The following is a 72,089-nucleotide window of genomic DNA, read 5'->3' as shown; positions in this document are numbered from 1 at the left end:
GTCAATAGCAGTGGTATGATTTTAGGTTAGTACTTACTCTGTGTCCTCTTTAAAAAATCCATAAGACGGGATTGTTTACCGGCAATTAGCTTTTCCACCGGTGAATGAATCTAAACAACACGGCCTATTATATCTAGTTTATCATAGAAAAACATTGAATTAATGTATGAAACCAAACATTGAATAATAAAAATTTTAAAATTAACAAAAAAAAAATTGATAATACAAAAGAAGGATATACCAAATAATTCCTTGTCATTCAGATCTGTTGCATCCATCAATGACTCAAAAGACTTTAATCGAAACATGATATAAGGAAAGTTGTTGCTTTTACATTCCTTAACTGTGGTAGTGTAATTGAACTTTATAAGGTATTTGTGGGTGGATGTTTTGTAGGTGTAGTAGTTGGTCACCAATTGTTATGCCATGGAACCGTGTTCACCATGGATGGTGAACACGGTCCCATACGACGATGTTTTATTAGTGTGGGAGTAACGGTGCCCGTAAGTGGCACCGTTATCTCCCACTAATCACGTTTTTTTTTTTAAAATTAAACGCGCGACTATAGCTTTCCATTTTCCCACTCCCGGTTTCACTTCTTCTTCACGCAACCTTCTTCCACCATTCTCTCTACTCTCTGCTCTCTGCTCTCTCTGCATCTTCGCAATCGCGATTTCCTCCGATCATTCTCGAAGTCTCTGTTCAACACTCATTCTCTCAACTCTCGAACTCCATTTCCCTATTCTCGCATTCCTCGAACAACACTTCGCGTCCTCCGTCGTTATCAAAAGAGACAGTCTCTCCATCGCTCATTCTCAAAAGTTGCTTCACTTATCTTACAGGTATTATGTACCTGATGTGTTTATAATTTAGGGTTTTTTTATTCTGTACAGATTTTGAAATTTATAAATGGGGTTTTGAATGTATATCTGTAACATTATGTATATGTAGATTAACCATTATGAATATGGAACTCTGTGATTGATTTTTAGTTTGTGAATATATGGTTTTAAGATTATGTATGTATAGTTATAACATTATGGAATTGATTCTTAGATTGTTTCTGTAACACCCCGTGTTACGACCCCTAAAACCAATTAATTATATGACCAAGGGCCCAAGAGAAAGAATAAATTACAATAATTAATTAGGGAAAAGGCCCACCATAGTCCGTAGGCCCTCATCTCTAAACCCAACCCCTAGTCCTAAAAGGATTAGATCCTAAATAAGACCCTTAGATATATAAATAGGGAACCTAGAAGGCACCTAGAATCCCCACCACAATAATCTCTCACCACCCAAAGAGCTCCAAGAATTCCCTTAGAAGAAATCAAGAAAGCAAGAAAGCTTAAAGAAAGACCCTTCATAGCCAAGGAATTAATTGAGGCTAAGAGGTAACCCATGTCTCAACAAAACCTATTTTCATAGCTATGATTCCCCTCTTAGGATTTTCCCATATTATTGTGTATTGATGATTTGTGATATTATTATTGATGATCGGTGGGATGATTCCATGGGTGATCTTGATGATGAGAGGTTCTTGATAATTATGGTGTTCTTGATGATTATATGACGTTCTTGATGATTATATGGTGTACTTGATGTTATTAATGATTATATGATGTTCTTGATATTTATATGATATTCCTACCGAATCTTGATTTTAGAAGATGAATTGTGTTCTTGTTGATTTAAAAATAATTAGAACCCTAGGTTATATAGTGGAATTCGTATGGTATTATTCTTGGTATATTGGGTGGGAATTCGCATGATTGGGTGCTGATTATGTTTAGAAAAGCATGATAGGTTATGTGCCGTTTGTTTCTTGATTTTGATCCGTTAATTGTCTACGTGTGTTATCAATTGCGTTTGAAAGTGTCTAAGCATGGTTTCGGGTTCCACAAAGGTTCCCGGGGCGTTTTTGGTGAAAAAGAGTCAGTGGGGGGTAGGTGGGGTAGTGGACCCGCCACCTACCCGCGGCCAAAATGGGCAGCTCCAGCAGCGGGCAGCCGGCGGGTGAACCCTCACCCACCGGCTACCCGCTGGAAAGTACCCCACCTTGGGATTTTGGCTTCCCCGTTTGATGTCCCCCGACCCCCGTGGTGTCCCAACGGACTCCGTCTATCGTGCCTATGTCTAGTTTGATATTTCGGGTACCGTTCGTAGGTTGTATGAGTCTTATATATTGCATGTTAGTTGAATTGGTATCCCGTTGACCTAGGTGAAAGAAGTATGAACCCCTTAGGATTATTCTTAGTATGTGAAGGATCATGCATAGGTTTTGTTGTACGTTTTCTCCCCCTCCCAATGTGTTAATGTGGGTTGTATGTGCTTGCTATGTGTTATGTGTGCATGTTACCCCGATGTGGTTGAGATCAATCGGGCTATACGGGCAGTCGGATGGGCTGAGAACCATACCGGCTGTTAACCAGGCTGGTAGAGACTGGTCAGGTATATAAATATTACATAGGACTGAGGTCCACTATACGGGCAGTTGAATGGGTTGAGAACCATCCCAACTGTTAACGAGGCTGGTAGAGACCGGTCAGGTATATAAATATTATATAGGACAGAGGTCCACTATACGGGCAGTTGAATGGGTTGAGAACCATCCCAACTGTTAACCAGGCTGGTAAAGACCGGTCAGGTATATAAATATTATATAGAGTTGCGGTTCATCGGTCGGTTGCGATCGACCCCTCCGTATTGTGAGACGGGGCAGGGTGCTGCGGGGCCGTGTCAGAGCTATATGCGCTGACCCTCATGTATGGGCATGTGATTGGTCCTGTGGCGCCAACAAAGTGTGTTATATGATGAGATAAGAAGGATTGATGTTGTGACTGTTATGGAAACGTGACCATAGGATTCTTGCTAGTAAACTATACATGTTTAATTGTGATTATTGGTTGTGTTTATCTATAACTGTGCCCTATGTCGAGAATCGTATATACTTGGTTATGACTGTAGATTGTGTGTACCCCTATTTGTCGAGTCGGTTCCCTGATTTGAAAGCTAGAGTCTCTTAGGATATATCTTCATGCTTCGAAATGACTTTTCGTATATCTATGTATATATATATGTATTGTATTTCAACGCGTTAGAGTGGGTTACTAGCATCTCTCGCTGAACAGATATATTTGGCTTTCAGGCACAGAAGAATAAGTCACTGGAGCGCGCTAGATCTTGGAGCGTAGAAGTAGATAGTTTCCCTTTCGGCCTGCGTGCCATGTTATGCATTTACTTTATTAAGGATATTAGTTAGTTGGCCTGTGCACCTGAGTTCTCTAGCTCAGGCTTGGCATAGCACCCCGTACTCTTTATGTTACGTTTTTGGGAATTAATGAGATTTCACCTTTATTTTATAAGTTTTAAATGTCCTAAAAATCTAGGGTGTTACAGTTGGTATCAGAGCCTAAGTTGACCCTAGGATAAGACTCTTAAGACCGGACTTTAAGACATTAAGCTTGAACTCTAGATATTTAGGAACATAGGATCCAAGAATCTTAGGACGCGCGGTGAGATTGTGAAACCTACACATAACCTCTCCTCCCTTACCTGAAGAAAACTTCCCCCCGCTTATCACGTCAAAGAGGGACACCAAGCCCCAATTTAATATTCTTATAAACATTGACACAGGAAGACGACAGCATGACACCCAACAGAAGACAATCAAGGACTCCAGAACCCGCCGCACACGACCCCCTAACCCAAACACTACAACAACTAACACAAGTCGCCCAAGCACTAAGCGACGTGGCTCTCCGCAACAACAGGCCCCCACCACCTCCATCGAACGCAAACGCAGACTTCGCCCGACAAGTCTCTAACCATCGACCACCCACGTTCTCAGGAGAAGAGGATCCCGTAATCCTGGAGGAATGGATCCGAACGCTCGACAAAATTCTCGGGTTAGTATAATGCCCAGAAGAACGCCGCGTGGAGATAGCCTCGTTCTACTTCGGACACGAGGCCGACCTTTGGTGGATCCACGAGGGTCCCACTTACCAACAAGAACCGGGGTTCAACTAGGAACACCTCAAAACGCGACTACGAGAGCGATTCTATCCAACACACGTAATAGCATCCATGTACGAAGAGTTTCTCCATCTGAAACAAGGGACAGCTACCGTCATGGAATACCACAAACGATTCCTTGAACTAGCACGCTTCGCACCAAAACTGGTCCCCACCGAGGTAACCAAAATAGAGAGATTCGTATCGGGCCTCAACTTCGAAGCCCGAAAAGCACTAGTGGTAAGCAGACCGCGGACTCTCAACGAAGCTTACTCCAGTGCCGCTAATCTCTACCGAATCCAACTACTCCAACGCGGGGTTCAGGAACAAATACGAAAGGGGAACCCCGGAGGAGGGGCACCACCGGTAAAGAGAGCAAGAAACGACACCAACACAAGACCAAGTAACCTGACCAACCAAAGGCCACTTCTGGGGAACAACGACGCTAGCACCATAAGCTTTCCTTGCCCGAAATGCAACAAGAACCATAGAGGCAAGGATTGCATGGGCAATCCCTTGCGATGCTTCAACTGCAGAGAGGAAGGACACAAGGCCTTCCTTTGCACCCAACCCCAAAGACCACGCACTACCACCATGGGGGCACCGCTCATCGAGGAAACTACGGCGCTCCCGGAAAAATATTCGTCATGAGCCGCACTCAAGCCGACCTCGGGAACGAGAGCAATCTCGAGGAAGGAAACCTAACCCCAGAAGACGAGAACCACGCAAACCCCGTGGGAGAAAACCAAGAAGACGAATTCTGTCTAGGTTAGGTTGGCAATTTCTTGTAATCACCTTCGTAATAGAACTACTTATTTAGCTTAATTACTTCGGAGATATTATTAATAAAAGATTAGTTCGAAATTCGGTCCTATTTACGGGGGTAAAACTAAAACTATACAAACTAGCCAAACCTCACCACTAGAAGACAAAAGAAAGAAAAAAAAAAAAAAAAGACAAGGGCCCCAACATCAAAAAACCTAGTGTTACCAATGAGAATTGAACTCTTGACCTCCCACTTACAAGACCAAGGTCTTAACCACTAGGCTAAGGGTGTTTCTTGAAACCTCAAGGGAACACTCCCTTGTTAAAGCCCCCACGATCCCTAAAAACCCACAAAATCCCCAAATCAAAAACCCTTATTCTTCTTCCCCTTCTTCCACACTCCCTCACCCTCACCCCTCCTCTCCATCTCATCTCCCCCCCCCCCAAAAGACACCACCCAGCAAACCGACGAGCCACCGCCACTAAGCCGGACCACCAGCAGCCACCTCGCCGACGCTCACCGTACACCGCCGTCGACAACCCGGAAGCACCCCGCCACACCACCGCCACCCGCCGCTCGCCCGAACACCGCCCAGCTGCAACCCGCTGCCGCTGCCCAACGTCGCCACCCCGCCATCGCTCCCTCGTCGCACCTACGCCGGAACCCGCCTAGCCGCCGTCTCCCTCGCAAACACCGCGCCACCGGGAACCTCGCCGGAAAGCGTGCCGGGACTTCGCCGCCGACTTACCGGAAAACCACCGGAAAGTTCGCCGGATAATTTTCCACCAAGAAAAGCTCCACAATGCCGAAAAAGCCCCTCGGAACCCGCACCCCGGAGTGGAGCAACGCCGATTACACCGTGATCAGAGGTAAAGCCCTTGAACCCGACCAATTTTCTCCGGAATTGGTTGATATGCTTAGACACCAAGGGCTTTTGGATACGTATCTCACCATCAAGGGGGATACGTACCCCGAATTGGTAAAAGAATTCTACCAACACCTTGTAGCCACCAAACGAGGTGACAAACTAGAAATCACCACCAAAGTCCGCGGCAAGGAAATAATACTTTCCGAGGGCCGTTTGGCCAAACTCTTGAAATTGACCACCACAGGTGTGTCAAACTACGACCGAAAGGGGTGGATTAATACCCAAAACACGGGGTACAAGGACTATCTCAAGTATCTACTCGGGAAAGAGGAAGGATTCACCTCGGCCACGCGACTGAATAGGAAGTGGCTATCGACGGAGCAAAAGATATTGGTTATGATTGTGACCGATAGCCTCTTGCCCACAAACAATAAGAGCAAGGACGTGGGAAGCTTAGAGTGCGCCTTTGCCTACCTCTTGAAACATAAAATCAAGTTCAACCTGCCGGCCCTCATGCTGCAACACATGGAGTTTTGCAAAACAAACAACCGGCTTAGCCTACCCTACGGGATGATCCTAAGTTGGATCATGGAGAAGAAGGGGGTAGACCTAAGCCACACCGATGTTAAAACCGCAAACGGCATGGTCTTTAACGCCCAAAACCTCCGCCGCAACGATATCTACTACACCGAAGGGGGACATTACCTCACCCTCGAAGAAATTTGCCTTAAACCCGAGGAGGAGCGAAGGGAATTGGTCGACCGATTGGACATCTCCAACAAAAAGCTCAAACGAGCGATGCAAGATTGTGGAGGTTTGGAGGGAAATGAGGACCCGGAGGAGGGTGACGAGCCTAACCCATCGGTACACCCGCGATCAGGAGGGAACCCAAGGGAACAAAACGAGAGCTCGGTCAATGAGCGCATACTCGCACAACTCAACCGGCAAAGCCAAATCATGGAGGAAGGGTTCTCATCCTTGATCCGCACGACACGCGCACTAGATCAAAGGGTGGCAGCGATCGAGGCCACCCTGGGTACTCGCGGGGCGTCCAGTTCAGGAGCAGGAAACCGAGGTAAACCCAAAACTTTCCTATCACGGCACCACCAGAAGTCCAGTCTACCCCAGCCAAGACAAAACGTGGGGCCACATTCCTAACCAGGAGGCCAAGATACGAGATGTCTAAGGGTGAAAGAATGGGCTATCACACCAGGCTTCGGGGACAAAGCCCCTTGTAAGGGGAGAGAGTGTAACACCCCGTGTTACGACCCCTAAAACCAATTAATTATATGACCAAGGGCCCAAGAGAAAGAATAAATTACAATAATTAATTAGGGAAAAGGCCCACCATAGTCCGTAGGCCCTCATCTCTAAACCCAACCCCTAGTCCTAAAAGGATTAGATCCTAAATAAGACACTTAGATATATAAATAGGGAACCTAGAAGGCACCTAGAATCCCCACCACAATAATCTCTCACCACCCAAAGAGCTCCAAGAATTCCCTTAGAAGAAATCAAGAAAGCAAGAAAGCTTAAAGAAAGACCCTTCATAGCCAAGGAATTAATTGAGGCTAAGAGGTAACCCATGTCTCAACAAAACCTATTTTCATAGCTATGATTCCCCTCTTAGGATTTCCCCATATTATTGTGTATTGATGATTTGTGATATTATTATTGATGATCGGTGGGATGATTCCATGGGTGATCTTGATGATGAGAGGTTCTTGATAATTATGGTGTTCTTGATGATTATATGACGTTCTTGATGATTATATGGTGTACTTGATGTTCTTAATGATTATATGATGTTCTTGATATTTATATGATATTCCTACCGAATCTTGATTTTAGAAGATGAATTGTGTTCTTGTTGATTTAAAAATAATTAGAACCCTAGGTTATATAGTGGAATTCGTATGGTATTATTCTTGGTATATTGGGTGGGAATTCGCATGATTGGGTGTTGATTATGTTTAGAAAAGCATGATAGGTTATGTGCCGTTTGTTTCTTGATTTTGATCCGTTAATTGTCTACGTGTGTTATCAATTGCGTTTGAAAGTGTCTAAGCATGGTTTCGGGTTCCACAAAGGTTTCCGGGGCGATTTTGGTGAAAAAGAGTCAGTGGGGGGTAGGTGGGGGTAGGGGACCCGCCACCTACCCGCGGCCAAAAAGGGCAGCTCCGGCAGCGGGCAGCCGGCGGGCGGGCAGCTGCCCGCCGGGCATCCGTTGCCCGGAACAGTAACGCCGGCGGGTGAACCCTCACCCACCGGCTACCCGCTGGAAAGTACCCCACCTTGGGATTTTGGCTTCCCCGTTTGATGTCCCCCGACCCCCGTGGTGTCCCAACGGACTCCGTCTATCGTGCCTATGTCTAGTTTGATATTTCGGGTACCGTTCGTAGGTTGTATGAGTCTTATATATTTCATGTTAGTTGAATTGGTATCCCGTTGACCTAGGTGAAAGAAGTATGAACCCCTTAGGATTATTCTTAGTATGTGAAGGATCACGCATAGGTTTTGTTATACGTTTTCTCCCCCTCCCAATGTGTTAATGTGGGTTGTATGTGCTTGCTATGTGTTATGTGTGCATGTTACCCCGATGTGGTTGAGATCAATCGGGCTATACGGGCAGTCGGATGGGCTGAGAACCATACCGGCTGTTAACCAGGCTGGTAGAGACCGGTCAGGTATATAAATATTACATAGGACTGAGGTCCACTATACGGGCAGTTGAATGGGTTGAGAACCATCCCAACTATTAACCTGTAAGCTGGTAGAGACCGGTCAGGTATATAAATATTATATAGGACAGAGGTCCATCATACGGGCAGTTGAATGGGTTGAGAACCATCCCAACTGTTAACCAGGCTGGTAAAGACCGGTCAGGTATATAAATATTATATAGAGCTGCGGTTCATCGGTCGGTTGCGATCGACCCCTCCGTATTGTGAGACGGGGCAGGGTGCTGCGGGGCCGTGTCAGAGCTATATGCGTTGACCCTCATGTATGGGCATGCGATTGGTCCTGTGGCGCCAACAAAGTGTGCTATATGATGAGATAAGAAGGATTGATGTTGTGACTGTTATGGAAACGTGACCATAGGATTCTTGCTAGTAAACTATACATGTTTAATTATGATTATTGGTTGTGTTTATCTATAACTGTGCCCTATGTCGAGAATCGTATATACTTGGTTATGACTATAGATTGTGTGTACCCCTATTTGTCGAGTCGGTTCCCTGATTTGAAAGCTAGAGTCTCTTAGGATATATCTTCATGCTTCGAAATGACTTTTTGTATATCTATGTATATATATCTATGTATATATATATGTATATATATCTATGTATATATGTATATATATATATATATATATATATATATATATATATATATATATGTATTGTATTTCAACGCGTTGGAGTGGGTTACCAGCATCTCTCGCTGAACAGATATATTTGGCTTTCAGGCACAGAAGAATAAGTCACTGGAGCGCGCTAGATCTTGGAGCGTAGAAGTAGATAGTTTCCCTTTCAGCCTGCGTGCCATGTTATGCATTTACTTTATATTAAGGATATTAGTTAGTTGGCCAGTGCACCTGAGTTTTCTAGCTCAGGCGTGGCATAGCACCCCGTACTCTTTATGTTACGTTTTTGGGAATTAATGAGATTTCACCTTTATTTTATAAGTTTTAAATGTCCTGAAAATCTGGGGTGTTACAGTTTTTTACTGCTGTTTATTCACTATCTATGCAGCTTTGAATGTCCATAATGTCACAACTGTTATTGATACTCTGTTTCTCTTATGAATTTTCTATTATTCAATTATGTATTTTCTGTGTGAGATTATGAATTTTCTCATATAAGATTATGTATTTTCTATTGTGTGTTTATGAAATTACAATTTTGAGATTATGAACTTTTTGATATGGGATTATGTATTTTTTTTGTGAGATTATGAATTTTCTCATATGAGATTATGAATTTTCTATTGTGAGTTTATGAAATTACAGTTTTGAGATTATGAATTTTCTGTTATGCAATTATGTATTTTTTGTGTGAGATTATGAATTTTATGTTATGATATTATGAATTATGTGTGACTGTTATTGATGGACAATATATTCTTTTCTGTAGACCATGGCTGGATTTATTCGGCGTTCCCCATCCCCCCTCTACTGAAATAAAGAATATATTTCCATCAAACTCATGTCAGTTTTGTGCTATATTATATGTTGTATATGAATTAATTGCTTTCTAATGTTTTTAATAACAGCAATGGACTCTGCTCCGCGCAAAAGAACACGTGCACAAACAAGGGCAATATTGAGCTCTCAAGCTGCGGAGGCATCACAACCCTCACAACCACCGTGTGAGGAACGGAACACTGTGGTCAAATCTAAAACAAAAACCAAGAGACAAAAAACAACACGTGCCATATTGGATTCGCAATCTACTGAACCATCCCAACAGCAGCTTGAGGAGCTGCTCCATAATGAAGTAATCAGAGAGAAAAGATCAAAAAAAAATAAATGATAGGCAAAAGGGCAAAGCAACCATTGTCCCAGATAATGATGCGAAGGAAGATGAACAGGAAGATAATGATGCGGAAGGGAGTGCTACTCCCTACTTCAGCACACGAATGGGGCCAAAGACCATGTTCAAGCTTGTACAGAAACTAACGCCAGAACAAAAACAAGTTGTGCATGATATTGGATTTGGATCCCTGTTGAATCTTCAGTTGTGCATGAATGAGTCACAGTTAGTGCAGTATCTGCTTAACAACTTTGAGCTTTACCAAACACATTTCAAATTGGAGAATGATAAGCTCATTGTTGAAGAAGAGGACATAGAGTACACTCTTGGCATTCCACGGGGAGAAAAGGTGGTTGTTGAGGGCCCAAAGTATGACGAACAAGGAAGACCAGAGTACAAAGCTCTGTTACAAAGCTGGAGGACAAGATGGAATATTACAATTGGTTCCCCAATCACAACCAAAATGGGGGATGTGATTGTTAACAGAGGAGATTATGGTGATGAATTTAAAAGGGACTTCATGGTCTTGACTGTTTCATGCATGATGCGAGGGTTTCAGACACGCAGCTGCAACCATAGAATACTCAACTACTTGGTTAATGTTCATGAAATAAAGGAATACAACTGGTGTAGCTACACCTACAACTCTCTTATCAAGTCCATTGAGAAGTACAAGAAAAAAAGTAAAGGCTTTTTTACTGGACCAATGACATTCATACTAGTAAATTCTAGTTATACATCAAATGTCTTTATTGAATTCATTGTCTTTGTGTGATTATCTGACTTTCAACACAATGTTATAATATTACACATATAAAATTCTGAAATTGTAAACATAGGATCATTGAGATTATGAGATTATGCATTTTCTATTAACAGATTATGAATTTTCTGTTAACAGATTATGAATTTTATATTAACAGATTATGAATTTTATGTTAATAGATTATGAATTTTCTATCATGCTATTATGAATTTGCATTTATGGATTTATGAATTTTCTACTAAGATATTATGATTTTTCAGTTATGATATTATGAATATAGTGTTCATATGGATTTATGAATTTTCTACTATTTAATTATGAATTTTTTTGTTATTTAATTATGAATTTTGTGTTAGGATATTATGAATTTACAGTTATAGAATTATGATTATAACTATTTTTTTCCTTTTTCTTGAAAATTGTAGCTATTCTACTTTGATTGGGTCCAATTCAAAGGGATGAGAGTTGAGAGAACATACCAAAGCATAACCGCATGGACAAAAAAGCTTGCAAGACAAAGAGTTTCTGCAGAAAGAAGGTCAGGTGGATATGGGAAAGGGAAAGTTATCCCGCGTGTTGCAAAGCCTACTACTGATTGTACCACTCACGCTATTGCTTCTACTTCAAACCAACTTACTGCTCCTGATGCTCATCAGACAGTCCCAAAAGTCTGTGCTGCCATCCAGTGTTGACAGAGTTACACAAGTGCTACGGCGGCTTACTGCTGATGTCTTGGAGTTTGGAGAGGCAATGGTCGAAGTTGGCAAACAAAATGCACCTGAGGTTATGAAGAACGTCTTTTCTGGCATTTCTACCATGATTACCATGGCTAGTACGATGGACAAACCACCAACCCCAACCTCCTCTCAACTTGATGACATCTTCTTTGGCTAGGAGTCTTTCACAGAGGCAGTTGATGCTTTGGTTGAAGAATTTCAAAAGACCAACAAGCAAATGGAGTTTGAACCTCCATCATTTGATTTGGGAATTTCATATACCCCGTCACCATTGGTTGAAGAACCACAAGAGCAGTGCACGTTGGATGAACAGCAATTGGATGCCCTCGTTCAAAACATTGTGGAAGATGCTCTTGCTGCTTCAACATCTGAAAACCAAGAAAGAACTCCATTGATTAGGGTGCCATTCCCCAAAGATGTCCCTGGTGCTGCTGATGTTGCTACACCTGCTGCTGACCTTGATGATGTTGATAGGTAAACTAATGCAGTTACGAAATTGTGAATTTTATGTTATGTCATTAGGAATTATGAATGTTCTTATATGATATTATGAATTTTCTATTATGAATTTACAGTTTTGATGTTACGACTTTTCTGTTATGTAATTATGAATTTTCTATATGAGATTATGAATTTTATGTTATGAGATTATGAATTATGTGTAACTGTTATTGATGGACAATATATTCTTCTTATGTAGAGCATGGCTGGATTTATTCGGCATTCCCCATCCCCCTCTACTTAAATAAGGAATATATTTCTATCAAACTTATTTCTGTTATGATATTATTCACTATCTATGCAGCTTTGAATGTCAATAATGTCACAACTGTTATTGATACTCTGTTTCTCTTATGAACTTTATGATATGAGATTATGAATTTTCTTCTGTGAGATTATGAATTTTCTCATATGAGATTATGAATTTTCTATTGTGAGTTTATGAAATTACAGTTTTGAGATTATGAATTTTCTGTTATGCAATTATGTATTTTCTGTTATACCATTATGAATTTACAGTTATCCAATTATGAATTTTCTGATATGAGATTATGCAATTATGATAATGTTAACTAGCTTCATGCATTTTGTGTAAACACACAGTGCATTTCTGGATAGCAAATCCGATGTTGAAGATGTCACTATCCGAAAGAGGCCAATCAGAAAATTCAAAAACATCCCACTGAATTTGAGGTCACCTTTCTGGACAAAAAATGCACCATTTGTTCATAATGCTAGTGTCACAGAGAAGGCCATATCAAACTATGCCTTCATGGATGCTTCTCCAAATCATCCAATAGAGTATGTTTGAATCTTACTATTTAATAAAATTTTTATTACCATGAATATTTAACATTTATAAACATGTATTAATTTGTTTACTTATTTATCTAACTTTTTTGGTGTTGTAGTGAAATGCTATTTAGCTTTGATGATTTCTCTATGACACGGGGAGATTTCCACGCACTAAGCAGCGGTGAAATTTTTAGCACCTTCATTGATGTATGGGCGTTGAGGCTTACATTCCTCAACACAAAACGCGCATTGGGGAAGCCAAAATGCATTTATTTTAGCACATTAGTACATGTAAGTTCAAATCAAAAAATTTTACAATTTGGACCTATGAATGTATGACTCTATAATTCTGCACAACTTATCGTTAATACGTGTTATTTTCCCCTTAGCTACAACTTGACCCGATTGAACAATGGATGAAGGATCTTCCACTTCAAAAGCGGAAGGAAAATTTCAATGAGCGGTTGCAATATGAAATTGCCAAATTTGGAAATCTTGACATCAATGATGCTGATTTGGTAATCTATAATTACCCACGTTCAACTTTTATTTATTAATGACATTTTTTTTCTCTATTCTAACTTCTTCTTCTTTTGACATTAGATATTTTTCCCCGTGCTCCGACACGGACACTACTTTGTTGTGTGCATTAACACCATTGCAAAAAATGTTGAAATCATAGACAACAAATCCCTGCCTACTGGTGTTACAGAAATTGACAAATATCAAAATTGCCCCAGTCTACTGGTAACTTAACAATAAACTTGAACTTCTAATCATTTGTTATACATTTGCTATAAATCATTATGACACTAGTTTGATTTTTGTCCAGATGACTGCTTTAAAGGAATACTTGACTGCAGAGAAATCACCCCTATTACGTAAGATACAAAAGCTTCCTGTAGAATACTTGGCCATTCACTGGAAGGAGCTTGACAATGTCATTGACTGTGGCATATATGTCATGCGACACATGGAATCGTACAAGGGGAATGTGCAAGATTGGAACAGTGGGTTCAAGAGAAACACTCGTGTAAATGTAAGAGTATAAGATATATTAATTTTAACTTAGATTTACTTTTTTGTTTTTTAACCTCCCATTAAACTGATTATTTAATGTTTTTTTTAAGGCTGACTTCATTTGGGAACTGAGAGCTAAATATGCGCCAAACATTATCACATGGGGTAGGAACACTGAAAGAACCCGGGTTATGAAAGCAGCAAAGGAACTCTCAAAGAAGAAATGAATCTATACTATTTTTTGGTGTTTGAAAATGTTGTGAACATGAAGCAGTAAATTTGTGAATACTTCATTTTGAAATTTTGACTGTTGGTACCCTAATTTCAGAATCTCTCATTTTGTAATGTGGACAAATATTTTGCACCTATGAATATAAAATCTATTACTCTTAATTCAGGTTACATATGGTTCATATGGATTTATGAATTTTCATCTATCATATTATGAATTTTCTATTATATAATTATGAATTTTCTGTTATGTGATTATGAATTTACAGTTATACAATTCTAAATTTTCAGTTATGTCATTATGAAATTTAAAGTTATATAATTATGAATATGCAGGGTTATGAATTCAAAGTTATGTAATTATAAAAATCTGTTATTTTAATTTAAATATATTGTGTAATTTTAAATTTATTATGATTATATAGTCCATAAATTATGAACATATAATCATAAATGTGCAGATATGGATTTATGAATTTTCTGTTATGTAATTATGAACTTTCTATTATGAGATTATGAATGTATAGTTGTCATAATGACATAACAGAAAATTCATAATCACATAAAGGAAAATTCATAATCTGACACATATAATTCATAATCTAATAGCATAAAATTCATAAGTACATAACTGTAAATTCATAATCACATAAAGGAAAATTCATAATCACATAAAGGTAAATTCATAATCACATAAAGGAAAATTCATAATCTGACACATATAATGCAAAACTGCAGCTGTACACATCAACCATATTGCAACTATATAGTTCAAATCTAAATATTTTGCATAGTATTCATCACATCACTGCTAAACATATCAAGTTCTATTAACACAATCTCAATCTATATCTACATTGTGGTCTAAATTCTTATTAAAATAAACAAACTGTGAACCCCCAGAGCTTGGATGTACGAGATATCCATCACGAGCAATCTCTGATATATTTTCCAAGACCAATGATTGGACAGAGCCCTTTGTAATTGAAGCAAGCTTGTTTGCAGCACTCTTTCTCCCCCTTGCTGCATTGTACTTCTTCTCAATAACACTACTACTCCTTTTATTTCTCACACCTTTACTCCTCCGGCTTGAAGGATCTTGTACAATACCACTTGAAGAAGACACAACACCCTCCTCAATATTCACATCCCCAATCTCAGCTTCAACGTTTTTCCTTGCATTCTCAACAGCTTCATCACAGAATTGTCTAGCAACACTATTATCTTGACTAGAAACAATAAGTCTTTGAAATTTCCTACTAATCTCAACAGCCCAAATTGAAGAAGGGACACCAACATTATAAAACACAGATGCAATGTCCACATGTCTACCCTCAACAACCTTTTTAGTCCATCTTTTTAGAATGTATTTATCGGGAATACTAGAAACACAGTGCACATGAAGTATACGTAAGCAATGGCAGCAAAGTATTCCCAATTCTGAAAACAGCTTGCAACTACAACATATATCCAAATTGATTGCCTTAAAACTTACTTCATGCCTTATAATGTCTATGTCTGGTCGCCACACATGATACTTGCACTTACATCCATCATTCAAAACCATTTCTTGATAACAAGAGCTACCTTTCATAAATTGTTTCTCGAACAAAAAATATATCTCAATCGTATATACCTCTCTAGCATGTGAAAGAAGTTTCACATGATCCATCATCATGGCAGGTACTCCTTGAGAACACCGGAAATCTTCACCATTTTCCTTACTTCTCCATTCAGAAATAACACTCACAAAGGATGAATAAAAATCACATAAACCAGCAGTCTTAGACAACCTCCTAGAAATTGAATGATTTGTAGTTTCACTCCTTTGAGAAGATAAAATGCCCCCGGAAAAATAATCTTTGTTAAATGCTGGACACCACTTCTCCCTACAATCATAAAGCTTCTCTAGCCATGTATTCTTATGACACTTATATTCTGTCACCATCCTGAAAAGTTACAACACATGTTTAGTAAGCTTATTCTGAAAATTCATAATCTCATACTAGAAAGTTCATAATCATATAACAGAAAATACATAATGACATAACAGAAAATTCAGAATTGTATAACTGTAAATTAATAATCTCATACTAGAAAGTTCATAATCATATAACAGAAAATGCATAATGACATAACAGGAAACTCAGAATTGTATAACTGTAAATTCATAATTCTTATCCCCTGTTGAATACACAGTATAAATGACTAAAAATACCAAAATATGATACTGTACCCAATGAACAAAGTAAATAATAACATACCTTGTCCAATAAACTTCAAACTCAGCTTCAGTCTCGGTGTATTTCAACACACAATTGAACATATTCAGAAAATCCTTATGATTCCTTAATGCCTTGATATGCTTCTTCGAATTCTCACCAATATGCCATATGCAAATACGGTGGCATGATGTAGGAAACACCATAGAAATGCCAGCAGCCATAGCTGAACATTGATCCGTCATGATAGTCTGTGGACACTTGCCATCCATGGATTTTAAAAACGCTCTAAACAACCACGCAAATGATTCTATCCTCTCATTCATCAAAAATCCACATCCAAACATTACATTCATGCAATGATGGTTCATCCCTACAAAAGGACCACAAATCATATCATATTTGTTAGTGCGATATGTTGTATCGTGCACTAACAAATCACCAAACAACTCATAATCCCGTCTCATTTGACCATCCCTCCAAAAAAAAACTACACAATCTTCCATCCAAATCAACTTCAAAATCAAAAAAGAAATCAGCCTCATTAGATTGCCTCCTCCTAAATATTTCAATCAAAGAATTGGAATCAGTCCCATCCAAAGACTTCAAACTCTCAGAAGTCATCGAATTGTAAGCATCGCGATTGGTAAAGCCAACCAATGGAGAACCCCCTGACTGATGTTCCAAAAACCTCATATCCGCCAATGCAACACCACTATTCTTCATATCTTTTAAATATTCAAGATGATTATTTCCCACTCTTCTATGTGAACGGAGCATATGACTCTTGCCAAATGAACATAACTCATGATTGTGCTCTTTCACATGTTTTGTAACTGTCCACATCTCATCGCCCCCCACGTCAAACTGAACAAGTGCACCACAACCAATCCTTATATCAATTTTTGAATAAAGCTTGACACCACTATTTGGTTTCTCCTTATACCCAGCCTTAGCACAGAAGAACCCCTTCATCTGAATTGACTTAGTAGATGCCTTATAACGTTGTTGACCTTTCCTCACACTAAAACCAACTCTGTATGCATATCCATTATATAACTCAAAAGCTTCATCACTATTACTTACTACAACACCAACCAAGTCTTCATCAACTACAATTGCAAAAATATATATATATATATATATATATATATATATATATATATATATATATATATATATATATATATATATATATATATATATATATATATAACCACACCTATACCAACTACTAAATTATGAATATGCAGTTCAACTATAATGAATATAATATGCTACAATAGAAAATTCATAATCTCATATGAGAAAATTCATAATCTCACAGAAGAAAATTCATAATCTCATATCAGAAAGTTCATAAGAGAACAATAACAGTTGTGACATTATTGACATTCAAAGCTGCATAGTTAGTGAATAATATCATAACAGAAATAAGTTTGATGGAAATATATTCCTTATTTAAGTAGAGGGGGGATGGAGAATGCCGAATAAATCCAGCCATGCTCTACATAAGAAGAATATATTGTCCATCAATAACAGTTACACATAATTCATAATCTCATAACATAAAATTCATAATCTCATATAGAAAATTCATAATTACATAACAGAAAAGTCATAACCTCAAAACTGTAAATTCATAACAGAAATAGAGTATTAATACCAATCGCAACATTACTGACATTCAAATTGCATATAATCACCATGAATCAGTACCTACAACTACCAGAAACCACATTCACGTTAAAAAGCTAAGAAAAGAACCTGGACTTGAAGACGAGCCACCAATGTCAATGTTTACATCTGCTTGATAGTGCTTAGTGAATCACCAACAAAATCTTCATTCACTTAATATATGCAAACAGAGTAACATACCAGTTAATATGTTATGAACATAGGACTATTAAATTATGAACATTCATACCACATGCATGAACAGAGTATCAAAATTCATAATTGCGTAACAGAAAATACATAATCTCATATTGTAAAATTCATAACAGAAATATAATACTACTAACAATTGCGACATTACGAATATTCAAACTGCATAGATACTGAACAAACACCAATAAAAATAAACTAAATCTTCAACATGCTAAAATCTCATAAATCCAACGAAATCAAACGCAGAAAATCGAACGAACCTGGAATCGCAGAAATCAAATCAACAATTGAATCTTCTCCGCGAACCGCTGTCTCCTCCATCTACGAGTTTAAATCAATCAATCGCGAATAGGAGAGAATTGTGAATATCGGATCGAATCAAATGATTGTTAAACTGCCAAAAACGAAACTGCCTTCAAAATCGATACTAACGCCGTTAATAGAACAGTGATTTTTTTTTTAAAAAGTGATGCCTATAAAACGACGTCGTTTGGAAGGGTGTCCACCAAGAAGGGTGAACACGTTTCCATGGCATAATTTGCAGTCGGTCACTACTAAAAAGTTCTTGATGGAATATACTTTTCCCTCAATGAACACAGTGTGATACTTAGCAACATCTTCCCTGGAAATAGTTCCATGGATGTAGGTCCCCTATATAACACCAATAAAAATGCAAAAATTAAAAAACAGGTTGAATATTTTAATATAAAATACTGTATTAAACTTACCTCTTGATCATGGAAGAGTAATTCTTTGCTCTTGCTGGCCGATGCTCCCCCACGTAATTGAGGGACTTCATAGGTTCTCACCAAGTGCACCTGGATAGCTCTCCGGGTGTGCATAGGACTAACTTGAGATGCAAGAATGCATTGAGAAGCCATTTTCGCAGTTTTTTTTTTTTTTTTTTTTTTTTTTTTGCAGAGTTTGTTTCCTCAGAAAGTTACATTGGTGAAGAACATTACTGGATTAGTGCATATTTATACTAATTTTTTGAGTAGCAAGTATGCCTCTCCATTAATGCAACGTTATTAATTTCATTAGAGTAGTAATAAAAAAATTAGTATATATATATATATATATATATATATATATATATATATATATATATATATATATACACACACACACACTAGTAATTCACCCGCGCGATGCACGGAAAAAAATTATGTTATCATAAATATAAATAAAAAATAGAAAAAATAAAAATATTTTAAATTGTTTAATATAATAATATTTTGAGCTTCCATTGGTCAAGTATTTATTATTTTTATAGAACACAAAATTACAATTAAAATTAAAATTAAAATTTTGTATGGTTAATATAATCTCTAATTATGTACATATTCAAATAAACTTATAAGAGAATTTACATAATTACATTGATTTATTCTTAATTGTATTTCATCTATATTATAATTTTCACAATACGAATAATAACTAAGATAATTACATTTAGAAAGCAAATTTCAAATTTTGTAGGAGTAAATTTAAACTCTAATTGAACACATTTTTTATATGATTATATAATATATTCTTTATGCACATGTCATTCCATAAACCCACATGTCATTCTATAAGCCCAAGACCACTTTTTGTGAAGATTTTTTGAATGAATTTTTTTTTTCTTTTAAAAGTCCTAAGTTTAGAAATCCAGAAAAACATTAAAGACCCATAAGATATATACATTTATATATTTAAATTTTTATTTATGGCTCAAATGATTTTTTTTTTAAATTCTAACCCAATAATTGACCCACGACCCGCAGCATTTGTTTTCTTCATCCCTTCTCGCTTCTGTCATTTCTTTGAAGCATTTGAGAAGATAGAAAAGTACACTCCACAATCTCTACCTGTAGAAGGTGGTTCAATTTCTTAATGTCTGGCTCCATTTTTTCTACCACTTTCCATGATTCTTCTCTTCTGTTTACTCTTTTTTTTTTTTTTATATATAGGTGTGATTGTTAGAGCCTCTTCTACATTCTACCGTCTTTTGTCTCCTCCGCCGCCATGGCCATGAACATACACAAATGGTAGGACAAATTGTTGCAGTTTACGCTCACATAGATTTGATCTGGGGTGTTTTATAGGAGAAAAATTATATGTAGAGGCTTGCATTAATTGCACTGTTTCGGATATTGAATATGCTTTCATCGAAAATTTAATTAATATTGTAATCCCAAGAAACATTATAGATAACAAAAACATATCAAATAGACTTTCATTGTAAAGCCAGAGATTTAATTAATATTGCATCGTTTCATATTTTCTATTAATCGTGAATCGGAATCCCTAATCATAATATCATAATAGTTAATAACTCCATTAATTCAATAAATGTAATCCTTTGTTATAGACGAGAAAAAAATAGCTATTTTATTTTTCAAATGTTGTGCTCTTTTTTTTTTTTTTAATAGTAAAGAATGTTGTGGCTATTTTATAACAATAACTTAATAAGGATAGAGATAATAATTGTAACATTAATTACTTCTCAAACCATATACCTTTATTATAGTTAGGATATATACACACACATTTATGTGTGTGTATGTTTGTGTGAGAGAGAGAACTATGCGAGTAGTGGCTACTATAATTTTAAAAAAATTACGTTATGCTTTCTTAATTTCAAAGTTAAGTTTGTCTTCCACAATATATGAATTGAAGCAAAAGCTTCCAAAATACTCAGCAGCACCCACCATCGCTTAGAAAGTCCCACAATACTATAAACTAAAAAACACTAAAGAATTGCTTGATCATCATCCTTGTAATAATCATTCATATTTACCCGTTTCACTTTCTTTCCTTCTTTCTTTCTTCTTCTTCTTCTTTTTTTTTTTTTTTTTTTTTTTTTTTTTTTTTTTAAAGAAAAAGAAAATTAAAAGTCAATGTAGTAAATGAATAAACTAATGAGGGAGAGTGAGTTTTTATCATATCACATGAGAATGAGTATATTTTTTTTAAACACCATGACATGATTCTTTACAATGTAGTATCACTGGATTTCATCTTGTGACTATTCATTTGGAATGATAATAGAAATATCATCACACTATATAATAGTTGGCAAGTAAATATATTTAATACGGAGTAATAGTTAAATATTTTACTTTTTCTAAAAATATGAAATTAAACTACAATAACGTGAGGTAAGCTAAGACATTTATGTATTGATGTTTAACACTGAAAAGTATGTTGTTAGACATTAATCATGGCAGTGAGAATTATGAAGTTATAACAACTAACATCATTAATCATAGTGATACAGGTGTTCATTTTGCTAGGGATAATTATGTTGTGCATCCGTATGCACCATGCATGGTGCATACGGATGCCGACGTCGTTTTATTAAAAACGCGCATTTCACTTTTAAAAAAATTCAAGTTCGATTCCCCTTAACAACATTATGTTGTTCATTCATTTTGAAATTTTAGTTCAAAGATTCTGGAATTTTAGTTCATTGATTCTGGAATTGTAGTTCATCGATTCTGGAATTTTAGTTCATCGATTCTGAAATTTTAGTTCATAGATTCTGGAATTTTAGTTCATTCATTCTGGAATTTTTAGTTCATAGATTAGATTCTGGAATTTTAGTTCATTGATTATGGAATTGTAGTTCATCGATTCTGGAATTTTAGTTCATATGTTGTTGCTGAGAATCGAAACTGATTTTTTTTTTTAAGTGAGATGCGCGTTTTTAATAAAACGACGTCGTTTTTGCATCCGTATGCACCATGCATCGTGCATACGGATGCACAACATACTTTGCCTTTTGCTAGATTACTTGATTAGATTATTATCCTATCTTGCAATCAAAATATCCTTAAAAGCAGATTATAAATGATTTTGTTTTTTCACCTTTAAGTTCGTACCATACTCAGACTGACCCAATTAACGGGTAAAGTGCTGGCCAGATTAATTTTTTTCATACAAGAGGGGGTTCGAACTCCCGACCTCTCTTAAGTGATGAGAGTGCACGGTCACTACGCCAACCAAACTGGTTAAGGAGTTATAAATGACGGTTGTTATACAGTGGACCATGGTCCATAGTGCTATGTGGACCATGGTTGTCAAATAAAACTGTAGTAGAATTAAAATGATACTTTAGTGTTGCTAAAATGAAACTAGTGTGTGTGAAAAATGAAACTAAAAACAGAGCTCATTCAACAACATATATTGTCAAATGAAACTGTAGTATAATTAAAATGATACCTTAATGTTGTAAAATGAAACTATTGTGTGTGGAAAATGAAACTAAAGTCCAGAACCATACAATAACATATATTATATTGTCAAATGAACGTGGAGTGTAATTAAAATAATACTTTAGCATTATTATAATTAAACTAGTGTGTGTGGAAAATGAAACTACAAAATAGAGCCATTCAATAATGTATATTGTCAAATGAAACTGTAGTAGAATTAAAATAATACTTTAATATTACTATAACGAAGCTAATGAGTGTGGAAAATGAAAATGAAAAACGAAAAACAGAGCAATATTATCAAATGAAACTAAAGTGTAACTAGAATGATACTTACTTTATGAACTACATTACTACATGGACCATTGTCTACAATAAAATTTGCCTAAATGATAATACAACTATACATCCATTTACTGAGCTTCCTAAGTAGTATACTACTATTCGAAAGGCTTTGTGATCGAGTAGTATAGTTGTGGACCCTTAAATGATAAGTTTCAGGTTTGAACCCCAGTGTGGAAGCATTGATTTTAATAAAATAATAATTAAAGAATAGAAAAAAGATATGATAGATATAGATGGATGGTAATAATGATGGTGTTATCAATGTTAGAATTATAAAGTAACGGTACTATAACAGTGTAAGGTAATTTTGTCTAACAAGAATATAGTAAGGACAATTTTGTCTAATAACATTGAAGTGTACAACATTTAAAATAAAATGTATATATTTTTTAGCATACAAAAAGAGGGACATAAATCAAAGGATATAACCTTGATTGAGACTTATTATGTTTTTAGATTTAGATTTAGATTAGATTAATATTTTTTTTTTAACACCAAGCACCTTGTGCTCAGATGGCATGTAGTGACTCTCCCATGTGGGAGGTCATGAGATTGAGCCTTAATGGATGTGATGTTGACTCTTTGTGCTTCAATAGGCTGAGAATGAAAAAATAACTATGAGGCGGCTCAAATTCATAACTATTGAAGCACAAAAAGTCAATACTGCCCCCGTGGCTCAAATTCATGACCTCCCATTTAGGAGAGTTACTCCGTGCCACTTGACCTCAAGGTCATGGGTATTATTGTATATAGTTATAATTGAAAATAAAAATGGTGTCCTAATAATTTTCATATTAAAATGAATAGATAAAATTTAGGGTGTGTTTGGTTCGCACATAGGAATCGGAATGGGTATCAAATACTTGGTAATGGTAATGGGTTTTGGTGAAAATATTTAACATGTTTGGTAGTAGGGTGGAATGAGAATGGTTACTAATAGTAGTGCTTGAGAATGAATAAGGGAATGAAACCCTTACTGTATTTGAGTATGGGTTTTTCAATTGATGGGGTATTCGAAACCCATAGTAGTATTCTAGAAACCTATCAACCAAACAACAACAATCACTTTCATACCCATTTCTATGGGCAAAACCCACCAACCAAACACACCCTTAATTTAGTTTTTGTAAAAAGTGATATGATTATAATAGACTTATTAATGTTGTCGAAAAGTAATTAAATAATTATGCAATGAAGTTATATCGTACAATTTCATAGGTTTTCCTTGTATATGAGATTATAAGACCTCAATTGTTGTTATGTGTGGACTATATATTCTTCTTGCAAACTCTCATTGATATTTTGAAATATCAATTTTTTTCTATGATATTGATTATATAATGAAATTTTTGCATTTAAATTCTTAAAGTAAAGAGAAATTTTGTCCATACATAATAGATCAACTTGTAATGAAATGTGCATTTTAATTAAAACAATATATATTTGAAATAGAAAATTAAAATTTATGCTACAACAATATGGTTTGATTTAAGCAAAGACGAGACAATGTATTCTTATAACAATTATACTATAACATTCATATTCTTTTAAGATGAAAATTTAAAAATAATAACTTTCATTTTTTTAATGGTTGAAAGAAACAAATTAAATATTATTATATTTTAATGGGAAAAGGGTCATATACACCCCAGGCCCTCGAACTTTTGAAAGTTGCAATTGGACACATTAACATATTAATTTAATGCATTAAAGTCCAAAATCATAATTGTGATCTGCAATAACACTGCATGGTTGTAGTAGTTGCTAGGCGCTAGTCGGGCGCCCGGGCAGCGCATAGCGCCTAGGCGGAATCTAGACGGGCGCCAAAAAAATAGTGGCAAACTTGTAGTTTGATAATTTTAATGAGGTTGTTTTCAACATTCAATCAAATAATTAATACATCCAAATAAATGAAATAATGATAATTCATAAGTCATAACATCAAAACAATATTAAAAAATAAAAATAGTCAAATACTTCAATCATCCAAAGATTCAAAGTATCAAACTAGTCTACGGAAGGCTGGACCAGACAACATCGGACGAAATAGGTCAAAATCGGATGAAATTGACCGAAGGCCAATTTCGACTGATTTCGCCGCCTAGGCGCTCGGCTGGTTTTTGGGCGCCTAATAGTGAAAGTGGAACGGCCTAGGGGGTAATTATGAGAGTAGTTCGTAAAAGAAAGAAGGATTTCGCACTTCGCATGACAGAGAGTAAAGATATCCAATATTGAGATTACTGAATTGTTCCTTTATTTAACACCAATTTGACAGAATAACAAACATATGACTAAATTGAGCAAAAACACAAAAGTCTGGGACTATATTAAGTCACCAAAATCGTTTAGGACGAAATTGAAAAAATCACTATACTCGAGGACCATTTTAGGTATTAAAAATCATAACATAGTATCCACACATGTCATTATTTTATTTAATTATTAGGTAAAAATTTTAATTAATTTATGGTAAGTTCATGAAAATAGAAATAGAAAATATAAAAAAAATCGGTGGGCTTTCCGGAAGCATTTTACATCAATAAATGGGTAGTTACAGTAGAAAGTAGTGTAGATCGTGCAAGCAGGATACCTTCCGCGATTCCATCCAAGACAAAGATGAAGGAAGCGCAAATACAGTGAAAGAAAATTTAGGAAACAAAACAAGAACAAGGTCCCTTTCTCTTCTTTTTTTGTCCTAATTTAAGCACAAAAGCTACAAATTTCTCCCTCATATCATATTCCCATTGATCGTCCATCCTAAATACTGAGTATTACTCTTCTCTCTCTCTCACGCACATCACACTCTTTGCGTGAGAGAGAAATACCTCCATTATACTTTCTCCTGCTCTGAGTATATTCTGCCCAGATCTGGGTTTTGAAGTAATTGGACCAAGCCCCATTTCAAGCTCCTCTGACGTCCAGTTGAAAACTCCATTCATTTCTCTGGTACTCCCTGTCTCAATTCTTGCTGGTGTTGATCTGTATTTGATTGAGCATTTAGTAGTGCATGCTATAAGTGTAGTTAAATTGAGTGTGTCTGCTTAATTTGCTATTGCAAGAATCCTTGGAGCTGCAAGCTGTGAAACTTGGAAAGTTAGTAACTTTGTCTTAGTTCCGGTGGTTTTATATAGGGTGAAACCCTTGTCTTGCATGAAAGCTCTGAAGAAGTAATTACTGGGGAGCATGCTAGTTGGGTCTCATGAATTTAGAATTTTGTGAGAATTATGAGTATTTTAGCTCTGAAAAGGGTTCTGTTTAATATGCAGAGGCCAGAGACGGAGCTTTTAAGTGTAGATTGTTGGCATTGAGTGATTAGAATGGCAAAATCTCGGCAGCATTTTCCTGCTGATGAAGTGTTGTCATCCTCGCCCACTGGTGTCCGGTCGAGGGAATGGGAAGGTCCGGGCAGGTGGACAGAGTATTTGGGTCATGATGTGGCCTCAACAGCGGCACATAAAGCCTCTAGGACTGCTGGCACTGATGGAACAGCAGCCCATAGCTCGAGTGGGTCTAGTCATAAAGGACTGAACATGCAGTGGGTATACCAGCTCACACAAGTAGCTGAGGGGCTGATGGCCAAAATGTATAGATTAAATCAGATTTTGGATTATCCTGATGTGATTGGTCATGTGTTTTCTGAGGCATTTTGGAAGTCTGGGGTGTTCCCAAACCATCCAAAGATATGTATATTCCTCTCAAGAAAGTTCCCTGAGCATCACAGCAAGCTGCAGCTTGAACGAGTAAGAGCCTGGGGATTTTTATCTGTCTTTTCTTATAAGTGTTTTTTCTTTTGCTGATTGGAATTAGACTGGTGTTTTTAGTGCTGCTAATAATGAGCATATTAGTGTAGGTTGACAAGATTTCTCTAGATGCTATGAATGATGGTGCCGAAGTTCATCTACAAAGTTTGGAACCATGGATTCAGGTAAGTCCTCAGTCTTGTTTTGTCATATTCCCTTGATTTTTGCAGTATGTATCTATCTTTTTACCATTTATTGATGTACTTCCAAATTTCATGATTATGTAAATGGTGTTTTCTTCTATATACATGGGTTGTGATGAGTGAAATAACAGTGTATTAAAAAGATGAACATTGTGAATGAGTCAATCTAATAACTTTGATTGTATAAACTGGGCATGATCGCTAATAATGAGCAAATTATTGAATGAAAACATAGTTTATGATGCCAGGAAAACTTTTACTTATTTTCTGTTTGTAAATTTATAAATTCACCATTTCCCTTAAGACCTCACAAGTTGTAGGCATTTCTAATTTCACGGAACGACCTCTGGCGGCAAAGTTGACACATTCAACTTTGACTGAGAATTATATGGTAGGAAAGTCTTATGTGCAAAAACTGGCCAATGAATGAAGCAACTGAAAATTCTTGTTGTTTCCGAATGCATTTTTAAATCCTTTAAGAAACTAATGACTATCAAGAAATCTATTGCTTTCTGCCTTCGTGTGTATTTTTCCATGTCATACTATCTTGCCATCTCTTCCACAGTGCCTATTGGTCAAATTGGAAATAATTATAGAATCTAGGATGATACAATTTATCAAAACTTTGAGAGCTCTCACACTTCAGTTTTAGTCAACCATGGCTTACAATTTCATCGAAGTCAAGCTGGCAGTTTTTTGTTACACATAATTTTCCGGATATAGTATCTTATACTGTGTTGTTACACATTCTATAGAAGTGTGTTTGTGGAAGTCACTAGTTACTATATGATTTAATATTTTTAGGTGATAGTGCTGCAACCATTTTCTAGTATCTTACAACCATGGGGAGTATTGTCAAAAAAATTCCATAGTTTAAGATTGGCACTCAATTACTCAAATGAGGTAGTTCCTTAAATATTTTCATGGTTAAGATCAGCAAGGATAGAATGGAAAGAATAAGGTGATAATATCAGTTATCCTTCAAACAGAGTTCAATGGACAGGAGCTAATAGATTCTAGCTTCAAGCATTGCTCACTCAGTGTGATTTTTTAGATACTAAATTTCTGATCTCTATTTACATATTCCTCAGATTATAGACTAGAATTTGAAGCTGATTAATATGGTCTGACCTATAATACTTCTACTATGACATGGCAAGAGATTATGGGCAAGCAGCCTTGTGTATTCTGTTGTTACTTTGGAAGGAAAGAAAAACACATTGTTTTTAAGGAACTTGTTTCCCTGCACATAGATTAAAATACATGGTTGAAAACCCTGGCTTTTAGGTGTAGAGAAAGGTCTCTTAATGGAAATGATGACTGTCTTGAGTGCTCTGCTGTATAGTTTTTGTATTATTTGTGGACAAATTTGGGGTACTCTTTGTTTTCGTATTTGTTTATGAATAAAAAGGTTTCCGCCATGGTGTGAATAGACGTTTCTAAAGCAGACATGGAATTGACTGTATATACTCAGATACTCTGTTACCAGAATAACTTGGGGGGGGGGGGGGGGGGGGGGGAGGCTGTGAGTACAACCTGGAGTGCCTACAAAAACTGAAATTTTGCTTCAAGTGGAAAAAAGCTTCTTACAATTGTTTTATGAGCTAAAGGATTTCACAGATTAGAGTTTCTATGAGCATTAAACATTATATATCTGGAGTTTCTTCTAAGATGAAGAAAATGAGGCTTAATGAAAGGGTTAGAATAAAATATTTATTTAATGTTTGTGCACTCAGTGCTTTTGTGATTTCATGAAAAGGAAGAATTGCCTTTAGTTAGTATTGTACAATTTTTTTTAATCAATTAAGTGATGAATGTAAATGTTTTATTTATTTATTTATTTGGTTGAGATTTATGCAAAAAGAGCGTCTTTGTGTTCTAAATTACTTGCTTTTCTTGAATAGTTGCTTCTTGACCTGATGGCTTTTCGGGAACATGCTTTGAGGCTTATATTGGACCTGAGCAGTACAGTGATTACCTTGTTGGTGAGTGGTGACTGGTGATTGCAGTTTTTGATCTCCAAAGAATCGCAAAACCAAATAAGTTTGTAATTATAACTTGTAATCATGTAGTTACTATTCTGTATTATGGAGAAGAGTATTGTTATATTATTTTCAAGCTGTCTTCCAAACTTGTATAATTGACCTAAATTTATATTCACTCCTTGCAGCCCCATCAGAACTCTCTTATACTGCATGCATTTATGGACCTCATCTGTGCATTTGTTCGTGTCAATCTGTTTTCCGAGAAGGCAAGTTTGGGTTTAGTGTCTTTCTTGTCATTTTTTCTGCAAATTTTCTTTGGCTAAAAAATCTATTCATTTTGCATTCCTGTTGCTTTTTGCACAAGCTGCTGGGCTCCCTAACAAAATGTCCAGACCCAGCAGAAAGCTCTGCATCAAGCATGGTTTGAGTAAGAAAGATGTACACAACCTTACCTATGTTTTTAGTGAGGTTGTTTCCAGTCTTCCATACTTGAATCCATGACATGATGGTCAACATGTGAGCACTCAGCTACAGTCTGCTATGTTCCCTGTGAACATTATTCGCTCAGTTATTTTTGTCTCTAACTACAGATTCCAAGGAAAATGATGCTGCAAACATATAATCTTTTGCATGCCATATCAAGAAATGACAGAGACTGTGATTTTTATCATCGGTGAGGCTACATGTACCTTTCATCATTCTAGTCTAGTTCTATAAAGCTTTTGAACATTATTTTTTGTGGGCATTGTGGGCACTCCTTTTACAGCTAATGGGGCTCTTATTATTTATGCTTTCTTAAAGTATGATTAAAAAAAGGGCATCTCTTGTAGGTTGCAATGCCTAAACTCTTCCTAACATAAAACTCGGATTTTAGAATTAACTACTGAAAAACATTGACTAGAAAATATGCCAATCAGACTTGAGATTCCTTGAATTTTGTACACGGAAACTCTGGTTTCATTCGTTTGCTATGTTTTTTAAGGGTGTATTTTATGTATTTGAGTTAATTGAATTTGGTTGTTTATTTGTAGGTATACAGATATAAGGTATTGAGTATAAGATAACATGATTTGCATGAAGCGTTTTTGGTGCTTCAAATAACAAAATAATTGTTTAACCGTTACCAGTTTAGTACTGAAATGACATAGAATTTTCAGTCCTTTTTTGGAGGGGGGGGGGGGGGGGGGGTTGGGGTGCATAGGGGATTGGGAGGGGAATATAAATTATAAAGTAGTTTGCATCATTCCACTAGTGAAAACAGATTACCAATGGGATTTAAGCTTGCGACAACACTTTCTAATTTGAGATGTTTGTACTTGACACATTCTCTCTCTCTCTCTCTCTAATAACAGGTTAATTCAATTTGTTGATTCCTATGATCCACCCTTGAAGGGTCTGCATGAAGATCTCAATTTTGTCAGTCCTCGCATTGGAGAGGTCAAGTTTCTCTCTTCTAATTTCACTATAATATGATGTCTGGATTTGTTTTTTAATTTTTACTTCACTAATGTATGTAAAGTCATTTTCTTTTCTTATTAGAATTTATATACCAAGTGCAAATTCACTCTGTGAGATTTTTATTTGTTTATGAGTTCTGACAGGAACATCTTTTGGTGAAATTTGGTCAATCAATTGTATCATTATTGCAGCTTTTGCTATTGGTCTTTGTTTTTATCAAATTCACAGTAGTGTTTCACTGTTTTGTAGCACTTCTACATGTGATAGGCAAACCTATAGTTAGTCATTTTGCTTGGCAAAGGTAATTTCTTGCATTAATAATACAAAATGCCTCCTTGAATAAATGATATCAAACACAACTCTACATATGTGCTTATAGAAAATATTGTCTACAATTTTCTTGTAAACAATTACAAATGTGGGTATATTTTATTGCATTGTAGTTTCAACCATATCATTCATCCACCAGAATCATCAATCAAGATTGTGAATTCTTGCTGAGATCTATTCTTTATATCAGGTATTAGAGGCGGTTGGTCCCATTATATTCTTATCTACCGATACAAGGAAGCTGCGGAATGAGGGCTTTTTAAGTCCATTCCATCCTCGATATCCTGACATACTTACAAATTCTGCACATCCAATGGTAACTACTCATTTTAGTTGCATTTCAAAATACCATTCTATTACTCTGTTTTCTTAAATCTTCCTGTTTCTCTATCTTTATTACACAATGCATGCTGAATTTGTAAACTTTCTTTGGCCTTTCTGCAGAGAGCCCAAGATCTTGCAAATGTTACTTCTTATCGTGAATGGGTATTATTTGGGTATCTTGTTTGTCCTGATGAGCTTCTCAGGGTAACAAGCATTGACATTGCTTCGGTAAATTCCAAATATTCTATTCTTTAGTTTGCCTAATAGTTGAAGATTAGACTATGCAAAGATTGTCTTGTATAGAAGATACCCCAAGTTCATTTTCTGTCCACAAAATTTTAATATAAAGTTCCCCATAATAATTTTTTGTGGAGAAATGATGAACATGTTGCCATTTTCTGTATGGTTGTGGCTTGTATTTGGTAGACAAGATGCTCAATATAATAAGGGCGAGATACTTTGTTGATAGTTGCTTGAAACTAGCTCAAAGTTTGTGAACATTGATGGCTCTGAGGTCCTTTGTTTTTGCTTTCTTATTTGTAAGGAAGCTTCAAACCATGCTCTCTTTATTTCAAAATGTTATAAGCTTAATTTTGACATTTTGTGCTTTAAACCCTCTTTATGCTTTCAGTACTTAGTTAATTTAAGCACTATATGTTTGGGACAAGGTTAGCTTTGTAAAAATGCAATTATATTTGACAGTGTAAGTTATGTATTGCACATCTTTTATGCCATTGTCAAACACAGTATTCATTGTTAAAATGGAATTTGTCCTAGTTCTCTTATGCAACTAATGCTTTAATTTTCTCAACTTTCTTTGGGATCCCAACAGGTTGTACTAAAGGAGAATTTAGTCCTTCCCTTGTTCAGAGACGAGGTGAGTTCTAGTATGTCAGCTATGAGGAGCACAATCTTCATCTCTGCTTACATTATTACTTTTATATGTAATTTTCAGTATATACTATTGCATGAAGACTATCAGTTATATGTTTTGCCTCGGATACTGGAGTCAAAGAAGATGGCGAAGTCTGGGCGCACAAAACAAAAAGAAGCAGATCTGGAGTATAGTGTTGCCAAGCAGGTTGAGAAAATGATAAGGTACTGTCATGAAGCTTGGCCTTCTGATAGTGAAAGGCTCTTCTCTACTTCTTAGTTGACTAGTAATATGCATCAAGTTTTTCCTTTGGCTGAATCCATATAAACAGGCAGTACTCTATAAAGTCGTTACTTTTCATGAAAGGTTCGTAATTACAAAGAGAGTAGGAGTATTAATGGGTATCTGAGTTAAATGTCATTGTAGTTTCTAATCCCTAAATGTGCTCTGCTGCTCATCTAATTTGTGTATCCAATTAAAATTGTAAATTTCTTCCAGTGAAGTGTGAAAACCTGTTTCGTTGTTGCTTCCGCTCTGCGGCTGTTTCACTGATGAGAGACGAGAGTGCTGAGATAGTTAGTATGGGTACTAACTGTTTACAGCCCTTACATTTTATTACTGTAATGGATCAAATGAAAACAGCAGCTCCGGCTTGTTAGTCCTGATAGGCTTAATGTACATTCTTTGGTTGATGATTTTCAGCTAACCTTGCTCTTTTCTTTAAAATCATTAGTTTCCTATTTTTTTTTTTTTCTGGTTGATATTATTTGCAAGACTATTATTTACAGATTGTACATACAGTTACCATAGTCCTATCTAGAATATTCTATTGTCTTTCTCAATGTTCAGGGCACCAATGCAGTTATGTTCTATGATTATTGCAGTGAAGTGCATGAACACGCATTATATTCTTGTGATATCATACACCGTGAAAGGAGAATATTTTTAAAACAAGAGATTGGAAGAATGGTTCTCTTTTTTACAGATCAGCCTAGCTTATTGGCTCCTAATATTCAGGTACTTTTCAATTTTGCACTTTGCAGTATAAAAGGGTATAATCTTTTGGAGCCACTACTGTTTGGAGTTGCTTGACTTCTTTATGTTTTAAACATCAAAGGCACAACCCACTATATTATTTATGTTGAGAAGTAAAGCACACTTTATTATTTATTTATTTAATTTTGTTTTTCCTCTCAATCTTTTGAGTCTAGAGTATCTAAAATGAGCCTTTCTACTAACCCTTTGCTTGCAAAGTTACCTGCTTTCCAGTGCTATAAGTTTTTTGTAGCGAAAGCCAAGATATTGCTTCCTACAGTAATTTGATGTTCCTACAGATGGTATTTTCCGCATTGGCTTTTGCTCAAAGTGAGGTACTTTGGTACTTCCAACATGTTGGAGTAGCATCATCAAAATCAAAAACTGCTCGAATGGTTGCAGTAGAAATTGTAAGAAACTCTTTCTTTCAGTCATCGTTCGAACTGAAGTCAATGATGCTGTCTCTACACTGATTTATGACTACATGAATTTTTGCATTTGTGGGAACAGGATTCAAGTGATCCAACGATTGGTTTCCTATTGGATGGAATGGACCGCCTTTGTTGTCTAGTGCGGAAGTATATTGCTGGTCAGTATTGCAGACTTAACTAGATGTATATAAGAGTCTGAAGAATCTTGGAGCCATCTGCTGTTTAGATTTGATGCGCATACTTTTAAACACCTCTCTCTGGGCTCCTTTTTTTTTTTTTTTTTTTTTTTTTTTTTTTTTTTTTTGTATTCTATTAATTTACATGTAAAGTACTGATTAATGTAACGGGAGATTTTTCAAGGAAAGAACTAAAATATGGAGGCATTAGAATCCTTGAAATGGTGAGGGGCAGTGGAGTAACTATAAACAACTCAAATGATGGGGAGTAAACCAAAAGATTTTGGAGATTTATTATGTTATCAATCATACAACCCAATACAGAATCTAATAAAGTATTTTAGATATTATTATTAGTGGACACAAATCCTTTTACTACTTTGGTAGGTAAATAAATAAGGAGTAAATGATAATTACTTATATTTTTTTTTTTTGAAAGTTACTTATATAATCATCTACTATTTAATTTTGCTGCAATAATTAGATTGCTTCTTTCCTTTGTAGGAGGATTAGATTCATATTGGGCTGAGATGTTTTATCCTATGTAATGTTTCCTTGGCATGTGTCACTACTTTGACTAGGATTAGAGATTAAGACACAAATTTTAGCCGAATATTCCAGTTGAGTTGGTACTCTACTACTCTAGACTCTAGAGGTCAAATACATCTTGGAATGCATAAAAAGTACACTCTTGTACAAAAGAAAGTAAATCAACTTTGCTGTAATATTACTTCAAGCTGATTGTTAAGCTTGAGGATTATAAATCTTCTTAGAAGGATAACCATTGTTTCAAGTTACAACTAACCAAAATAGCAAGTAATTTCAACAAATGGATGTTAGGTTTAACAGTAAATCTTTGATGCACATATCATTATATTAGAAAATTGACCCTCTAACATGCTTTACTAGTAGTGCTAATGTTATTTAAAGTACAGATGCTATCACCATCCAGAGGCATGTGATAATATTATTTTTGTTAGTTGTTCTGCTTTGATTATTTGCTAATCTCTCTTTTTTGGTCTACTTAATATCAAACAATTATTTCTAACAGCAATCCGAGGCTATGCCTTATCGTACCTGTCATCCTGTGCTGGTAGAATACGATTTCTGTTGGGAACGCCTGGGATGGTTGCTCTTGACCTTGAAGCAACCTTGAAGGGACTTTTCCAGAAGATTGTTCAACAGCTAGAAAGCATACCAAAGCCACAGGGTGAAAATGTTTACGCCATCACATGTGATTTATCTGTAAGGAGCTTCTGAACTGATATTTCCTCTTAATTTATTGATACCTGTTATGAAAGTAAAGAGAAGATTTTTTTTTTTTTTTTTTTTTTTTTGAAAGAGGAGAAGATTTCTGAATATGTTGTCTCATGGAAAAGAGAATACACAGCCCTATAAATAGAAGACTTCTAATAAGGAAACAAGTTTCCATATGACTACCTACTCAAAACCCTAAATCTCCAAGGTTCTTAATCTATATAAATTCCATATTACCTTATATATTCCATAACACTTCTCCTCAAGTTGGAGCATAGATATTAATCATGCCCAACTTGTTACACAAATAATTGATAACCAAAAAATAACTAACCCAAAAATAACTAAATAACTAACTCAAATCCCATTTAGGATACTGCCTTGAAACAAAAGCTTTGGACGCCACCAATACCACGGACAGCCGGGTGAACTCAAAGTGGACCGAACAAGCTTGAGATTTGACACTCCCCCTGAAATGGAAGCTTGGATGCCACCAATACCACGAACAAATACCGGGTGAACACAAAGTGGACCGAACAAGTTTGGACACACAAGGTAAAGAAGACAAACTCGAAAAAAGGAGGACCAATTTCTTTACCAACGGAAGGGAAGCATGCCCCAAACGACAATGAGCATCAAAAAGGGGTGACAACACCAAGACAAGCAACGGACTCCAACTTAGCAAACTCATTAGCAGAGATCAAGACCGATTTGGCAGATGCATTAGACTTATTTTCAGCCATATCTAGAAGAAAAAAAAAGATCACAAAGTACACAAAATTCAAGCCTGAATGTGTATGAGAAAAAGTGACCGTGGAGCAAAAAATCAGTGACAATGCAATGGTCCAAACCAAGTCCATATCCGAGGCAAACGGACCCAGGCGACCAAAAAATCAATGACAACACAATGGTCCAAACCAAGTCCAGATCCGAGGCAAACGGACTTAGGTGACCTAGGAGCAGTTGACCAAAATGTTTTCCGGTCGCCGGAGGAGCCTCACGCGCTGGCGAGTGGGAGAGTGGCAGCGGAGGATGGTGACGCGTGAGGCTCATGTGCTGGTCAGAACGTTGTCGAAATTTCCAAGCAAGGTCTCTAGACACCGACGCTCCTCCCTAGGTCAGCGGTGACGACAAGTCGACAATGGAGCGAAAAAAAAAAATTATTGTAAAGTCTCAGATACCATGTTATGAAAGTATAGAGAAGATTTCTGAATATGCTGTCTTAATAAGTTGTCTCATGGAAAAGAGAATATACAGCCCTATAAATACATGCTAGAAGACTTCTACTAAGAAAATAAGTTTCCATATGACTACCTACTCAAAACCCTAAATCTCCAAGCTGCCTAATATATATAGATTCCATAACAATACCAATTAATCAGTCTCTTTGAGCCCATACTCACCTTTAATAAAGGACTGTATGAGGTTACTGTATCTAATATTTGGCATTCATTTTAAAGCTGTGTCATATCTGTATTTGTAATTCATTAGACCAAGTGTTGCCCCTCTTCTGAAAAAAAGTAACTTGGCACTTCTCTTATTTATGGTATCAACTGCATTTAGGGCCTCTTCATTGTATCCTTCTTTTCAGCATTGTCTAACCCTTGTTCTTTTATGTTCTTATGTAAATATGAATGAAAAGATACAGATTCTCTTCCATTATACCCCCAAGTAGGCAGGTCGCATAACTTTTTTGGTTGTCAATCTTGTTATACTGTTTTCATAAAGTTGCTGCTGTTGATCTCATTATGTTACATTAGGCTCTAAAAATGAACTTTCTTAATATCAATCAGGATTTACGCAAAGATTGGCTTTCAATATTGATGGTTGTTACTTCTGCTCGGTCTTCTATAAATATTCGGCATTTGGAAAAGGCTACTGTTTCTACTGGAAAGGAAGGATTGTTATCTGAAGGAAATGCTGCATACAACTGGTCCAGGTGATTTTTTCTCACTTGATGAACATAATATATTAAAAATTAATGAATTTCATTTATTTCTGAGAATGAATATATAGGTTTGCACCTTTCCTACATTTTCTGGGTGCTTCTAAATTTCTAATTAAACTACCCAACTTATCAAAAGCGACATTTGGTTGTATTAATCATGTTGTGCTAGATAAATGAGCATCAGGTAAAGCTGTAAAGTTACGTTTGACATGAATCCAAGTATAAACTTAGAATGACAAGGTTGATTTGCTCTTACTTCTATGAGGACACAATACTCACTTGACTTCAAAAATGAAATTATAGTCAGTGTTATAAAGTCCTGATGTCCTCTTTATATTCAAATCCAGAATACCAAGTGACAGGTGGCTCTAGTTGCCGTAGTTGGTTCAAGAGATCGCTCTTGCTGTGTATGGCAAGCCACTTAGTCCACATGGCACATTGTTTCAATGTTTCTTCATATAGTCATATGTTATCCCTAAAGATATTTTCACTTTGTTCAAAAGTTTAGAAAAATACCTTGTATTCTGGTCTCTGTCTCACTATTCTTAGAGAGAATACTCCACCCTATAAATACAAGCTAGAGGACATATGATATGGAAACAAGTTTTCCATATACCTCCCCACTCAAAACCCTAATCTCCAGGCTTCCTAATATGTAAGAGTCCCATATTTGTATATTCCATAACACACTTGATCCAGGCAGGCGGTGCTGCCAACCTATTGACTTTCATCCTCTCTCACCCTAGACTCACACCTTACATCCCACATTAGGATAATTAGTTAACCTATATGAGATGGGATATTAGTATATTACATCTGTGATCAATAGTATGGACTTAGGAGTTAGGACAAAAACATTGTCTTGGTAAGAAATGGTATGGGAGATTACATCGGTGCATGCTGTAGTGCATCAGATGTTACATTTTGCACAACTTGCACTTTTGGAATTTGTGATACTAAATAATATCCAGAACTTAGTCACCCCAAACCTGAAGTAAATAGGAGGTTAGTTCTCTTGTCATTATAAATATATTTCCCCGTAATAAATTCATCACATAGATGTTTTTCACTTCATGACCCATTTTTTTTTACTTAATTCTGAAGTGTATGTTTGATGGATTTCTGCATTGTTAGCAATACTCGTATCAAATAGCGTCTGTCTGTGTTAAGGCAGGTGTGTTGATGAACTTGAAGCTCAGTTATCTAGACATGGGAGTCTGAAGAAGCTATACTTCTATCATCAGCATCTTACAACAGTATGGAACTTTGCACTTTCCAAGACTACTATATCCATGTTTTCTACTTTGATTCTAAACCTGAACAGAAATAAATACAGGTCTTCCGTAACACCATGTTTGGGCCAGAAGGTCGTCCACAACATTGTTGTGCATGGCTTGGTGTTGCTAGTAGCTTTCCTGAATGTGCTTCTTCAATTGTACCTGAGGAGGTATGATGGCATTAAACATACAACAGTATAAATAGTTAAAAATAATTATATAGTTATATCTCATTTTTCATCATATGGACTCTCAACTTACCATGTTTCTTTTAATTTATTTATTCACATTTCATTAACAATTTTTAGGCCAAGGATGATTTTGATAATTTTGGAAAAATGAAGGAAAAAAAAACTTGACTCAATTGACAATAAAGTTAACCTTTAGATTGAGTTGCTTCCACGTTTGCTTTTCAATTCTTAGTGATAGACTCATGGTATTATGACGGACTAACTTTAGATGTTTCATCCTTGTCTGACCTTAAATGTGTTTTTCCGAGTTTAATTACATTTTAAATATTTGATGAGGTCTGTCTGTTTTCAATGTTTACTAACTATTAAATACATATAACTTATTTTCAAAAAAAAAAATACATATAACTTGATGGAAACAAAATTTTGGCTGAGAGGACTGAGTAAGAGCAGTCCCCCACCCTAGAGAACACAACAAATTGTATCATGCCCATTTCTATTCCTCAACTCCTTTCTTGTATCAATCAATCTTATGTCCTCTTAGAGTTGCGGTTGAGGCTTTGTAGGGTTCAAATATTGGCTACATAAGAAGATATAGGATGTTTTGTGAGTAGGGCGGAAATGGGTTTAAAAGTATGGAGCTGATTTTTAAATGTGATCATTTTCTTGGCATTTCTTTGTATTTAAAACAGTTGATCTTATACTTAATGCTTTATTTGTGAAATTCACTCTGTTTTCTAATTTTTGAGATAAAAAGGAGTTGCTGCAATAATAGTATACTCTGTTTGGTACAGGTAACTAAAATTGGCCGTGATGCTGTTCTCTATGTTGAGTCCCTTATTGAATCCATCATGGGAGGATTGGAAGGGCTAATCAATATTCTTGACTCTGAGGGTGGTTTTGGCTCTCTCGAGATGCAGGTTGGTCCTTTGTCCTGTTTGTATAGGGAAACAGTAAAGTTTATTTACTATGCTTGCCTTAATTTCAAATGCCATTTCAGCTTGTGCCAGAGCAGGCTGCCCATCTCATGAATTTGACTTCAAGAATATCTACTCCTTCAGTAAAATCCCCTAAAACAATGTCTGGTTTTCATTTGCCCGGCTATGAGAGCTACCCAGAAAACAATAATTCTATTAAGATGTAAGATATTTTTTTACCCCAAATGAATCTCCCTACCTCTCCCTGCTTTTTATTTTTCTTAAAAATCTAGTATTCTCTTTCATTTACAAATTTGCTAATAACAGGTTAGAAGCTGCTATGCAGAGGCTAACAAATCTTTGCTCAGTCTTGAATGATATGGAGCCTATCTGTGTCCTAAACCATGTCTTTGTTCTGAGGGAGGTAAGAGACATCATTTCCTCTACAAAATGCTTGTATACAGACAAAGTTTGGGGCTTGATTGTTCTTATTTCTTAGCAAATGCTGTTTTTGATAGCCTGCAATGCTTTCTTGTTAATTCCAATCTTCTTTTTCTGTTGGAGGTTCTCTCATCTAAATCTAGTTCTCTTTTAGTCTTATAATATATAGGAAAATTAATTTTCAAAATTTGTAGGAATTACCTGCATTATATACATTTGTAAATTGTGTTTTTAGTTCGCCAAAGTGTAGCTCTCTAGAGTTCCGGTATTCTTAATATCCTGAGTTTGCAGTAAGTTAATTATCTTGTCTTTCTTTCAGATTTCTAGAGGAAAATTATATTACATATATAATTACTTGTCATATTTCAAGTTTTGCTACTATTGCACTGGGTTAGTTTTCACTTGCACCAAAGCTTGACACGCCAATGTGCAGTATTAGTGCACAGACAATGTCCATGCCTCTAATACTCTAATAGTACTTGGTTGGCCCATCTTATTTTTGTGCCTATCAGTACTCAAATGCCAAAAGCTGGACCTAAGTCACCTAACAGTATTTATTGAAAAGTGCTCTTTAGGAGTAGACAATTTTTCCTTTGTCTCCCCTTCATCTTTCCATTCCTGTTGCCCACATCTCTTCCTATCTCTTGCTGCCCTCATTATTGCTTCCAGTCTTCTTTCTCTACATCACATGACCTTGTCCAATGAGTCCAAGCCTCTTTTTGACACCGTTGCCCTTTGATTAATCTCCCAACCTTTGATTTTTCTTGAAAAGACATTAGGCTTTCTATGTAATAGGTTGGTGATGCTTCAATCTGATCTTCCTTGCATGGCTGTATTGAGGGAAAATTGTTTGTTTGTTTGTTTGTTTTTCTTTTTTTAATAATATTTTCTATTCTGTATTTCACTTAATGGTAATGAGGAGTAAGATTTTTATTAAACGTATGTCTTAATTCTTATAACAAAAGTAGAAGCCTATGTTTTTTTGTTAATGGCTGCTATAATAGTACTGCACTTGTTCTTGAAGACATTGGTGTAGAAGTCTTCTTTTGGGTAGTGGTTAGAGATGAGCAATACTCCAATGCTTACTAACACCGTATTCTGATTTTAACCTCACTCTATAGAAAAATGGTTCTACAATAAATTACCCAAAATAGCTTATCTTTTCTGGCAAAGTTAAGGGCTAGGAATACATCTGATATGGGTATTTTTGTGTAATTTTTACTTTTTATATTATGAGGCAATATACTGTATATATTGCTGAAGATGTTGTCTCTAGGACCATTAGCATATAATTTGGAGATCATATAATTTGTTGCATCATGCTTGATGCTAATAAAATGTTATTATATTGCAGTACATGAGAGAATGTATACTTGTGAACTTTAGAAGGAGACTGCTAGCTGTTCTTAAAAGTGATAATGATCTACAACGCCCTTCTGTATTAGAATCACTTATTCGCAGACATACAGCTATAGTCCATCTAGCTGAACAACATGTTAGCATGGACCTGACACAGGGCATCCGTGAAATTTTACTGACGGAGGCATTCTGTGGTCCAGTTTCATCTCTACATTTGTTTGAGAAAGCTGCAGAGCAGTACACAGGATCTGCAACTGAAGCTGTGTGCAACTGGTACATCGAAAACATTGTCAATGATGTGTCTGGTGCTGGTATACTTTTTGCACCACTCCATAAATGCTTCAAGAGCTCAAGGCCTGTTGGGGGATATTTTGCTGAGTCAGTCACTGATCTTAGGGAATTAAAAGCTTTTGTTCGGATTTTTGGCGGTTATGGAGTTGACAGGTTTGACAGAATGATGAAAGAACACACAGCTGCACTGCTGAACTGCATTGACACATCACTACGTGCCAACCGTGAGATTTTGGAGGCAGTTGCAGGAAGCATGCATTCTGGTGACCGGATAGATAGAGACACAAATATCAAGCAGATTGTTGATATGGACACCATGGTGGGGTTCTGTGTACAGGCAGGACAAGCTATTGCTTTTGATTGTCTTCTAGCAGAAGCTGCTGGAGCTGTACTGCAGGAAGGTGCTCCTCTAATACATTCTTTACTAACAGGGGTTGCTAAGCATTTACCTGAGGAAATTCCCGAGAAGAAGGAAATTAGAAGGTTGAGAAGGGTGATAAACAGTGTGACTCTAGCTGATGACCATGACTCAGAGTGGGTCAGATCAATTTTTGAAGAGGTTGGGGGTGCAAGTGATGGTTCATGGAGCTTGTTGCCATATTTATTTGCCACATTCATGACTTCAAATATCTGGAGTACTACAGCTTTCAATGTTGATACTGGAGGTTTCAACAACAATATTCACTGCTTGGCAAGGTTAATTCAAAAGCAGCTCTTTTCTTCATATACATATATTTATCTAAATATATTATGTTGCTTCATGATCTCTTTTTTGACATATTTTGCATGAGTGAATGCTCTTTTCTTTGCTTTACAATTGTTGGTTTTTTTTTTTTTTTTTTTTTTTCCCAAAAGGTGCAGTTGCTAAGAACAAATTAAGAGAATAGATTGAGATTGTTGGATATATTCAATGTAGGTCTGTGGGTGCTCTAATTAGAATGATAGGAGATAGTATACCAAAACTTGATTGGATTAAAGTTATTACAAAGAGTTATTGCCACTTTTGGTCCTCTTTCCACATTTGTTCCCTAACTAGTAATCTTCTCCCATTTGGTGCACAAGTATACTTTCTTGCCACATTTGGTCCTGCCAACCAAATGTTCGGCAGTCACCTGTCGGAAAAGTTAATTTTTCTTTGGTCTGGAAAGCTTTAAGGGCAACGTCATCCTTCCAAGTCTATATACACAATACTGTTACTAAAAATCCCAAAATTGAATGAAATGTGAAGCTGCCTTTGATTTTTCAGTGTAGTTAGGGTGGTAGGAGAAAAGGGCTAGGTTTTCTACATCTTAAATTTTGGGATTTTTTTAGTAATGGGCGTGTGTATCTTGGACTGACAACTTTTACTTTGAAACTTTCCTAGATGAGAGAAAAATTAATTTTTCTGGTTGGTAATTGCTAGGCATTTAGTTGGTAGAATCAAATGTGGCAAAAAGAGCATGTTTGTACACCAAATTTGTCAAGATTAATAGTTGGGGATCAAATGTGGGATATGGATAATATTAAGGGACCAAAAGTGGCAATAACTCTTATTACAAACTAGGGATAAGGGTAAGCCCTTGAACTTTTTAAGAATATGCAATTAAGCTTTCAAATTAAATAAAAAAATAAAATCAAATAGATGCCTAAACTCAGGGAAAAAGGAGCAATTGGCCCCTTGGTAACCATATTTTCTTGGAATTGCCCAATCATCACTTAAGTGGACGCCCACTCGTATTTGTTGAGCATATAATATATAATCTATAAACATAAATATGCAGTCTAACTATCTGCTTAGGCTTTTAGTTGAACCGGGAATACATTATTCAATTGTATTTATTTTAAATTTTTTGCTGACTTGATGCCACATGTGGTGGTTTCTTGAAGCCATGGCTTCACACTTGGCTAATTGTGATAGTTAATAAAAAAAATTGGAAGGACAAAGATGGCTTCTTCCTTTTCAGCCAAATTCATTCAAATGAAGGACAAAGAAACTCCTAGATAAAGAACAATGTAAGGTAATTTTTTGAATTAACCATGGCAGTTAAAGAACAAGAGAGGAGAAACTTCTAGTTATTGCCTCACATCAGCAAAAAAAAAAGAAAGTAAATATGGTTGGCATCCACATAAGCAATGATTGGATGATTACAGGTAAAAATGGGCTAAGTGCACGTTTTTCTCTTATTCAGGTGTCCACTTGAAACTTTTTTTAAGTTTGGGATTGTAGTTGCATTTTCCTAAAAGTTTGAAGGCTTATTTGAGCATTGTCCCTACAAAATACGTATTAGCTCAAGGACAAAAATTTAGCACTTGGATGGGGAAAGTCCATGTGGTTGATCTTACGTGGATTATGTTCAAAGCATAGTTAAGTCAGTCAGGGTTTGCTTTCAATTTATCCTCAGGACTGGCGGGGAGAGGAGAAACAATAAGCATACTAGTGTCACCCTGCCTAGGAGGTTGGCATTGTTTCTAGTGTAACCTTGGTTAGTAGCTGGAAAAATGAAATATTAGAGAGAGAAAATAGGAGAAATGGTTTAATCATTTGGCATAAGTATGAGTATTTTCTGACTTGGTTTTCGTGGGCAGGTGTATTTCTGCTGTTATTGCAGGAAGTGAATTCGTGAGACTTGAAAGAGAAAATCAACAGAAACAATCTTTTTCAAATGGCCATGTTGATGAGGCATTAGATCCTGAGACACAGAACCGGTCTTCGGTGGAGGCAAGCATTAAGTCCACAATGCAACTGTTTGTCAAATTCTCTGCTGGAATTATCCTGGATTATTGGAATGAACATAACAGGTAAAACTTATACTTCATTCATTATACTTAGATGTCACATAATGGGAAGTTGTTAATTTATATGATGAGTAAGAAGTGTGAGTTATCAGTGAATTAGTAAGTTGATCTTTGAGGTTGAACCCAAGTCTGTGTTGAGCATATAACCATTAATGTGCAATCCAATTATCAGCTTAGGCTTTTAGTTGAGATGGAGCACATGCTTCAATTTGGTATAGAGCTATTCCAAAGGTCATAGGTTCGAATATGTTTAGTAAACGAGTAGTTTGGCTGGTCAGTATTATGATTACGGTGTAGTTTTCTATCTGTTTACTTGTGTATTCTTTTGCTCTTGCACTCAGATCTCATATTGTAGCAAAGCTTATATTCCTGGACCAATTTTGTGAGATCTCTCCATACCTGCCAAGAAGCTCGCTAGAAGCCCATCTTCCTTTCGCAATTCTCCGCTCCATATACACCCAATACTACTCAAATTCCTCTCCTGTGCACGCGCAACTTGCATTGCTCAACGCATCTCCCCGGCATTCGCCTGCTATACTTGCGCACACATCTCCAGCAATGAGGCAGCCGCCCCACCGGGAAGAGTCTACTCCACATTCGACTCTTAATGATTCCGGCTATTTCAAGGCATCATCAAGCCATAACCAAAATCAACTATATGACACTGAAAATAAAGCTCGGAATACGAGGCGGTCTGGGCCGTTGGATTATAGTGCCACTCGCAAAGTGAAGTTTATGGAAGGCTCAACATCATCAAGCACAGGTCCAAGTCCCTTGCCAAGGTTTGCAGTGTCCAGATCCGGTCCCATATCATACAAGTAGTAGAAACAATGCCCCAAAACTTTAATGTACATTTGCTTCCTGTTAATGTCAATATTTCAAAGTGGTAATTCTGTCTACTACTATGCTCATATAATTTTGACGCTGTTTATTCATATTTGGAAATTTTATTTTATTTATTCCTTGTTATTCTCATTCACTTCATTTAATCGTTTACTAAACTGAAATACTTTTTTTTTTTTATTACAAAGGAAGGGGGATACCCATACAATCTATGCCTACACTGAGGCTCGAAACCTAGACCTCCCACATAGGGGAGCAATCCGATACCAGTGGACCACAAGCCACTGGTACTAAACTGAAATACTTAATCAAAGTGAAAATTATATTTTGATTTATTCTGTTTTCTTATGAAATTTATTTTTTAAAAAAATTGAATTATTAATGGTGATGGATATTGGGCTGACCTGTTGGACCGGTTAACCAAAAGGGCATGAGCTACGTGGACCGACCTAAGAAAGTAACTGGACCAAGGAAGTCCAAGAAGATACCCGGACAATTTAGGAGTTTAATAAGGTTGAGCTTATTAATCATATAATGGGCAATTTATATTGTGCACTACGGCGCACATAGCAATGTGCGCCCAGGCACAAAACACGCGCGTTTCATGCTGACATCATACTGAAGTCACTTCGTCCATTCGAACAGACCAAAACTCATTATGTGTATTCAATTAAAATTTTATGTGTATTGTGTTATAAGTTTATGTGTATTCAGTTAAGAGTTTATGTGTATTATGTTAACCAAATTCATTTTGTGTATTCAGTTAAAAGGTTATGTGTATTATGTATTAATTATTATGTTAGATTATGTGTATTCTGTTATGAGTTTATGTGTATTCAAAACAGGATATTTTTTTTAACAACTTAACAAAACGACGTCGTTTTGGGAGGCGCGGGGCGCACAGTGCTATGTGCGCCCTGGTGCACGGTATAACGATTGCAATCATTATAAGAATTAGGCCTCCTGTTTCTGCAATCATTATTGTGTGGACCATATTTTGTCTACTGTAAAATAATGTACATTGTATTCAGGGGATGTATATTATTTTTGTTCTGAGTGTACATTATATTGTATAATGTACATTCAGTACAAAAATAATGTACATTTAGTATATTAAAAATGTACTTTTTATTATGGTCCACATAACATTGTGTGGATCATAGTCCACACAATAATTTGCCTTGTTCCTGATGTAACAAAGACTCCCAATATGAGGCAGTCTAGGATTTATATTCTTTGTAGGACTCTTGGTCCAAAATATGTATAAATAGACTCATCATACATTAGAGAGAAAAATGGGCAATTTTCACTATCCACAAAGCAATATTCAGTAATACAATATCCATATTCTTATATACTCGTTATTTTAAAGGTTGCTTTGACCAAATCGTTGACTGCCCAAAAGTTATAAAGTCTGCCCAAAAGCTATAAAGTCAGGCACCGTCTGTGGGTATCGAAATAAAAAATTTACTTTGGATTTTCACATTTAGAATTTCCAACATCTTAGCATGGTGACTACGCGATGACATACCCAAACAGACCAGTCGGTTCGGGATCTGCGGGGAAACCTTCAATCGGCTCGCCTCTCGTGCACCGACCAGTTAGTTTGTACCCCCTCAAGAGGATGATCTAGAAAATCTCTAGGAGGAAGATGAGTTCCGTTCAACCATATGATCCGTCGATCAATCGGACCCTGCCCTGTTGTATTGTAGACCGTTGAGCGCCTTCTCGAAACCTTGCAACGTGACTACATACCAGGAAGCGAGGCCCCCACCGCTGCGGACCCTCCAGACATGACCACTCACAAAGAGCAGGCAACCAAGACCGATCGCCAGAGGAAACACGGGGATCTGGCCCACCTAAGAAGCATCGCCCTGCAAGTTCGGTCCTCGATCGCTTAGGACCCTAAAGCCACCCACTCATCATAGAGCGGTTAGGGCAAAATAACCCATTAGACAGGAACTCGCGGGGAAAGGTCAGGCCCAATCCCTAGCGGCGAGTGGAAGCTGCTCGGGCAGCTAGCCTCCGAACTCGAGAACTGCGGGCAGAGGAGTGGGGAGACCCTCGAACCTGGTCGAGAAAACCAAGCCTGAGAGGTTGAAGAGCTAGAGCTAAGGAAATAAAGGACCTCCAACGTAAGATTGAGGGTGGAAAGGACCGGCCGACCGCTTGGTCCCTATTGTCTGCCAACCCATTCTCCAAAGAAATCTAATAGTACTGCCCGCCAAGAGACTTTAAATACCAGGAAATGCCTACATATGATGGGGCAGATGACCTCAGTGATCACCTGGTAGGTTTCCAAGAAAAGATGATGGTGATAAGAGCAGATGACCCCATGTATTGCCGTGCGTTCTTTTCAACACTTCGGGGGACAGAACGATGGTTCCTTTCCCTCCCACCTTGATCCATAAACAATGTTGTAAAAATCGCGTCTAGGCGGCACCTGGCCACCTAGAACAATGCCGGAATCGGTGTTCTAGGCCGATCGATTATATACTCTGCGTGATTTTTTAAGGGTTATTCGTTCAAAACGGGACGTTGTTGGAAAAAAGACTATAATAGGACAAAGGGGTGGTCCATTTCTTAAAATAGGACACTTCTTTTTTTTTGGACTAAAATGTGAAAAAAACGTTTGGGACATGCGTTTTTGGCATGTCCCAGGTTTTTTTATTTTATTTTTTATACTCTACCAAAGACGCATCTGGGAATTGCGTCTTTGGTATTGTATACGACCGTCGCACTTAAGAAATGCGACGGTCGTATACCGTATGCGACGGTAGTATACCGTTAAAATGCATGTGCGAGATGCGTTTTCAGTACAACGCATCTCGTACATGCGTTTTGATCGCCGGTCAGTTGCCGGAGAATACTCGAGAGAAGCCGCATTTGGGACTTGCGGTTTAGGTGAAACGCATGCTCCAGATGCGTTTTAGGTGAAGGCGGAATATTGCGCTAATCAACGTGAACAAGTACAAACGTTTACAAGAACCATCCAAGTAATACATTTAGCCTATCTGCTAGATTTGATGACTACGAAACTCCTATTTACCTTGCAGACTATGTTCGAACCTCATGACTTACAATGAAATTTATTTAGCGCTTTCAACATCAATAACAAATACAAATGAACAATGCACTTAACCAACTAAGGCACTTAGCTTATTTGGTAGAACAGATGCGAAAGAGAGTTCTCTACACCCTGAAGACCAGTGTTCGAATCCCAGACGTATTTGTAGTTGTGATTTTATGTTTAAATGTTGAAAATTACACACCGTTCGAAAATTAATTTTATATGTTGAATTTTATAAAGTATGCAAAAAAATGTTCATATGTATATGTTAAGAATAAATAAAAAAATATGTAATATATTTCTGATACAACTTTTCATTATTTTTAAATTTAATCTACCCATTGTGATAATTATTTTTGTTTTCTTTTGTGTATCCATTCCGTGTGTATTAATTGCATGAGTGGAACGAATTGTTATTCGTTTGAAATAAAATGAGTATTGTATAAAAATGTGAATAAAAAAATAAACTTATGATTGATTTTAACTAAGATATAATCATATATTTCCGGAATATTGCAAATTACATCAAGTAGATAACAAATGTCGATGAATATCAATTATGAGAATAGGATGCTATTTTTTTCGGGCATGTACAGTTCACTAGATTATTACGGTTGAAGTGGTCTGTATTTAATTCACGTGAAATGTGTACGAATATCAATTAAATTTCGTGATGTTTTTTTAATATGAAAAAAAAAATATTCTGAAATATAAATGGTCGCATTTTGCTCCATTTGGTTCAGCTATTCTCCGTGTTTTGAAAAGTAGATTACTGGATGGGGGTGGAGGTGTGCATGAGCGTTGTGCGACTCGTATCGTTAAATGTGTATTTTTAATTTCTTTATTGTTGAAATTAAAACCGAATTCAATGTATGGTGTGAAATGTCGCTTGTAATGTTAATTAGTATGACAATAAAATTTCAAAAGTGATTGAATTATTTGGGTCTAGTACATTGGAGTTGGTAATAAACTAACATCATTAAAAAGTAAGTACTATTTACTAACATATCGAAATTGCGGTAGATCTAAGAAAACAATGTTAACGTGAAATGTACCATATTGATGCCATCGTCCTGATTGCGACTAGCCCTGGTGTATTTTAACAATTAATATTATCAAAATATATTGATAGTACCGAATTTTACGAGGCTGGTTATAACATCGACCAACCTGGATATACATCAGAAACTATATAAACTATATAAATTTGCGACTGCTGGAAGTCATTGACACAGTTGAGAAATGTAGCTTCTCTTGCATCATTGTCATCTTCCGAATCATAGGTCTTTTGGACCTTTGATCATTTAGTAACCTTATTACTGTAATTGACTCCTTGCCGAAGTCACGTAATAAGGCGCAGCCTATAACCTGAAATTTGTAAATAGGGAAATATATTAAAAATAATAGACTACAGAATGTGGATATACATCATATATTTAAATAAAATTAAATGAAACGATGTACGAGCTACCGAATACGAAAATCTGTTAGCTAATTTGAACGAACCTCTTAATAGAAATAGCAGTCGCGAAATTTAGTTGAAATTCAATGAATTTCTGTAGCAGAGGAAAATAAATTGGGTTTGAAATATTGAGCATGAGAAAGTTGTATAAAAGAAAACAAACTTCCCATTGAGAATATTGAAAAACGTTATTAGAAAAGAAAGGCAATGCTTAAATGTAAAACCGCACCGTAGGTCTATTTATATGTGAGGTAGAATGCTAGGCAGGCCGTTGTTGTGTTTTAGTGCGTTGTATTTTTTTAAAGTGACTGACGCTTAAAACGCAAGTGGTATTTGCGAATTTAAGTGTGTCTGGTGATGTGATGTACCGACTGGCGAAAGCGACCAGAGGTAAAAACGCGTGTGGGACTTGCGGTTTAACTCTGGCCGCAATTCCCACTTGCGATTTTACTTTTTATAATGTCAGGTGTTCAGTTGTATCGAGTGACGAACCGGGTGGTTGGCACAGGTCACCATAAAAAGTATAGATGTGATGTGGCGACCAGAGGTAAAAACGTGTGTGGGAATTGCGGTTTAACTCGGGCCGCAATTCCCACTTGCGATTTTACTTTTTATAATGTCAGGTCATGAGTTGTATCGATTGACGAACCGGGTGGTTGGCACAGGTTACCATATAAAGTGCTTTTTATAATGTCAGGTGATATGATGTATCGACTGACGAACCTGGTGGTTGGCACAGGTCACCATAAAAAGTATAGATGTGATGTGGCGACCAGAATTAAAAATGCGTGCGGGACTTGCGTTTTAGTTAGGGCCGCAATTCCCTCTTGCGATTTTGCTTTTTATAAGCTGCCATGTCATTCATTTCGACTGACGAATATCACACTATGCAGTCTGATTTTTTGAGTAAAGTGGAAGGGCCAAATTGACGAGTTGGATTTTGGTCTTGATAAATTATACTACCTTACTGCGCATGGTAATATTTGATAAGTAAATGTATATTACAAATGGTGTCAATAAAAAAACACATATTGTTATGTATATAAACGCCACATCTAATCACGTGAGAACTTATTTTGAAAGTAGATTTTTAAATTCTTCAATAATTGCATCGACTTTCATGGCATGTTCATGAGTCTCATGTGCAAGTTCATGTTGCATACGCGCTAAGATTTCGTCATTCGAAATTGTGTTTGTAGTTGGTCTTGTGGAGGTTGAAGTGTAAGCCGAAGCTGAACCACAAGCTCGAAGATGATGTTGCTGATTGTTTTTAAACTTGTTGAACGCTTCAATGGCTTCACCTTTGGAGTGAAATGATTTGTACAAATTGTCGCTGTAGCGATGTACTTGCGCTTTTGCATCTTCCCAATTGTCATATATTCCCGGTTGTCGACCAACAAACACGACATATGTCTTACCCTAGTATTAAACATTCTGTTAAAAACGGAGTAGTAATGTAATAAAAAGAAATATATATTTAGAATAGCACGTACCATTTTGAATATCTTTCAAAGATGATGACGAACGATTGGAACCAGTAGAGTGAGAAACGCAGTGTCTCTATTGGATACTTGTTAGTGAAATGGCAAAGTTGTCATCTGGTTCTGGGGCTATAAATAACCGTATAAGTTAGAACAATCTAGAATATTGTACTAGCTTAAAGAATACAGTAGTAGGACTTTTGATAAAGTAGGTATGCTATTACGTTTTTTTTTTTTTGGTATTAAATTTTTAAAAAACTATGACCCTTTGAATTTGTGCTTGTCCAGGCTATAAAAACCCATGTGATCCTCGGAAAAAAAAAATCCCTTCAATTCCTCATATTTTAAATAACCCATGATTGTCCCTTAAATTCATCAACTAGTATTGTTGGTAAAAATAATGGATCTTTTCGATGATTTTGAGATACTGCCTGGAATTACTCCTCTATTTTGTGATCGATTGTTGTATCAAGCAATAACAATCCATGGAAGAAAATTTTGTTATGCACTTGTTGATCGAAGACCGTGCGATACTTTTGTATCGTATCCCACTCGGGGTTGGGGTCGATACTTAATGATGCTATCCCTGTGCCGGAATCAAGGATTTTTGCAGTTAGAGAAGATGCCGAACGATATGCTTTATTCATATTTGAAAGCCTGAGACAAATTTATTTCCCTGCACGTAAGTTTATTTGCATTTCCTTAATTAACATTATTTGTAATTGTACGACATTTTTATTTTTTCACTTTGTTTTTAGCTTGCAACGATGTATTGCATATGCCCGATGTGAGTGAAATGGATGGTTCGGCCGTGGATGAAATGTTTTGAATAGTAGTTCGTTTATTTCTTTGGAAATCGTACGTGTATTACATTTTTATATTTCCGTTAATTACTAGTCCCTCGTGTTACTTGTATGTTGGAGTTTATTGAACATGATGGTATTGAAATGTACAACAGAATGTCTTAAGATTAAGGAAACCGGGACTAGTAGGAGGCTGAGGTGCAACCCGAGGGTTACATCCGGTCACCCGAGAACCAGCCACGAATTTGTTGGGATGTCTGATACCCGACAGGATGGTTCTGCTTCAAATTTCATGTGGCGAATTACGACAAGCAGTAAGAATTTGCCGCAGTCTCTTCCTCATGATGTGTCTTCGTACCATGCAGACGTTCCCAAATATTACCAATGAAATTTCGCGAAATTTAGTTGAAATTCATTCAACAATATGATGCGCAAGCAAAGGGGGTTACATGAGGGTATGGGATATGAGATACTTCAAAAATGGCAGCCAAAATTGTCATTTGCCTAGAGAATAAAAGGTAAAAGTAGTAATGTTATTCTGACTGTCTAAAAAATAGAGGTTCATGTATATATCATAGTTTCTTGCTATGTAAACAAATATTTATAGACATGCTTCCAGGAAAAAACAGATCCTCTATTAAATCGCAATTGGTACATGCGATTTAACTTTAATCGCATTTCCAATTGCGAACTGTGTCTGACCACCACACTCTGACAATTGACTAGACCTACCAAGCTGTTGACGTTCCTGACAATAAAAACGCAAGTGGGACTTGCGTTTTACTCTAAACCGCAAATCCCAATCGCATTTCTTCTTTCCCAGGCCAATAAGTCGGTCCACCAGTAATTTTTGGTGGTATGTTGTGCGCAAGTTTCAAGCTAGAACGGTAAATGAAATATTTGTAAGTTAGTTTTTTATCAATTTATTTTTTGTTCTATATTTAATATAAGGAGTGCTACCCATGTTATTTCTAATACTGTTTTTTTATATTTAACTTTTCAGTTGATACATTACAACAAATGGAAGGTATGTATACTATTAATAATGAATGTTATGTTTTATTAATTTATGTTATAGATGTTATAGATATTTCATCCTACGTATTTTGTTTACGCAGATAATCAAGTTGTGGTTCTGTTATGTTATTCGCCGATGCATGATTCGACAGACTCTATAGATTTTAATGTTGTCCCGCAAAATTCGATATTTGTAACAAAAACGTGTTCATTTGAAGAGTTAATGAATGAGGTGAAAAACCGATTCCTATTTGGCGGGGATGATGCGAATATTTGATATGGGGAAAATTTCAGCAAAACCCTTCGCAACCTGCCGACATTGTTTATCCATTTCCAATTAATAATAATCAGTCTTGGTCTTACTTTGTACGGACAATGTCTATGTTCGGCGCGCCGTTGGTACTTTTCTTAAAACGACAAAGGGTACAACCTTCGACCTTGAATTTAAGCATTGTGGGAATTCAAACTGATAGGGGCACTGATTGTACTCCAATCCGCCATGATGACCGTAGGCGTTCTACTACGGTAGGTCAAAGTGGTGGTCCATCGCGCCCAATCACGTCTGCGAATAGGTTACCTATTGAAGTCCAATACAGCAACGCAGATTTTGACGATCTAGAAGAAAACAATACGGGCGGGGAGGACTGGGCGTTTTGGTATTCATCTGGTGATGATGATGACGACTACGTTCCTTCTGATGATGATGACGACGACTACGTTCATTCTGATTCTCCCCCGGGGCAGGGGACGAACAATGCAACATTGTCTGACAGTAGTGCGGAGAATGCGGTCTGGTATAATGATTATACACCGTATGGTCCCGGTGTTGATCATGGGGGCTCCTTACATGTTGGGATGGTGTTCGATAGCTACTCACTGTTAAAGAATATGGTCACACACCATAATCTGAAGAAGCATACACAATTCAAGACGAATACCAAAAAGGCAAAATATTGGAAGGCGTCATGTTTGTATTCCGAACAATGTCCGTGGATGATAACAGCCGGCCTGATTGACAACACCGAAAAGTGGGTTGTTAAAAAATTTAATCCAAAACACAAATGCCGGGTTGATTACACGCAAGGAGGAGCAGACTTTATCCTTACGAGCAAAGTCATCGCCGATTTTATTCTGCCCAAGATTGAGGCCGATCCCTAGTATAAAATTAAATATGTCATCAATGATGTTCATGGTCATTGGGGTGTTCGGGTGGGATACAAGAAGGCTTGGTACGCAAAAAACCTTGTTTTAGAACGTCTATATGGAAAGTGGGATGAGTCGTATAATCTGTTGCCTCAACTTCTTCTTGCTATACAACAATCCAACCCAGATGCCGTGGTTGATCTTGTCACTGCACGCACCGGTACTCCAAACGAGTATGAGTTCAAGTACGCATTTTGGGCGTTTAAGCCCGCCATTACTGGCTTTAAACACTGTTTGCCTATTCTTACCATTGATGGTACACATCTTTATGGGAAATACAAAGGGTGCCTATTGATAGCAGTTGGTTTCAATGCTAATAAAGAAATCTATCCAGTTGCGTACTCAATTGTTGATGCTGAGACATCGGATAGTTGGAAGTGGTTCTTGAGTTTGGTAGCAGGACACGTGTTCGGGGATCTTGAACACATATGCATCATATCTGATCGGCATGGCGGTATCGAATCTGCATTTCGCGACCTGCCAGAATTGAGTGAGCCACGTGTTCAACATCGTTACTGCTTGCGGCATTTAAGATCCAATGTAATGACGAAATTTAAGAACAAGGAATTAAAGTCGATGGTTTGGCAAGCAGGTTGTGTCCTAGATGAGCGTGGTTTTCACGCTACAATGAGCTCAATTCGGGCGATTGATGAGGGAGCTTATAATTATTTGAATGAAATACCTCCACGATTTTGGGCTCTAAGCTATGATGGTGGTTTTCGACACGGTCTAATGATGACAAACAATTCAGAATCGTTCAACAACACGTTAAAGACTTGTCGTCTTTTGCCCGTTTCAGCGATAGTGAAGGTCAGTTACGAGAAACTCGCCTTCCAATTTGCAGAGAGAAGAACAAAGGGGTTGGTAATGAAACAAGCTGGTTTGCAATGGCCTAGGAAAATTTTGGATGAAATCTTGAAAAGGGAAAGTCACAAATACAGAGCAACAGTAAAACGTCACGATGACGTTGATGGCGTTTACTCGGTCGCGTTAGAAGGTGTTCTAAATCCGTCTGGAAGACCAAAATTCGAAGCCATTAATATGAGCACAGGCATTTGTACTTGTGGACAGTGGTCTGTAGATGGACTACCGTGCGCGCACGCGCTCGCTGCATGCCATTATGTGGGAAGAGTTCCAGACTGTATGGTTCCGGACAAATTTTCGCTGGATAACTATGTGAAATGCTATGAAGGAACCATTATGCCGCTATTATCGGAACAATATTGGCCAACCGTAGGGTACAAGGTGTTGCCACCCCAGGGAATTGAGCAAAGACGAGGCAGACGGGGAAGTACTAGAATTCCCAACGAAATGGACCTAAATGGAAGAAGATGTGGTATTTATCGTTCGGCTAATCACGATGCTAGAGATTGTCAACGTAATTGACATGTTTTTTTTATCAGTGTTACTTAAAAATTGTTCTGTATTTCCTTCAATTGTCATGTTTTTTTTTTTTTAATGTTACTTAAAAATTGTTCCGTTTTACCTTCAATTGTCGCAATGAATACACCCCATGTGGACCGGTCACCTACATAGTACATACTGATAGACGATGTGTCCGGCCGTCAGTTCGCACTTTGGCTGACACGGCCCATGTGGGGTGTCAGCTCCATAAATGACAGCCTTGATGGATGTCATTTATTACGTGACACCCGAGGTACGGGTGTCACTGTAGAGCTGACACACCCCATGTGGGGTGTGAGCTCCATAAATGACAGCCTTGATGGATGTCATTTATTACGTGACACCCGAGGTACGGGTGTCACTGTAGAGCTGACACACCCCATGTGGGGTGTCAGCTCCATAAATGACAGCCTTGAAGGCTGTCATTTATGACGTGACACCCGAGTTACGGGTGTCAGAATAGAGGTGACATACCCCATGTTGTGTGTCAGGTGCCAAAGTGACAGCCAGAATGCCTGTCGCACTGTGCGTGATACGTGTTATCATTTGGGGTTCAAATTTTTTAAACACGCACGTTTTCAGCAACAAATTTGTTTGATTTGGAATACCGATCACGCAAGAAGTACAACAATAACAGTGGAGTACAGATTGCAGATTACATAACACATTTTTTGGGGCTTGACATGGCTAAGTTCCGCACGGTGGTCGTCGTGTATTACGCGATGGTCGGCGACGTTGATACTGTACCATAGTTGTTTCTTGTGCCTGTGATGGATCAAACACTTGGGATGTATCTAACAAATTATCACCATCCAATAACTCATGTATGCAGTTGTGGTCAAATGGCGAGTTAAACAGAGCAGTATCGGAATCGCTGCGCATTGGTCGGGGTTGATGTTCCGGAACTGATTGGGAAGATTGGCCTTGCTCATAATATGGGTGCGGGAAGTATGGAGTTGTCACGTTGGGGGAATGAAATATACCAAATTCATGGACAACGACCTGGGTCAGGTCTCCCATATATTGCGTTCCAGTATTATGCTGCTGATATTCGGGTTCGTCAGGTTCCCCATGGGCTTCCCCTTCATCGAAGTCGAGGTTGGGTGCAGCGGCGGCGATAACGTTCATAGGTTGATTCTGTCGTCGCCGTCGATGACCGCCTTGGGCGCGAGCCCCGCGCCTGTTAACCCGTCTTCTGTCAGCCTGCCGCACTTGCTGTATAGGCTCATAAAAAATGTCATTATCATTGCGAGGAAATTCCAATAGGTAGCCGTAGTTAAGCCTTTGTAGTTCAGCGCGCGCAATGTCGTGCATAATAACTGTATCCTCGTCATTTTCTCCGCGCTCCTCGGCCCTTTCACCATGAATACTTATGTGACGGAGAGCTTCCACCTAAAATAACATACTTTCATTAGTAGTGGACAAAAAATTAAAACGCAATTACTTAAGCAACATATGAAAAGTTGTACTATACAACCGTTGCAGCAAATAAGGGTGCAGTGTCTAAGTATCCTTCGGGTTGATGATGATTTGGGTTCCCAATTAAACGGCGACCAACCCTATAGAACTAATGCTCGTAAGCCTGACTTACGAATGGACCAGCTGGTGCATGTGGCGCAACTATAACCAAGTTGTCATTTCGATTTTCCCATATTGCAACATACACTTGATGGTAAACATTCCAATCTTGATTTTTGGTATAACCATCTAATCTGTGCAAATTATGATCGAAAAGAACATCTGGCGGAATGTCTTGGTATCCCCCGAATTGCCGTACAACTCTATCGGGATAATGCCACTCTACAGCGTAATAAAATAGTAAAGGAACTCGGGCCGTCCAAATACGTTGACCCGCGCGTGAACATGATGGCAATGTATCAATGTTGTATGGCATCCACACAAACTGCACAAAATTGAAATCATAATTCAACATAAATACCACATCCATTGTTCTATTAATAAATACCTATATTTTCGTAATCCACACTGTACGGAATATATATATTAACGTGTATATATATATATATATATGTATATATTAACATATATACATATTAACGGCGGATATATATTTATTAACGTATACAGTTAATAAAATTTTTGTACTTTTTGTTTTATATTCTTACGTTATGAGTTTGACATCTATCAAATTGATCCCGGTATGTTAAATACGTGTGATTTGACGTATACGTCCAAGAGTGTCGACAGTTCCACCTACATGTGCAATTTAAAATGATATTAGTGCCAAAATATGAACTCGCAAAGATTATTTTATGTTCATATAAATTAGTGAACATACCGTGCACCATAAGGCCCGTCGTTTAAGTTCATGAGTGGGACCACTCGGAGAGGACGTGTACATGGCAAGCGTTCCCATGCCCACAACTGTAACAAAAAAAGGCAACCTCCTGCAGTTGAATGCTCGTAATTCGCCGTTCTACAAAGTGATCTGTACAAGCATGAGAGTACGGCCGAACCCCAACTATACTGTCCGGCCGTAGTAAGGTCCTCTAATGTATCCAATAAACACAATTTTACCTTATTTCGTGATGTTTCACAAAATAACATACCACCCATAAATAATAAAATAATACCACGCACGTATTGTTGCAATATAACATCGTTTGCCTGATCAATGTTATTGCAAATGGCAGCAACGTGCTCTTCTATATTCAGCATATTTATATTACTAATCGTGTACGAATTGGGTTGAGGTGAAAAACCTAGGAATGACTGAATTTGTATGAAACGTTCTTGTACTGTTTTTTCAAGTTTGCCCACCAATGGCCTACCATCAACTTTAAGGCCTAAGAGAACTTCGACATCTTGTAACGTTATTGTCACCTCGCCGAATGGCATGTGGAACGCATGTACCTCTGGGCGCCACCTCTCAACTAATGCAGTGATCAGATGATGGTCAATTTTCATGTTACCTAACCGTGCGATTGAAAGAAATCCGGCTTGGCGTAACCAACCTTCTACGCGTTCAGTCAAGTGTAGATTACTAAATGCACCACGCGCAGAATGTACACATGATACTTGTGCACTGTACTCTTCATTCCCCCAAACAGACTCCGATCGATGAAGCCGTTGATAAGTTAACAAAGTTTCGTCAATGGGACCGGGGTGTAAATAATTCCGCCTCATTTTTTTAACAAATTTGGATGGATACTTGAGCTAAGGTACAATGAATGGGATTAGAATACTTCAATTTTCGGATATATATCTAAGGGATACTGGGATTCATTTGAATGGAATGAGAATAACTTATATTTATACATGCGTGACCCAGATTTTATTTTGTCAACTTTTGTTCAAATAATAATGCAAAACTGAACTGACCATCTATGGTCACTTCAGTTTGGCGTGACTGACACGGTGCGTGTCAGTCCGCCAAGTGGCCTGACGCAGCAACCAAACTGCTGCGTCAGTCCAGAGACATGACGTGACCGACTGCTGGTCACGTCATGTTGGAATGGCTTGACTCAGCTATTGAGTCAAGCCATTCGAAATAAAATACAAACTTAAAAAAAAAACAAAAAAAAAAAAAAACAATGAAAGCAACACCAACTTTAATATATAAAATCATCTTTTATTCAGTACGTGTATTTTGTTACAATTGAATATTTTCTATATAATACAAAAAAAAAAATTCTTCATAAATACAATACATAATGACATCCTACAACAATTGTTACAGTCTATTACATTATGATTATTATATATACTAACAGCAACGCCATCGGGTTCAGTTGCTGTAAAAAGAACATAAACTCAATTTTTTTTTTTAAAAGCGGGAAAGAAGTCGACAGTTACAATACCCTGTCATAACATCCCGCTAAATTATTAATTTATTAATTAATTCACACAACATATTGGTTATAAATAAAAATAACAATATGTCGCGAGAATTAAGTACAGATTATTCGATCATCGCGAGAATTAAATACAGACTAATTGACAAAATCTGTACCTGCAAATATATAAACAATTCTAAATTAAATTCAATATATTCATTACATAAAGAAAAAATTTTAGTAATAAATTTATCTATGTGACACTTACCTCCTCATATTTATTTTTCTTCTTTTGTGGTTGAAATATAAATAGCCCAATTTCATTGGCTACTCTTTCATGGAAGTTTCGGGTGTTAGCCAACTCACATGCCATGCTATACATTCAAACTTTGCCAAATCATGTACCCTTTATCCAGGGAAAGGGTCACATCTCATATATATAGCAAAGTAAAATGCATGTGGGACATGCATTTTTACATAAAACGCAACTCCGAAATGCGGTTTATTGACTGACGATTTTTGGTTCGCACAAACCTCCGCCTATATATATTCCACAAATATTCGGACAACCTATTACATCTCAGAACAATTTTTTCCCATTTCTCTTCTCTACTATCTATCAAAGTCCATACTTTGCTATAAACACTCTACAGTATCATCTTCCATACTATCATATGAATACTATGTTCTCAAATACCAAACATATGAGACGTTCAAGTTTTTGGGAGATTTTTTACTCCTATTAACTAGACATATGGTCTGTAGTTAATTCTCGCGAAATGATACAGCGGCTTAATTGAAGAATGTGGTCCAAATTGTGTGGAGAAAGGTCGGGTTCTATGATTGCCTTCTCATCCATACACAGTTCAGGATCGTTTTGCAACTTCCATTGGAGCCGCTGTCCACTTATAGTCCGTGTGCCTCACAAATACTGGGCATCAATCTTTATGTCCATGTTATTTAATTGCCACGCGGCTATCTAAAATTACGTCTCTGGGTCACAATACGATGGCATCAATACATGTACATGTATTTGAATGCCTATAAATTAATGGCTTTAATATTTTTACTTATCTGCAGGGCTTGCAGAAACCAGTATGCAACAATCAATATTTATTGATAGTATTGATTGTTAAAATACTATAGGGCTACTAGGAACCAATACGATGGCATCAATATGTTACCCTGCTCAAGGCGATATTTTTTTCTTATATCTACAGCATTTTCAATATGTAACTTAACTATAGTTATTTATTTGAGTATGCTGTATTACCAATTCCATTGTACTTCATACCGACAATTCAATAAAATTTGTACTTTTATTATCATACGTATGAACATTACAAGCAAAGCGACTATTCAAAACATACATTTTTTCCGCCTTTGATCGTGAATACAACGATAAAAAATACAAATTTAACGATCCGCGTCCAACAACTTGCTACTACTTGACTACACGTATACATGCGCTTAATAAATTTGACACCTATTGAAAGGGTTCAGTTGTGACTACAACACACCCATTTCTAAAATTTTCTAAATATAGATAATAGCGGAAGCAATTGGTGCAAATTGCATCCAAAATAACTCGCCATTATCCTTCAAATAATTATATTAATTTATTATATTTCGCAACATATTTTTATTCTCAAATTAAAATATGTCGCGAAATTTAGTTGAAATTCGTTGACATTTCGCGAGAATTAATTACAGACCACTACAAGGTTATTCTTCTCGTATAATGTACCTGCGCCACATAAGAATACCAAAATTCGTAAATAAACGTAAATATACCTATATACACACTATAATTATGTATGTATAGTATATGTATACATATTTTCTTACTTAAACTCTTACCTTATCTTTTTCTTCTTTGTCGCGTAAATATACCTCCTCATACAAACTGATAATATATTAAACTGTGGCATATTACACTTCATTTGTCTAAAACTAAACAAATATATTAAATTTTAGTTTCACACAATCTGTTACTATATATATAGTAAAATTCATACCTATAGCCATACACATACAGCTCACCATTACTGTTCGATGGGACTGCTTGAGAAGTGCACTGCGTACCAAAAACGCAACTCAGAGTTGCGTTTTGACCGTCTGACAAGTGGCAGACTGCGCACCGAAAACGCAACTGAGAGTTGCGTTTTTACCCCGGTTGGGCTGCGCACTAAAAACGCAACTCTGAGTTGCGTTTTGACCGCCTGTCCCTAGCACATGGCACCTACTTTGATGCACAAATAGCTAAGCCCCTGACGTGATGTCGCATCTTCCCAGCCTCGAGAAGGGTGAACGAAATTACCAATTGCGTTTCAATAGCCGCAAATGGTACATGCGTTATGCAGCGTGCCTGACAGCCAACCTGGCCCAACATTACAATAACGCATCTAACAAAAAAACAAAGTGGAACTCGTCCGCATGTAACAAAAAGAAATTGGAACTTGCGGAAGAGTTTGCTTCTGACGGTCAGATTTGGAATATAAATAGCAACCATTTCGTTTGCACTATCACACTCAAACTCAAACACTACATTTTTTTTTTTCTTGATGGTATTGCATGTTTCTTTAGTGTAAGGGAAGTATGTTTTCATTATTTCAACTTTATCATGCGAATCCTTTCCCCCATTTCATTCAACACTGGTTGTTTTTATTCAAATAAACAGTATAGTTGATTGAATTTCAACTAAATTTCGCGAATTTTCGGTCCAGTATCCATTGAGGATACGGCAAAACGAATTTGTATGTTTGAGTGTACAGATTTTCTATTCCATTAGCGCGTACGACGCATTTAGGATATGTGGGAGATAAATAGTGGTGACGTAATACAAGTCTACACTATGGGTCACCGCGCAGTACAAAAATAAACAAACACAACCCTATGGACGGGCGTACAACGGTCTAAAAGATCTATGCTAATGATGACGTCATTGATACAACAGAGTCTACGTTTCACATCTGTGTCAATGAGTTCCATGACAAACAGATTTGCATTTCTGTGAAGTCGACAGTTCTACATAATTTTGTATGAAAATTCAACAACATTTGTTATCTACTTGATGTAATTATCAGTATATGAATGTATGATTATATCGTACTTAATATCAATCTACGTAGATTAAATTCCAAAATAATGAAAAAATGTATCAGCATTGTAATACATATTTTTATTCATTCTTAACTTCAATTAATAAATGCACATTTTGTTTCATATTTCCCGAAATTGAACATTAAAAAACAAAAAATTGTTACCATAAAAAACATCAACTATCAACAAAGAGCTATTTAGAATTTCCTTTAAAATTTTGTAACACAAACCCCAACATGTAAAAGCTCTGGGATTTGAACACGGGTCTTCAGGGTGTAGAGAACTCTCTTTCGCATCTGTTCTACCAAATAAGCTAAGTGCCTTAGTTGGTTAACTGCATTGTTCATTTGTATTTGTTATTGATGTTGAAAGCGCTAAATAAAAGTTTCATTGTAAGTCGTTAGGTTCAAACACAGGTCTGCAAGGTAAGTAGGAGTTTCATAGTCATCAAATCTACCAGATAGGCTAAATGTATTACTTGGATGGTTCTTGTAAACGTTTGTACTTGTTCACGTTGATTAGCGCAATATTCCGCCTTCACCTAAAACGCATCTGGAGCATGCGTTTCACCTAAACCGCAAGTCCCAAATGCGGCTTCTCTCGAGTATTCTCCGGCAGCTGACCGGCGATCAAAACGCATGTACGAGATGCGTTGTACTGAAAACGCATCTCGTACATGCATTTTAACGGTATACGACCGTCGCATACGGTATACGACCGTCGCATTTCTTAAGTGCGATGGTCGTATACAATACCAAAGACGCAATTCCCAGATGCGTCTTTGGTAGAGTATAAAAAAAAAAAAAAGAAAACCTGGGACATGCCAAAAACGCATGTCCCAAACGTTTTTTTCACATTTTAGTCCAAAAAAAAAAGTATCCTATTTTAAGAAATGGACCACCCCTTTATCTTATTATAGTCTTTTTTCCGACGTTGTTTTGAGCAAATAATCTTAAAATGCCTAAATCACCTTAGTAATTCAAACTTCTCGCCTAAATCGCGTTTTTTCTCCTCCACTTCTGCCCTCTAGTCATCCACTCGTCCCTGTTAAGTCCATTCGAACTTCTAGCCCATCACCCCCGGTCTACACGTTGCTGTCGCTCACCCAACGCCCTCGCTGGTCGCTGCCTCACCGTCGTCTCAGGCTCCATGCTCGACGTAGCTGCTGGTAAGTTTTTTTTTTCTTCTATCTTTTCTTTTCTCATTGTTGCTGCTGGAGTGAGAATAGTAGAAATGTAGAATACAGATTACAGAGTGTTAAGACATTTGGTTTTAGTGATTTACAGAGTATACTGCCGTGAACTACTAGTGCTGGATTTGTCAAGCAATTTACATTCTTTTATTTGGGCTTACATAGTAGAATAGTTCAAATGTTTGAATTGGTTGTATTTGCCAAGCAATTCTCATTCCTTTATTTGGGTTTACATCAAAATTACGTTGTTTAGGCCATCTCGAGACATAAATGTGACTTTTCTTATACTAGCCTTATCCTAGAACAATGTTATAATTTGCTTAGTTTCTTTCAAAATTTCATTTGTCATTTTATTCCTTGTATAATGAACCAATTAACCCATGCTCTTGCTAGGGACTCTAGCTCTCATTCTGTTGGACTTACCTGGGATGTTATCCCTCCAGATTGTTTTCTCCATTTACTGAGTTAATAAAATGCGGATTTTCTTTTTTAAAATACCTAGTTTGATTGACGGTTAGTTAAAATTATTAATGATTTTTTTTTTTTTTTTTTATGTTAAAAAATTATATATGTATGTTAATTAGCTTCTTTTTATTTATTTATTTTTTATTTTATTTTAAGCAAACAAAGAATTGTATTAATGTAGAGGGGAATTGGGGGATGGGTACAACAAAAAATTACCAAGATACAGGTGGATTACATAGTTTTTTTATTGTGCAAAAAGACTATGTCGGATTACTGGAAGCAACATGCTAAAGAGTTTTGGCTCCATTTCAACTCAAAATTCTTTCATAATGAGCTCTCACTAAAGAGTAGCAAAGGGCAAGGAACCTGACTAGAGTGACTATAGCACAAGGAGCTCTCACTATAACCAATCTTTTATTTGCAAATGACTCCTACTTATTCTTCAAAGTTTGTGAGAATGAAGGAATTCTATGTAGTTCGGGATATTGTAAATGAGTATACGCTAGCCTCTGGTCAAGTTTTAAATTTTAACAAATCAACTATGATCTTTAGTGGAATTGTGAAGGAATATGACATGATTTTCGTAGATGTTATTCTTGGAGTCCAGACTGGACTAGGATGTAGTACTTATTTGGAACTTCCCTCGCTGATTGGAAGAAACCAATGGGAGATATTAGGGATAAAATTGTTTCTAGAAAAAATAGCTGGAATAATAAATTTTTATCTAAAGCAGCAAATAAGTATTACTGAAATCTATTATTCAAGACATCCATGTTTTTGCAATGTCTGTGTTTTTGTTGCCTGTGAGACTTTGTGATGAGATATAGATGTTGATGAATGGTTATTGGTGGGAAAGTAATGCACGGGAAGGAAAGGGGATTCAGTTGATGTCTTGGTAAGAATGTGTTGTCCAAAGAAGCAAGGGGGGAACTTGGCTATGTTGGGCAAATAGTTTTGGAGATTACTGGATTCAATGATTGGTAAACTTTTCAAAGCAAAATACTATCCAAACTCTAACCTGTCGGACTCTGAGTTGGTAAAAAAAACTCTTTTTTCATTTGGAGAAGCATATGGAAATCCAGAACCGTAGTGAGAAGGGGTTGCATATGGAGAATTGGTGATGAGCATTCAATAAATCAGTGGACAGAACCGTGGGTTTCAAATGATAGTAACGGCTTACCTCTTATCACTATATATATATACCCTCATCTCAGAAATGCCATTGTCTCCTCCATAATGAAATGCAATGAATCTGAATGGGATGAAAAAATTATTTACAGGACAAAAATACAATTCATCAAATATAATTAATTGAAACAAATTATATTAAGAGTCTGTTTATAAATCTAGAAAATGACTTTCAGAAATCATTTTATGAAATTCTTGTGTTTTAATACTCAAAGAAAATAAAGTGAAAGGAAAATAATCATTATGGTCAATGAAAAAAAACTAATTTGACCGAAAATGTCATCTTAAATTTTTAGTCGGAAAATATTTTTCGAATAATTTATTTTTTCATCTCTCTTTTCTCTCATTTCTCTGCAAGCTAGTTTTCAAATTATTATTAGACTACCCTCATCTCAGAAATTTTGTCAATTATAAGATGATGTGGACTATGAAGTTCCTTATTAAATTTGTGTTAGGAACATTTGTATTAGATTTTGATGATACCAAACTACTTAGGAATTTAGACCCATCTCTTTACTCTCATTGTTTTATGTCCTTCTAGTAGACCGAATCATACGTGGGAACGTTAATGTTCACAGGCAAGAAATGAGTCGTGCTCTAACCCGAGTTAGCGTTAGGATCAAGAGAAGAGAAGACCGAGAGATCTACATAAACCGAAACATGGAAGGGTCTATCTCTCAAGCAACTTATTGACAAATGATAAAGAAAGATCGTCTGATATGTGAAAATAACGAATGATAAAGTCAATCATTCGTTACCAGAGCTCGAAAACACGAGTCATGTTCTGATTCGATTGGGCAAGCCATACATGTTCTCAAAAGCATAATTGTCCAAGTCTAGACAAATGGTGTCCTAGAAATGTGATTTTAAATTTCAAGAAAGCATTAAATGATTGGTACTTTTTGATAGTACTAAAAGACAAAAAGGTTGTTCACTTTTTGAAACCCACGGCTACACAGTACAAGCCGCATTAAAAGCTCCTTACACAGCTGATAATAATCACTGGTCAATTGGTTTTGAAATTTATCTACCTCTAACGGATGAATTTTTCTCTTCTACACTTGAAGAAGGTGCTGGTCATCACTCATTACTATCATAAAACTTTCAAAATCTCTCAAAGCTACAAGTTTATTTGCGACCGGTGTGTTTGTAAAGATCATCTTTTAAGAGCTCTCAAGTTTTCAAGAATCTTCACACTCTCAAGAAATCTTGCACAAGTTCTATAAGAAGATCAAGACTTCAAGTCAAGATTTCAGTTGGAGAAAACAACAATCTTCTTTCCAACACCACACTCAACTTGGAGAAGTTAAAAAACCTAAAGCTCCGCAGTTCCCCCCTTCGCAAATTGCAGCTCGCAAGACCTTCGTGGCTCCGCCTCCTTCTTCTTCAGGTGGCGGCAGCAGCGGCTTAGAAGCTTTTCTTCGTTGTACCTCCTCTGCGGCTTAGAAGCTTCTTCTTGGCGAGGATGTGTTTTTTTTTTTTTTTTTTCTGTATTTTTTCGGCGACAAAGGTTGAACATCAGGCGGCGGCACTGCGGCAGCAGTGGCGCATCTGTATTATGTCCGGCGAACAATGGTTGAACTTCATTGTCTTTTGTTATTTTTTTATTTTGTTTAAATATTATTATTTATTTATATTGATTTTGATTAGGGATGACAATTCTACCCGCACCCAACGGGTTTTCCGCATCCCCGCCGTCGCCCCTACGGGTTATAAAATAGCCGCACAATTTGAGTAATGTGTGCGAGTATGGGGGGAAATTTATATACTCGTGCGGGTATGGGGGCGGGGGAGGTATCCCCGCTCCGCACCCGCACCCGCACTTATATATATTGTGATTAGTATTCATTTATTATATAAGTTTATGTATATTTTATAATTGAAAATGCATAATGAGTTAAACTTCTTAGTTTTTTGTTTATGAAATTTGAATAGGAAAAACACAAATAATACAATGAGTAAACACTTAATACAATTTATACTATCAACACAATTTTAGTTCCAATTAAGAACTAATTTCATTGACTCTTATTAGATTTTAGAGTTATGTTCAAACTTATAAAAAAATCAATGTGATAATTACAATTGTAGTATAAGATTTTTATTAGATTTAAGTGTAATATAAATAATTAGAGTTGTGGGTTGGATATTACACGCACCCGCAAAATCCCCGCGAGGACGGGTATGAGGTAGGATTTTCATTACCCGCGCAGGTGCGAGTGCGGGTACGGGGAGTGGGTTGGAAATGCGGGTGCGGGGGCGGGGATATATCCCCCGCACCCACCCCGCCCCATTGCCATTCCTAATTTTGATAGTCAAGTCCTTGAACATTCATACTATCTATTGTAATTTAGCCATTATTTGTTGCTCTATGCTATTTTAATTTAAATTTTTATTATATTTTATCTTTAATTTATTGAAGAATTAAAAAAAAAAAATTACGTTAGGCATTTTGAATTCGAATATGCGAGTCGAATCGAATATATTCAAATAAACTGAATACGAATCAAATTTGGGATTCGAATATTAAATGAATACGAATACGGATATTTATCAGTATAGTCGAATTTGAATCGAATAGTAAGATATTTGACTCGACTCGATTCGATTCGTTTACACCCCTACCACCATCACCACGACACAACCATCACACTACCAACACCACCACCATCACCACCGTCACCACCACTTATTATTATTATTATAGAGTTAATTTCATTTTTTGTCATAGATTTATAGGTGACAGTCCACTTTTAATCTTTTTTATCAGAACATCCATTTTTGATCCTACTATTATTGTGACATAGACCATTTTTTATCCTCTATCAACAAAACAATTTAAATATCGCTAAATACATTGACATTTCGGTCTTCAATTATAGATTTTTTCAAAAAAAATAAACATAAAAATATAGTAGGTCAACATACTTTGTATAAAAAAAGATCTAAATGTCCTTTGTATTTAAGGACATTTCAATGATTTTGTTGACGGAGGACAAAAAACGATATGTCACAATAATACTAGGACCAAATATGAATGTTCGAATAAAAAATGACTAAAAGTGGATTGTCACCTATAAATCTATGAAAAAAAATGAAATTAACTCTATTATATAGTAACAAATAATATGTTCATTTTTCAGAAAATGAACCAAAAAGAAAAAAATGTAATTTCTAAGCTTTTAGCCAAACAGAAAAAGATAGTTTTTTTGTTCTTTAACCAAACACTTGAAAATGATAATATGAGTCATTTTCTAAAAATCATTTTTCGAAAAACATTTCCCAGAGTTCCAAACCAACCCTAACTGAAAATTTTTTATTATAATAGAGAGATCAAACACATGGCAACAACCTAATACACACACAAAAGAAAATGACAATCAACCTGACCCCATTTCTATAATATTACCATGATGTTCTTCTGAGTGCCATTGTTTTTAGCAGCCAATTGGGATTGGATCTTCATTACAAAAGGAATATAAAATACATGTCAAAGGAATGATCATAGCATTTTCTGTTGAGTTGCTACATCTTGCAACATCCTACTAAAGTTGATCAATAACCTTTTATGGGCAGGCACAAACTGGCCGGGTACTCGATATCTCTATCGCAGATGATGCCTGTATCAATTTGAAGATGTTTACGTGACCAGAATGTCAAACAGAAACATGAATTGAATGGGAAACGTAGATAGAGATAGAGAGAGAGAGAGAGACCTCAAGGTCTCTTGTGTTCCACGGCGAACTTTGCAACGGATAGTTGGAAGCCCCAAGCGCTGGTGAGCCTCGTAGCGGTGACAACCAGAAAAGCCTGAGGGAGGGAGGGAGGAAAATTAATAGTATGTAGTTGAAGCTAAGTACTCATATTTTGTCTGGGAAGTTTTCTGCACCTGCCTTTAAATCTTAAAAGTCATCATAAAACTTAGGCATGGGTGATGTGTATACATACCATAGTAAACCCCATCAACCTCCAGCACATCAATCTGCATTGGATGAATCATTATATTATTAGCAGTGTTCAAAAACCCCGCCTAGTCACCATAATCGGTGGTTTAGGCGGCTGGCCAGCTAGGCGGCTGACTCGGTCGCCTAAGTGCCGCCTAGGCACTGTTAGGATCGATACGGTTCACAACACCAATATACCAGCGGCAATTCGGATCGAAAATAATGAGAATATTTTTGGTGTAAGATTTAAAATAAATCATACACAAAATAAAGGCAATTTGAAGAAAGATTTTTTGTATTGGCAAAAGGATATTACAAATAGGAATTACAATATAACTCTCTATTTTACTCTCTATATTTTTGCTATGCTAATGGGAGAATTCCTGATGGAATGGGATGAGATTGGATGAAGAGGAGTTGTCTATTTATAGCAAACCCACTCCTGCAAATTCCTCTTGCTCTTTCTCCTGCTCTTCCGAAATGAGCATCTTGCTCTTCAGAGATGAGCATCTTGCTCTTCCGAAATGAGCATCTTGCTCTTCAGAGATGAGCACCTTGCTCTTCAGAGATGAACATCTTGCTCTTCAGACCAAGTGTTTGCTCCTGCTCCTAACCTCATCAGAAAAAGGTTCTCCGCATTTCCACATTTGACTTTAGTATTTACAAATCTCCCACTTAAAGTCACAATGTGGACCTTCATCCTTTCCGCTAATTCCGTGCTGCTTGCATACTTGTTAGGCCAATTGAGGATCTACACCATACGAATTTATCGTTGGTAATCGGCTTTGTTAACATATCTGCCAGGTTATCTTTAGTATGGATTTTCTGTATATCCACACCCTTCTTCCACCTTTTCACGAACAAAGTGAAATTGGACCCGTATGTGTTTCGTCTTGGAATGAAATGCTGGATTCTTTGTCAAGTACAAAGTGCTCTGACTGTCACAAAATAGAGTCATTTTCTCTAATTTGTGCCCGAGCTCCTCCAATAGCATTTGCAACCATATAGTCTCTTTACTAGCTTGAGTAGCAGCTATATATTCTGCTTCCGTCGTCGATGTTGCCACAACAGACTGCAACTTCAAGACCCAGCTTACTGCTCCGCCAGCAAGAGTAAACATATAACCCGTGGTGGATTTGCTACAATCAAGATTACCTGCATAATCTGAATCAACATAGCCTCTAATAATAAAGTCTGATCCTCCATAACACAATGCAATATCTGAGGTACCCTTGATATATCTAAGGATCCTCTTCACAGCACTCCAATGCTCTCTACCAGGATTTGACATGTATCGACTGACCGCTCCCACTGCTTGTGCAATGTCTGGTCTAGTGCAGATCATAGCAAACATTAAACTGCCCACTGCTGATGCATACGGTACTCGAGACATCTCCATCCTCTCTGCTTCGTTGCTAGGACTCATACTTGAGGATAACTTGAAATTAATAAAAAGAGGGGTAGAAATTGGCTTACTATCTTGCATGTTGAAGCGCCGCAAGATTTTCTGCAGATAATTCTGCTGAGAAAGTCAAATCTTCCTATTATTTCTGTCTCGGTGAATTTGCATCCCTAGAATCTTGTTTGCTGGTCATAAGTCCTTCATTTCAAATTCCCTAGCCAGTTGAGCCTTCATCTCCGTGATACGATCATTGTTGGGGCCTACTACCAACATGTCGTCAACATACAACAGCAAGATGATAAACTGATTATCATCAAATCTCTTGCAATATGCGCAAGGATTGGAATTAAACCTGTTGTATCCAAGGCTCAGAATGAATGAATCAAATCTTTTATACCAACATCTCGGCGCCTGTTTGAGACCGTATAGAGATTTGGTCAACTTGCAAACCAAGTTCCCTTCTTCTTCAAAACCTTCTGGTTGGAGCATATAAATCTCTTCTTCAAGTTCTCCATGTAGAAACGCAGTTTTCACATCCAACCGCTCAAGATACAAGTCAAACACAGCACACATCGCTAGGACTGCTCGAATCGTTGTAAGTCGTACAACAGGAGAAAATATCTCGTTGAAATCAACTCCTTCCTTCTGAGAAAATCCTTTCACAACTAATCGAGCACGATACCGTTCCACTTTGTTGTTGCTATCTCGTTTGATCTTATAGACCCATTTGTTTCCAATAGCCTTCCTTCCTCGTAGTAACGGGACAAGTTCCCATGTTTTATTCTTATGGAGAGCTTCGATTTCTTCTTGCATTGTTGTCATCCACAGAGATGCATCTGGACTTTTTATAGCCTCATGGTAAGTTAATGGCTCACCATCTTCTGTTAGTAGACAGTATGCAACATTTCCCTCCATTGAATAATCTGAGTGCCAAGCTGGTTCTCTCCTCTCCCGAGTTGATCGTCGAACTTCAGAAGTTGAAGACTCAGCTTGATCTTGTTCATCATGCTCGATTGTTGTTTCAGGGGAAACTGGAATTTCTTCTTCCTTCCTTCCCTCAACTTGTACTGTAGTTGTCACTGATTCCTCCTTCCCAGTGCTTTCACCTTCTTGTAACTTGCCTTCTACAAATAGAACATCCCTGCTGATGATAACCTTGTGTGCAGTGGGATCCCACAGTCGATACCCCTTCACTCCATCAGCATACCCCAAGAAAACACATTTTCTTGATTTTGGATCAAGTTTAGATGTTTCTTGAGCGTTGTATATCACATATGCCGGACTCCCAAATGTATGTAAGTGAGAATAACTAGATGGCTTACCCGTCCACATTTCCATTGGCGTTTTCAGATCAATTGCGGTTGATGGAGACCGATTGATCACATAACAGGCGGTCTTGACTGCTTCAGCCCAAAATGAATTTGCCAAATTTGCAGTCCTCAACATTGCTCTTGTTCTTTCCAACAAGGTTCTGTTCATCCGCTCTGCCACACCATTTTGTTGTGGAGTATACGCCACTGTGAACTGTCGTTTGATACCTTCTTGCAAACAGAATTTATCAAATTCAACACCAGTGTATTCTCCTCCATTGTCCGACCTCAAACACTTGAACCGTTTCTCGAATTCAAGTTCCACACGCGCTTTGAAGAATTTGAAAACTTCAAATACATCCGCCTTCCGCTTGATTGGATACACCCAACATCTCCTCGAGTAATCGTCTATGAAGGATACAAAATACTTTGCACCTCCCAGGGATATAACTGGTGCTTGCCAAACATCGGAGTGGATTAGCTCCAAGATAGCCTTGCTCCTTGC

General features: G+C 37.0%; 3 protein-coding genes across 5 annotated transcripts in view; 1 reads left to right on the top strand and 2 right to left on the bottom strand.

Moving 5' to 3' along the window:
* Positions 1–15,074: 15,074 nt before the first annotated feature.
* Positions 15,075–19,226, bottom strand: LOC109147332 (protein FAR1-RELATED SEQUENCE 5-like). Its single transcript, XM_019294994.1, has 7 exons — positions 19,074–19,226; positions 18,925–18,996; positions 18,606–18,666; positions 17,009–17,540; positions 16,498–16,743; positions 15,870–16,182; positions 15,075–15,776 (listed from the first exon to the last, which is right to left on the bottom strand). Exons 1-7 carry the CDS (start codon positions 19,224–19,226, stop codon positions 15,075–15,077), a joined length of 2,079 nt encoding a protein of 692 aa, XP_019150539.1.
* Positions 19,227–25,448: 6,222 nt separating this feature from the next.
* Positions 25,449–44,885, top strand: LOC109147410 (protein NAP1). 3 transcript variants are annotated; one of them, XM_019295058.1, is made up of 24 exons: positions 25,450–25,835; positions 26,156–26,629; positions 26,740–26,814; positions 28,737–28,817; positions 29,003–29,083; positions 29,408–29,490; positions 30,170–30,254; positions 30,796–30,921; positions 31,050–31,157; positions 31,762–31,806; positions 31,885–32,027; positions 32,688–32,820; positions 33,138–33,248; positions 33,349–33,427; positions 34,497–34,690; positions 36,496–36,641; positions 37,825–37,906; positions 37,987–38,097; positions 38,913–39,038; positions 39,119–39,258; positions 39,363–39,459; positions 40,831–41,822; positions 43,692–43,904; positions 44,243–44,885. In XM_019295058.1, the coding sequence occupies exons 2-24, from the start codon at positions 26,207–26,209 to the stop codon at positions 44,721–44,723; spliced, it is 4,155 nt and encodes a 1,384-aa protein (XP_019150603.1). In that variant the 5' UTR covers positions 25,450–25,835; positions 26,156–26,206; the 3' UTR covers positions 44,724–44,885. The 3 variants fall into 3 exon arrangements, with proteins under 3 accessions (XP_019150601.1, XP_019150603.1, XP_019150602.1); XM_019295056.1 differs by having other exon boundaries at positions 25,449–25,835; positions 31,762–32,027; XM_019295057.1 differs by having other exon boundaries at positions 25,452–25,560; positions 31,762–32,027.
* Positions 44,886–68,216: 23,331 nt separating this feature from the next.
* The window catches only part of LOC109147294 (sulfiredoxin, chloroplastic/mitochondrial), an 8,854-nt gene continuing 4,981 nt past the window's right edge, over positions 68,217–72,089 (bottom strand). The window contains exons 3-5 of the mRNA XM_019294945.1: positions 68,877–68,910; positions 68,645–68,738; positions 68,217–68,548 (exon numbers count right to left, since the gene is read on the bottom strand). Of these exons, the coding sequence (XP_019150490.1) occupies positions 68,533–68,548; positions 68,645–68,738; positions 68,877–68,910 (144 nt within the window). The 3' untranslated portion in view covers positions 68,217–68,532. The remainder of the gene's footprint in view (positions 68,549–68,644; positions 68,739–68,876; positions 68,911–72,089) is intronic.

This window comes from Ipomoea nil, unplaced genomic scaffold (assembly GCF_001879475.1).
Source record: "Ipomoea nil cultivar Tokyo-kokei standard unplaced genomic scaffold, Asagao_1.1 scaffold1993, whole genome shotgun sequence".
NCBI lineage: Eukaryota > Viridiplantae > Streptophyta > Magnoliopsida > Solanales > Convolvulaceae > Ipomoea > Ipomoea nil.
Note: the sequence above shows the minus strand (reverse complement) of the source record. Positions and strands in the feature narration are given on the sequence as shown.

Excerpts from the sequence above, each read along its gene's own strand:
- LOC109147410 (XM_019295056.1), top strand. The coding sequence starts at position 26,207 with ATGGCAAAATCTCGGCAGCATTTTCCTGCTGATGAAGTGTTGTCATCC. Across the intron at positions 31,158-31,761 it reads CAAGCATTGACATTGCTTCG|GTTGTACTAAAGGAGAATTT; the intron begins GTAAATTCCAAA and ends GGATCCCAACAG. Across the intron at positions 32,821-33,137 it reads TATTGGCTCCTAATATTCAG|ATGGTATTTTCCGCATTGGC; the intron begins GTACTTTTCAAT and ends ATGTTCCTACAG.
- LOC109147332 (XM_019294994.1), bottom strand. The coding sequence starts at position 19,226 with ATGGCTTCTCAATGCATTCTTGCATCTCAAGTTAGTCCTATGCACACC. Across the intron at positions 18,997-19,073 it reads TACTCTTCCATGATCAAGAG|GGGACCTACATCCATGGAAC; the intron begins GTAAGTTTAATA and ends GGTGTTATATAG. Across the intron at positions 15,777-15,869 it reads TTCTTTCACATGCTAGAGAG|TGCAAGTATCATGTGTGGCG; the intron begins GTATATACGATT and ends GATGGATGTAAG.